The sequence below is a fragment of the Bufo bufo genome, chromosome 2, assembly GCF_905171765.1.
Source record: "Bufo bufo chromosome 2, aBufBuf1.1, whole genome shotgun sequence".
Classification (NCBI taxonomy): domain Eukaryota; kingdom Metazoa; phylum Chordata; class Amphibia; order Anura; family Bufonidae; genus Bufo; species Bufo bufo.
The window spans coordinates 760,075,301-760,147,389 of record NC_053390.1 but is presented as its reverse complement, the minus strand read 5'-3'; positions in this window follow the sequence as shown (position 1 = coordinate 760,147,389).

Genomic DNA, 72,089 nt, shown 5'->3' with positions numbered 1-72,089 from the left:
GCCAAGAAAGCGCCGAACACCGAACCCGAACCCAAACTTTTACGTAAATGTTCGGGTTCGGGTCCGTGTCACGAACACCCCAAAATTCGGTATGACCCCGAACTGTACAGTTCGGGTTCGCTCATCCCTATTCCCAAGCAAAAGGTGACTGGTTCAAATCCAGGATCAGCCATGAAGAAGATTTCTCAAGAAAAGAAAAACAGCATCATCCAGTTCATCGATAATGGTAACTTGTCTAAGAAAATTGTCAAACTGCATCATGTGAGTGCCATGACAGTTGGAAGAATACGAAATGAATAGAGTTGAGCGAACTCGAATTGTAAAGTTTGGGTTCGTATCGAACTTTAGGTTTTTCAGCACCCGGACCCGAACATTTACGTTAAAGTTCGGGTTCGGGTTCGGTGTTCGGTGATTTTTATGGCGCTTTTTAAAAGGCTGCAAAGCAGCCAATCAACAAGCGTCATACTACTTTCCCCAAAAGGCCATCACAGCCATGCCTACTATTGGCATGGCTGTGATTGGCCAACTGCAGCATGTGACCCAGCCTCTATTTAAGCTAGAGTCACGTAGCGCCGCCTGTCACTCTGCTCGGATTAGTGTAGGGAGAGGCTGCAGCTGCTGTGAGGGAGAGATCAGGGAGCGATCTTATCAAGAACTGGTTTATGTACTCAGCGATCTACAGAAAAAGTGTTTTGTGGGTGCAATGCACAGTTTTTTTAAGCCTGCCCTGAGCCAACTACTGCTGAAAACGAACTTTTTTTCTTCATTTCATCAATATCAATACCTGATCGGCAGCCATTTTATGCAACAATAGTGCACCAGCATAGGCTATCTGCAAGTCAAGAAATACAGCTTTGGCATACTGGGGTGAAAAAACCCTCTAATATACTGCACATCTGGGATTAGACAAGCATACGGGAGTGTCACATTTAGGACAGAAGTTCTGCATTTTGGTTAGGGTGAAAAAAGCCTCTAATATACTGCACATCTGTGATTACACGTGCATAAGTCACTGTCACATTTAGGACAGAAATACAGCTTTTTTCTTACTGGGGTGAAAAAACCTTCTGATATACTGCACATCTGTGATTACACGTGCATAAGTGACTGTCACATTTAGGACAGAAATTCAGCTTTTTGGTTAGGGTGAAAAAACCCTCTAGTATACTGCACATCTGGGATTACAAATGCATAAGTGACTGTCACATTTAGGCCATAAATACGGCTTTGGCATACTGGGGTGAAAAAAGCCTCTCATATACTGCACATCTGGGATTACACGTGCATACGTGACTGTCACACTTAGGACAGAAATACAGCTTTTTGGTTACTGGGATGAAAAAACCCTCTTATATACTGCACATCTGGGATAAGACGTGCATATGTGAGTGTTACATTTAGGCCACAAATACCGCTGTCATATAGAGTTTTAAAAAAAAAAATAGAGTGCAATACCCTACATCAGGGTTTATATCGGCGGTTAATTATTTTTAACATACTTAACCACTTTTTACTTTGCTTTGTGAACGCTAACTATGAGGCAAACATCTAATAAGGGACGCAGTCATGGTCGTGGTGTTGGTGGAGCCTCTGGTGCAGGGAGAGGACGTGGCCGTTCTGCCACAGCTACTTACTGAACCTACTACCTCAGGTCCCAGTAGCCGCCAGAATCTACAGCGATATTTGGTCGGGCCTAATGCCGTTCTAAGGATGGTATGGCCTGAGCAAGTACAGGCACTAGTCAATTGGGGGGCCGACAGTGGATCCAGCACGTTCACATTATCTCCCACCCAGTCTTCTGCAGAAAGCGCACAGGTGGCGCCAGAAACCCATGCCCATCAGTATGTCACATCACCCCCGTGCATATCGGGGAACCTGTCTGAGCCTCAAGTCATGCAGCAGTCTCTTATGCTGTTTGAAGACTCTGCTGGCAGGGTTTCCTAAGGGCATCCACCTAGCCCTCCCCCAGGGGTGGAAGACATAGAATGCACTGACGCACAACCACTTATGTTTCCTGATGAGGACATGGGAATACCACCTCAGCACGTCTCTGATGATGACGAAACACAGGTGCCAACTGCTGCGTCTTTCTGCAGTGTGCAGACCGAAAAGGAGGTCAGGGAGGAAGACTGGGTGGAAGACGATGCAGGGGATGATGAGGTCCTAGACCCCACATGGAATGAAGGTCGTGCCACTGACTTTCAGAGTTCCGAGGAAGAGGCAGTGGTGAGACCGAGCCAACAGCGTAGCAAAAGCGGGATCAGGGTGCAAAAGCAGAGCAGCCGTAGCCAAAACAGTTCGCCTACTACTTGCCACAGTCAACAGGGACCGAGCACACCAAAGGCAGCTTCAAGGAGTTCCCTGGCATGGCACTTCTTCACACAATGTGCTGACGACAAGACCCGAGTGGTTTGCACGCTGTGCCATCAGAGCCTGAAGCGAGGCATTAACGTTCTGAACCTTAGCACAACCTGCATGACCAGGCATCTACATGCGAGACACGGCCTGCAGTGGAGTAAGCACCTTCAAAACCAAGAAAGGGCTCACCTTCACCACCAACTTCAGCACAGCCAGGGGTAAACATCAGCAGGCCGTTCTGAAACTGATGTGTTTGGGGGACAGGCCCCACACTGCGCAGGAGTTGTGGCGGGGTATAGAACAAAAGACCGACGAGTGGTTGCTGCCAGTGGGCCTCAAGCCCGGCCTGGTGGTGTGCGATAATGGGCAAAATCTCGTTGCAGCTCTGGGACTAGCCGGTTTAAAGCACATCCCTTGCCTGGTGCATGTGCTGAATTTGGTGGTGCAGAAATTCATTCACAACTACCCCGACATGTCTGAGCTGCTGCATAAAGTGTGGGCCGTCTCTGCGCGCTTTCAGCGTTCTCACCCTGCTGCTGCTCGCCTGTCAGCGCTGCAGCGTAACTTCGGCCTTCACGCCTACCGCCTCATATGCGACGTGCCCACCAGGTGGAACTCCACCTTGCACATGCTGGAGAGACTGTGCGAGCAGCAGCAGGCCATAGTGAAGTTTCAGCTGCAGCACGCACGGGTGAGTCGCACTGCGGAACAGCACCACTTCACCACCAATGACTGGGCCTCCATGCGAGACCTGTGTGCCCTGTTGCGCTGTTTCGAGTACTCCACCAACATGGCCAGTGGCGATGACGCCGTTATCAGCGTTACAATACCACTTCTATGTCTCCTTGAGAAAACACTTAGGGCGATGATGGAAGAGGTTGTGGCCCAGGACGAGGAGGAGGAAGAGGGGTCATCTCTAACACTTTCAGGTTAGTCTTTTAGAAGTGGCTCAGAAAAAGGATTTTTGCAACAGCAGAGGCCAGGTACAAATTTGGCCAGCCAGGGCCCACTACTGGAAGACGAGGAGGAAGAGGATGGGGATGAAGCATGTTCACAGCAGGGTGGCATCTAACGCAGCTCGGGCCCATCACTGGTGCGTGGCTGGGGGGATACGGAGGACGCAGATGATACGCCTCCCACAGAGGATAGCTTGTCCTTATCTCTGGGCAGCCTGGCACACATGAGCGACTACATGCTGCAGTGCCTGAGCAAAGACTGCAGAGTTGCCCACATTTTAACGTGTGCTGACTACTGGGTGGCCACCCTGCTGGATCCCCATTACAAAGACAATGTGCCGTCCTTAATTCTCTCACTGGAGCGTGATTGTAAGATGTGCGACTACAGGCGCACGCTGGTAGACACATTCCCGACTGACGTCGGGGGACAAGTGGAAGCACAAGGCGAAGGCAGGGGAGGAGGAAGAGGTCGCCAACGTAGCTGTGTCAGCGCCAGCACCTCAGAAGGCAGGGTTAGCATGGCCGACATGTGGAAAAGCTTTGTCACCTCGCCGCAACAACCGGCCCCAACTGCTGATATGGAGCATGTTAGCAGGAGGCAGCATTTGAACAACATGGTGGAACAGTACCTGTGCACACGACTACACGTACTGACTGATGGTTCTGCCCCATTCAACTTCTGGGTCTCCAAATTGTCCACATGGCCAGAGCTTACCCTGTATGCCTTGGAGGTGCTGGCCTGCCCTAAATTGAAAAAATTCTTATTTTCAATTGTCGAGTGACATTTTACCATTTTTGGCGTATACAAACCACTGCTGTGCCTGGGTGACAGGGGCCTAAATCACTCAAAATCCTCTGTTGTATTGCTGGGTGACATGAACCCCCTTTTGCCGTGAATGAACCCCTGCTCTGCATTGCTGACAGGGGCCTAAATCTCTCAAAATCCTCTGTTGTATTGCTGGGTGACATGAACCCACTTTTGCCGTGAATGAACCCCTGCTCTGCATTGCTGACAGGGGCCTAAATCTCTCAAAATCCTCTGTTCTATTGCTGAGTGACATGAACCCCCTTTTCCCGTGAATGAACATCTGCTGTGCCTGGGTGACAGGGGCCTAAATCTCTCAAAATCCTCAGTTCTATTGCTGGGTGACATGTACCCCCTTTTGCCGTGAATGAACCCCTGCTCTGCATTGCTGAGAGGGGCCTAAATCTCTCAAAATCCTCTGTTGTATTGCTGGGTGACATGAACCCCCTTTTGCCATTAGTGAACCCCTGCTCTGCATTGCTGACAGGGGCCTAAATCTCTCAAAATCCTCTGTTGTATTGCTGGGTGACATGAGCCCCCTTTTGATGTAAATGAACCCCTGCTGTGCCTGGGTGACAGGGGCCTAAATCTCTCAAAATCCTCTGTTGTATTGCTGGGTAACATGAACCCCCTTTTGCCGTGAATGAACCCCTGGTCTGCATTGCTGACAGGGGCCTAAATCTCTCAAAATCCTCTGTTCTATTGCTGGATGACATGAACCCCATTTTGCCGTGAATGAACCCCTGCTCTGCATTGCTGATAGAGAACTAAATTTAGTGAAAACATCTGTTACTGATCGGAAGATGCGCGACTACAAGCGCACGCTGATGATAGCATTCACACCTGACAGAGGGGGCAAAGTGGAAGCACAAGGTGAAGGCAGAGGAGGAGGAAGAGGTCGCCAACGCAGCTGGGCCACCACCAGCACCTGAGAAGGCAGGTTTAGCATTGCCCAAATGTGGAAAAGTTTTGTCAGCCTTGGATCCCTGCAGCCAGTGTATCGTGTGAACGTGTGTTTAGCACGGCAGAGAGCATTATCACAGGCCACAGCCAATGTGGACAAGCTTACGTTTATTAAAATGAACCAGGCATGGATCCCACAGGACTTGTCCGTACCTTGTGCAGAATAGACATTTATACCAGCCTCAACCATCCATTATTGTACTAAGGGGAATTATTCTTAGTTTTATTTTGTTATATGTCCCAATATTTTGGGGGATACCCCAATTTAAAAATAAAAAATAACACAAATCAGTGTTGGCTACCTATTCCTCCTTCACCTACACCGCCACGTCAACCTACACCGCCACATACACCCATCCACTGCCTCCTCAACCTCCTACTCTTAGATCCAGATTGTTATTTTACATTTTTCTGTATTTTATGTTATTTTAAGTCATTTCCCTATCCACATTTGTTTGCAGAACAGTTGCCATGCTCTTAAGAACATTTTGATGCCTTTTGCAGCCCTCTAGCCCTTTCCAGGACTATTTTAGAGCCATTTTAGTTCGGGTCCCCATTGACTTCAATGGGGTTCAGGTTCGGGGTCAAGTTCGGGTCCCGAACTTTTTTTTTAAGTTCGGCCGAACCTGCCGAACCCGAACATCCAGGTGTCCGCTCAACTCTAGAAATGAAGTCTGTCCATCCATTCCAAAGCATCAGGTGGGTGGCATCAGGTTGCACACTGAATGGCTATGGCTCAATAGTATAAAGTCACAGGGAATAAATGTGTCTCTCAGCATATGCTTCTGTCATGTGCATGAGGCCTACAGATGGCCATAAATCAATCATTCAAAATGGTCATAAATGCTCAATGACACCAAGTGAAGGACAAACAAACACTGAGGAATTGCTCGTGTAATGGCTGACTACACCATACATAGTAAAAGACTACCAATTATCTAACAGGATGGCTGACTTCTTTCTGGACAATGATGGTCTCCTGTTGTTCAGCTAAAATTATCATTCACTGTTAAATTTCACCTTAAAGGCTATGTACACCTTTCGAGGCATATTTTGTTTATGATTGCATTTTAATTATTTTTGGCTAAAAATCATATTTTCAATTGTACTTTATTTAAAATATTGAGCCATTCTGTCACCAAGCGTTAACTGTTTTTCTAACTGTGTGATTGGTACTTTGACTTTCTTCCTGTCATCCAATAACCCTTATCTCTAAACTACTAAGAGGTCATAAACACTTATTTAGGTCACATTCTTATCATTAAGATAAGGATTGAGCTTTAATGAGTATTTATCAGAGAGCAGAGATAAGGAGTCCCTCTGCTCCCCAGATGATGAAAAAGATAGAAAATCCACAGGCAGCTAGTAGAGCATCTCAGCTCTGTACACAAAAAAGGATGCCATATTTTTATTAAAAAAACTATTGACATTATGATTTTTAGCTCAAAATAAGTACAATGCAATAATTAAAAAATGCCCCCAAAATTGTACATAGCCTTTATATTATCCATTTTGTTAACTTTTTGAAATGAATGGAAATTATAGGAGTAGACATTTACATTGCTAATTCCATAGGTCATGTGAACCCCAACAGTTCCCTGTGTACTATTCCTAGTAGGCAGAGAATGGACATGCCTATAAAAGATTGGCAGACTAGGAGAGATAAGATGGGAAAGAATGAGCGAGCAGGACAGTATTTTTTTTTTCAGCGAGGTGACTGGGTGATTCGAATATTCAGCTCCATCCAGAAAAACATGCAAAAAATGATATGATTGGTATTGGTTACCTGTTATTACATCTTTTGCTGGGTGTGGTGTCCCTATATTGTACTGCATTAGACCCTACAATTTTGGCTGTGAAGCTACTCATTGAATATGATATCCCTTTCTATAGAGCAAAGCTCTCTGATTTTTACATTCCCTTTCTTACCTTGACAATGTAGCAATGATTTTATGATTAAGCCCTTCTCTGGTACATGAGAACAATGTGGAACCCCAGGTACATATTAACCGTCATCATTGCTTTCACACACCGTTCTTGAAAACAAAATGTATATTTGAAGAAGATTGCAAAATTGTTTTTTTTTTTTTATTTCAAGGCAATTTTCCCTAGACCCTGCAGGTGGGCAATGGGCTTCCAATATTAAAGCATGTCTATAACAGCACAAGAAGTCCAGGGTCAGCTGGTCATTGCTGTTATTTTATTTTTATGCTATTACAGTGTATGCCACTTTCAGTCTATTTGTAGATGCCAGCATATTATCAAGCCTCAGCCACATCAGTGCTTTGTGATGACATTTTATACACCAGTTCCTCTTGCATACTTGTGGCCTAAGGGAAAGATACTCAGTAATCTATGGTAAATGCTGTTCTTCAGGAAATCTGTCTTTTCTGCATTACTATGCATCTTGCCATATTCAATAAGCAATTCACAGCTGACAAACTGCAAGGATTAGGTCATTTCATATATATTTTTCTACTAAGAACACAAACCCCTATGTTGCAGCCTTCATGTGCGTTTTAGATTTGACCTGTTCAATAAGAACGAGAAAAGCAAATCAGTAAAAAAAAAAAAAGCTGAAATCATTTGCAGCTCATACAAATTGTTATGTTGCGAGAAAAACACTGCATTGCTCAATTAGCTGCCAATATGCAAATGGGAGGGAATCTTTTTCTGGGAATTTCTCCTCTCGCAGGAAACCGAATTAGACCTTTTAATCTGAAAAAGTAATCAGCGTCCTCGGTTAAATTTGATTTTTATCACAACAGACTGATCAAAATAAAAACTAGCGGCTCAGCTAATGCAATTTGTTTTTCAGTGATTATTCATTTGCAATATTGTAAATAAGTCTCCAAAAATGTCTCACAGTCATGAAAACTGAAAATGATGAGACTGATGAGGAGGAGATGCTAAGATGGAAAATGGCTAGACGAGAATTACTTCACTGACGGTCTTTGGGTTTTGGTGACCTACAAGGCTTGACTTTCACATATACTAAGATAAACCTTAGGCTCCTTGCATAACGTAATATCAATCATACACATTAGATTAGAGTCTGATGACGTCAAGATGATAATGACCGACTGTTCATATGACTGGTTGAACAGCCTTTACCCATTTTAGATGGCCAATGGCCAAAAAACTATGCATCTTATCTAGTATTCCTTACTTCAGTGTTTGCAACAGCCAAGGAAGCAGAAGCTCTTGTGGTATAATTACTTGTCACAGATCAGCACTGTGCCAACTGGCTTGGCTTTGGGATAAACCCTAGGGGCATTATTCTGGCACCCCCCTGGTATTCACCTTTTGACCCCTGTACAGGGATGTGGACTTTGTTGCATGAGAGCAACCAGACCATTAACTCTTCGGATAGTCCCAGAGTCTCAGTTTCTCAATACCATATTTATTGTGAGTCCATTTAAGCCCCTTATTTATTAGCTACAATGGCTACAAAGAGTATTTTCTCTGGAGGAACCAGCATGTCTCTACATTATAATAATAATGGCAGATTCATTTGATTAGGCACCATGCAATCCTTCATTCCACCTATGCAGGTGCTGCAAAGCGACTGATACAAGAATAATTATATTGTTTATTCAGTCTTCCATGACCCTGACCATTATAACAAGCAACTTAGACATTGGGCTCTTAAATCTAGATTGTTCTCTTGAACAGAAATTGGTGAGATTAGGCACATTGACATAGGCCGATACCCAGGGCTATGATCGGCTGATTTTTTATATTCCATGTCACTGGTTGGTTCTGCATTTATGTGTTTAAATCATTCCCTCTGTATGGGGATGAACAATTGCTACTGCAAACCATACGAACATTCTTCCCAATGATAGTCCCAATCTTTGTAAAAGGGTCCTTAATTCATGTCTGAGCAGCTTAACACTGTGTACACATATAGCAGGCATACTGGTTGCTTGAAACTATTCAGATTTCAAAGATAATTCTAACTAAAATGTTTTTATAGCATGAAGTTTCATTCTGATCCTGAGAACAAGGTGGGTGTATAATCCCCCTTGTTCTGGATATAGAGGACAATCACTTTCTATTGAAATTAAAAGGAGTCATTTAAATCTCAGACTTCTCATTCTTATCAGTGTTAAATGGCCACAGGTCCAAGCCCTTGTGTCCACCTTGTCCACTGATGAAATAACCTGAACCTTGCTTCTCAGGATCAGAGTCCCAACAGGCATTGATCACACTATTATACCTCTTCTTTTGATTTGCCTTCTTTCTGCAGCCATTTTCCTTTTGGAGCCATTTATCAGATGCAACATGCTGCTTGTATCCCATTCATCCAACTTCATTGAGCAGGGGTGGACATAGACAGTAGAGGGCCCCTCTGCAAGACTAGTATGTGGACCCCTTGTGATTTAATAGCAAATTTATTTATTTTACACACTTATATAGCACTACAATATTCCGCAGCGATTTACAGACATTAGCCGCAAGCTGTCCCCAATGGGGGTCACACTCTAAGTTCCCTATCAGTATGTCTTTGGAGAGTGGGAGGAAACCAGAGAACCCGGAGGAAACTCACACAAACATGAGGAGATCATACAAACTCCATGCAGATGTTGTCCTTGGTCGGATTCGACCCCAGCGCTTCAAGGCACCAAGGCTAACACCCATTTTGCCATTTCTGTGAATCTCTAGCCAATCTTGCATCTGATAGATCAAAGATCATCAGTAACTTTGAGCCAAGTGAACATTGGTGCTCTTTTTTATTGTGGCATGGGCCTCAATGACATAAAAGGCCCATGTGCAGCTGCAGCAATGGTATGTCCACCCCTGTCATTGAGTATGGAGTCAACTTTTAGGTATCATGCTTTCAAAAATAATGGCTATGAGATAGTCAGGGACATATTATGGCCTATGACCTTCTGAATATCCTATTGTCTCTTATCATTTACATTTGTTATTTTTTTCATGTAGTCTTCTGATATATTAGATCTCATGTACACTAGAATTAGATAAGGACTAGAAAGCCCTTTATGTACTAGAAGCAAATTTCGAGTGCACAGAACTCAGATGTGCTTGACTCTGTGCTTAGTATTCTCAATTGTATTGTTGACGACAGGACTTAGATATAAGAGGCGGAATCACACTGTCCACTGCCCGGTTCAGCTGCCAAAGTACAGTTTGGAATAAATTGTTGGATCAAAATAACAAAATCCATTCTGTTGTTTAGTAAAACGAAACACAATTTTCATGTGACATTCGGTGAAGTTTTTGTAAGAAGACAAGCTTCTCATTCATTGTGAACTGTGGAAAGTGTCTTCTGTATTAAAGAGGTGCCAGGTCAAGTGAAACAGATGCTGATATCAAAGAAAACTGTTTTGATAACCATTTCTGAACCTTCTATATACTCAAACATGGCTGTAACAGCTTGACATTGGAACCAACATTGACTTTTCCATTCAAGATCAACAGGGAATATCATGAAATATACTGCAACTGAAGAATAAGGATTCTTGGTGATTACCATGCTATAATGGCGATCAGTACAGATTCTGTGTAGATTAACAGTGATTGGGTTGCGCTGTGTCCATGGGTTTATATCCCAACAGAATAGAGTTTTTATGTTTCCACCGTAGGCATGTATTTTTTATCCATATACTCTCTTTTTCACCTAGAACAGAGCGGAAATGCAACATATATACTGTATAAGGTTTACTTGACTGGTGCTGAATTGGACTACCAAATAGAGCCCATAGAGAAGGCTGGTGCTGTCTAATCTCAAGCAACCCTTATGGGTTGTTTGGCTTTCTGAGAATTGGCCTTAGCTAAAGGTGGCTATACACTTGATATAGATGTCGTCTCAATTATTTGGACAAGAGCTAGTCCTTCTGTCCCCACAGCACAGTTGACCTTGCATGTTATAAACAACGAAGGCAGCGCTATGCTATTAGGACCCAGCAAAACAGCCACATATATCTGGTCTTCTTGGAATTTTTTAAAGGGGCATTAAGGAAAACAAGAAAGCCAAACTCCAGTCAAATCTGAAATTTTCTTGATTTGGGTGGAAATAGGCTTTAACCTGTCCTAGAATGTGGGCAGGACTGGTTGGCTTCACTTGCAGCACTGTCTAGAGGGGTGAGGGGGTCGGGCCTCCAACACCACTTTTCAATGTGGTCTTCCTTTAGAGCAACTATTGCGATTGGACCTGTTTCCTGATACATTTACTACTTGCGACTTTTGTAAAAGTAGCAAAAAAGTCTTAGCTCCACTCCCGGTAACCACTCGGCATGCTTTCACTGACAGGTGGCAAAGCACATTACACTTAGAGCTCATTCATATGACCGTAAAATTGCGGAACGGGTGCGGGCCCATTCATTTCAGTGGGGCTGCAAAACATGCGGACATCGCACCATGGCCCCGCAAAAAGATAGAGCACTTCCTATTCTTGTCCACAGATAGGAATAGAAATAGAATATCTTATAGAATTAGAAATAGGCATTTCTATCATATTGCCAGCAATGTGCTGTCTGCAAAATGCGGAACACACACAGCCGTTATTCATTACTGTGTGCCATTTTATAATTTAGGGTCACCTGCATAAACCAAAGACAGACTTAAAAATGACACAAAAAACACCACAAATGATAATTCCCCCCATGTGCTTCTTGTAGAAGATGCAAGTGCTCATCTAAATAGAGAACATACTGATACAGCGAGCACCCAAATCGTATTATGCCTTCTTTTTGGAGACTCATTTTGGATGAGAACAACATTAATCAATGGAATTGTGAATGTATGTGAAGCATTAGAAAACTCAGGATCTCATTAACCCACTAATGTGAAGGCAGCAACCTCATATTGCTATTGAAAAACTGACCTTGTATGGTATATCACAGGCACGCTTGTACCAATTCCATGATGGCTCATATTGTTGGTATATTAGATCACTGTCTCTGCTCATTTAGCCAAAGCGGCATAACATGAATGTATAAAATCAGACGTACTTCATTCATCACAAGGCAAAAGATGGAAGAGATGTTACTGTAGAAACACCGGTCAGCGCTAGAGGATTGGATTCTGTCACAGACATCCCTTCTTTGTGTTTGTTCCTAAAACCATACGCTTTTCAGCTCTAAATTATTAAAAAGCACATATTACCAAAATCAGAATGAAATTTATTGGACCCGCTGGAGAGGGATATCTTATGTGGGACTGTGGTGACAGCACCCCTCATAATTTCCGTTTTTGTAGTCCATAAATTATTCCCATCTCATCAATGGCACCTTAGACAGCCGCCTACTCTGCCTAGACCTCGTCCTGGTCCTGCTGTCAAGTTTACACGTATTTTTGTAAAATAGCGGAAATCTGATGTAGGTGAATATTTTCCATAATTACATCAAAGAAAATGAGGCATTTTATCTTCCATGGCAAGAAAAAGTGTGGCATACAGGACATGCAGTCAAATCTTAAAGCTTCCATTAGAGACATGGGAGGGAATTTATCATGAGAGGGATATTTGACGTCTGTGTTGGCGTACTTTATGCCACATTTATCAAATGTCACAGGTTCTTTGATACATTTTTCTTACCCTTAAACCGAACACTTCTGTCTAGAGAAGCTGCTCCAGTTTTCCTACACCACCCTCCTCCTGGAGTGAGATAAGTCTCAATGATAAATCTGGAGTGAAACGCATTAACATTGCTTACCATGCTGTCTATCCAACCCATGTTTCAAAATTGGAGTGAGAAGTGTAAAAATGGTGCAACGCTTTTGCCCAAGTTAAGTCCAAAAAGTCACAAAAGCCCCATTGAGTGAAGGTGCGTTAAATCAGGGCCATAGTATTTACCGCTTACGCGTTTCAGACCACATGGGGTCCTCAGTCACGGTATAGTGGTATAGTAACATAAAAACACGTGTACAAAAAGCAAACAGGCAAGGAAGCAGCGGCAGATGATCTTCTGATTGGTCTACAAAAAATTAGACTCATTTGAAAGCACAAATAAATGTTAATGGATAGTCACTAAATGACATCTAAACTGATCATGCAGCTATAAAAAATGTCATATGTGATAAAGTAAAATGAAATCTAATTTACAACTCATACCCTTGGTAACATGAGAAATGTTTCTGCAGCGTCTCTTCACTTTGTGTGCACAGCTGAGACACTGTACATCTACTTTGCAGGTACAGGCAACAGAAAGATTTAAAGGGGTTGTCTCATCTGAAACATTGGTGACATATCAGTAGTGTGACCCGCACCTATCTCTAGAACGCAGCTCCCAAAGGGAACGATAGCGCATCATGCGTGTGAGACCGCCCTTTCTATGGGAGCACCGAAAATAGCTGAGCACTGGCTTGGGTATTTCTAACAGTTCCATAGATGTGAATGGAACGGTGGCTGAGCATGCGCAGTGCACTCTGTATTCATTTCTATGGGGTTTCTGAAGATAGCCAAGTGCGCCGCTCGGCTATTTTTGACACTTCCATAGAAATGATTGGAGATCTTTGGGTGCTCTGTTCTAGAGATAGCCTAGCGATATGCCACCAATGTTCTAGGTGAGACAATACCTTTAATCCTCCAGTGAAGGGAGGTGAGCCACAGGAGAAAACCTCTGAAGAGTGAAACTTCTAAATCAGGAATTGGTCTAAATCAGGAATGCTCAACCTGCAGCCCTCCAGCTGTTGTAAAACTACAACTCCCATCATGCCCTGTTGTAGGCTGATATCTGTAGGCTGTCTGGGCATGCTGGAAGTTGTAGTTTTGCAACATCTGGAGGGCCGCAGGTTGGGCATCCCTGGTCTAAATCATAAATTACTGGCAAGTTTAATTTACTTTATTGATCCAGTACAATCATTTTATAGTTTAGATGACATTTTCAGTCTTTGTATTAACAATTATTTGTGCTTTTAAATGAATTACATTTTGATTAAGTATATGTTTCATATGTGTTTTTATTTCAATGTAATACTACGCCACGACTGAGGACCCCCATTTGGTCTGAAATATGTAAGAAGCACACACTATGTCTGATTGATTTTATAGAATGTATCTAGTAAAGCTTTACATATAGTTACATAGTTAATATGGTTGAAAAAAGACATAAGTCCATCAAGTTCAACCAAGCGATAGGTGGGGACGCGAATCCCAGAAAGGAAGTGAAATTTTACTGCATTTTCTGGATGCTGGACTTTTTCTTGTCATATACCTTGATGTTTGCTCAGCACATCTGATCATTAGTGGACAGGTGAGCTAGAATTAGAGAGGAGCGATCCAGTTGAGATTCGTTTCGGATCCGGTTAGCCAAATTTTTTTAAAAGTTTGGTTTGGACCCGAATCGATTTGGACCAAACCAAAGTTGTTCCAATTGCCCTGAAACTTGTTATATAACACCCTCTAGCCTCCTAGGGCTCATATTTTTAGGAAAACTTTTTTTTATCTCTTTTAGTTTATTTTTTGATTTTTTTCTTTTTCTCTCCCCCTTCGCTCAGCTCTAGAACGAAATGACAGAAATAGTAAATTATGTCTGAGTGACATACATACTATGGGTAAACGCACAATTGATGGTGTTTTCATACAGCGTGTTTAAAAATACAGTGCGCTGACTCATGTGTTCTGCTTTTTCATATTCTAAAGGTTTAAAAAATTGTCCCTTATCAGGGGCAGATGATGATTAAACATGCACAGTGTTATCAGATTTGTTAACCACCCCCAAAATTTTTTTTTTTTTCATTTCAACCATGTTAACCATCCTCCCCAATTCCCCCACCCTCCCACCCCTGAATTTTTTTTTTATATTTCAACCGTGTGGAAAGTGAGTACATGGAGACTCACCCTCAGATATTTGTGCATGACACAGGCCCCAGCATTGCCTGGGCTGTGAGAAAATGGTGGTATTAAGGCAGTAATCACATGCATTTATGCTGCGCCTTAAAGAAATTTTACCCCCACCGCCCCCACAAAATTTTAAATTTCAACTATGTGGAAACTGAAAATACGTGAATGGACAACTGAGGTGTGATGCTCAATTTCAACTTAACACACACAGGTAGATTGCTGCTAAAACCATGAGTATTGCTGCAGTAATCACATATATACAGCATCTATACTGCTGTCAAGGACGTACCGAGACATACGGACGTCCCCACGACAGTGGGTAACAGAAGTTCTGTGAGACTGGCAACACGTGCTTTGATCTGACAGGTGTCCTTGTGTATCAATAGACGTCTGTCACGGCCACGGTTCTGGCCGTGACTCCTTGGGAGCCGCATACAATTGCCCGCGGTTTGGGTTGTTGTTTCAACCGCAGCTTGAGGCTTGATGTAGTTTGCCTCAAGTGCGGTTGCCGCGGACAACAGGTATGTGTGCGGTCCCTTTGGAGTTTGTGTGTCTGTATGTATACACTTATGTATGTCTGTGTGCACTCTGTCTTATGTTTGGTGTGCACTGACATCTTCCCCTCACTGTGGTTGCCCGTGGCAACGTTTGGTTGTAGTGTGTACATGTGGTGGCAGTGTCCCGGCCTTCGGGCTGACTCCCAGGACACGGTTGTCACCCATGTCGTTGCTGGCGGCAACAGCCACTGTGTGACTTAGGTGTTGGACACTTTCCCTTTAAGTTGATGTCTTCCCTTCCCTGGTGTTGGAAGGGTTAACTTCCTTCCTAGTGTGTGTGTGTGCACTGGGTGTGTCCGATTGTGGGTGTGGCTGCATGGGCTATAAAGCCTCAGTTAAGACATGATGTCTGAGGGGTACTCCAGCCTTGTTGTAAGCTGGAGGAACTCTCCTGGTCACATTTCCATCTGCCAGTGAGGGCCACCCTTGTGGTCATAAATTGTGATACACCATGTTATGTGATGTTCAGTTGATATTTTCCTGTTGTATATTGGTGCAGCTATGGATCTGGGTTCCTGTGTGTGGTTGTGTGTTTGCTGGGTTCATTGAATGTTGTGTGGACTTCAGCTTGCCTGCACAGGGATCCAGTCAGCAAGGCTGTGGCAGGTAAGTGGAACTAGTTCACATTACCTGCCATATCCATAGGACTGTTTGTGTTCCCCTTTTTCCCAGCAGCTTGGCCAGTGAGACTCCTCTTCCTTCGTGTCCAGAAGGAACAGGTCGTCTTACCCTGCTCCTAGGTGAGGGCCATCTTGAGGGCTAGCAGAGACTTCTAGGTTCCGGAGCATGAGCCCTCCTACCATCAAGGTTGGCTCATGTAGCTAGGAGTCAGGGTCAGGTTAGGGATGCGTTTAGGAGGTGACCTGCTCCCTAATCCTGTCGTCCTGGTCGAGCAGCGACCATCATCTCTGTACATCGCACGGCTGAGGGTTTTCCCCATCCTCAGCCATGACAACGTCTGTGTTGTTTCTGATACTGGCCACACCCTAAGGCTCCATTCACACGCAAATTGCGGATCCGCAACACACCCGCCCGGCACCCCTATAGAAATGCCTATTCATATCCGCAGCTGCGGACAAGAATAGGACATGTTCTATCTTTTGCGGAGCTGCGGAGCTGCGGAGCTGCGGACCTGAAGATCGGGGCCGCGCTCCGCAAATGCGGATGCGGACAGCACTCTGTGTGCTGTCCGCATCCATTCCGTCCCCATAGAAAATGAACGGATGCGGACCCATTTGCGGACGTGTGAATGGATCCTTAACCTCCAGGTGTTTCTATTGTGGTCATTTAACTTTCCTTATTTATAGTTGCTTCTCCCACAATGCTGTGCGGTTTATAGCTTCAGTGGTATTTGTGGTTTGCTGGTGTTTGGTTCTCCGGCTGAGTTCCTGTTGCTGCCATAGCTACTGGAAAGTTAAGTGTTTCCTTATCCTTTTGCATTTTGTTTTGGTTTATCTGTGTGTTGTATTTCCTTGTAGGCCTGAGGGAGACTGCTGGTCGTCCTTCCTTTCTGGAGGAACAGGTAGTCTCAGTCCTGTCACTATCGCCAGGGTCTTATATGGTGAGTTAGGACTCTAGGTACTCCTGCGTATGAACTCACCTCCCTTTGGGGTCTGTTCATACTTATAGCCAGTCAGGACTGTGAGTAAGGATTTGACTAGGAGGTGTCCATCTTTTTTTCCCTTGCTTTCAGGCCTTGTTCCCTGTTCCCTCTCCTTCTTCGTCCGGTGTGGGGTCTCCCTCCCACACACGGGCGTGACAACTGGTTACTTATATTGAACTCCACAAAAAAAGGATTTCTGTAAAAATGGGAGAACAAAATGAAAATATTTGCTTGCAGCTAGCTGCTTTGGAGGTGCACCTGCTCTTCTGATAGCAGTCACAGCCTCAGGTCCTGTCTCCTCTTTCCCTGTCTCTCAGCTACCCTGCTTCTCTCTATTGTACACAAAACACACAATTCCTCTTTGGAATCCTAGACTTTCCCTTCACTTTCCCTGGCAATAAGCTGGATTGATTGATTTCTAACTGTCCCTGATTGAGTTTTCACTGTCCCTGACTTCCTAAGATTGTTTTCTGGCAGACACTGTAACACCCAACCACCCTCTCTCACAGACTGGCACAGAATGGCGTTCTGCTCGTTCTGCTAGGGCACCTCCATCCCAATTCCTCTCAGGGTCATGTGAGAACCTTTCTTCTTCCTCCCTAGTGTTTTTTTTCCTGCCGACATGTGCACTAAAATGGTGCTACACGCCGTTTTAGTGGTTTCATCTGAAACAAACCTAGGAAGATTTGGGTTCGTCTGCCAAAAAGCAAAGTTCAAACCAAACTCAGTTCAGTCCAAACTGGTTCGCTCATCCTTAACTAGAATGTCTCTATTATACCATTTTACCTTCCATAATACAAAGTTATATCAAGACTAACGTGGCCATACACATTAGATGAATGTTGGCCAACATCGCCAATTATGGTGGGACTGATTGACCATCTTTTGTGTATGGGGGTGCTATGCCTTTCCCCCAACTGCAGATGTTGGGGAAAAGGAGGGGCAGGATTTCAACATGCCAATCCTTTTGTTCTCAAGTGAGATAAGCCACACCTAAAGGTATCTGTCACTGGTGTATTCCTCTCTATATGGCTATCCTTATAGCTGGACTATCACTACCTATTAAAACCATTATAGACCACTTGACCAAAATGACATATAATCACGTGTCTCGGCCATATCGCTAACCTCTCCCTACCAGAAGGCCATAAGAATTATCAGCTTTGTTTTTATAATTGACCAACTTGATGCTGCAAAAGAAAATTTTAGTTGGTAGAAATTCGAGAAGAAGGTTAGGAAACCCCCCATATTGTGTCACACATATACTGACATCATATCTTTTCCTCGATGGCAGTCTAGTTTCTCGTATTATCATTTTATTCTAGATGTAATGGAAATGAACACTTTACTGACTTTCACCCGGAGCTATGGTAGACATACCAGGGTGCTTATACTTTATACTGACAATCTAAGAGCTGGAGTCATAGAGGAGCCTCTGACATCCTCAGAAATGAGGTCTTTACTTGATCATATCATATTTTTTCCTGTCTCAGAGGTCAAAATATGACATGTATTATATGGAGCATTCATCTTTTAATACGTTTCACACATATGTCTTCTAGCTCATCCATATGTGGGCTTCAAATACATACGCTATTGCCCTGCCATATGCTCTGCTGCCCTCCATACATATACTGTGCTGTGTCGCACACAAAATAGTGTATAATGCGGCAGGGCAATGAAGCATGTATTTGGAGTTATATACACAGTTGAAATAGGCAAAGGCCACAACCAGAACCCTGGGCCACCTGTCAGATTTTCTGATGCAGTTTTTGGAGCCAAAACCAGGAGTAAAAAAAAAATTAGGTGGCTTCTGTCCTTAAAGAGGTTTTCCAGGAAAAGATATGTATGACTTATCCTCAGGATAGGTCATTAGTATCAAGTCTGTGGGGCTACGACACCTGGGACCTCCGCCAATGAGCTGTTAGAAGAGGGTTTGAGCGCTGTAGCCTCTTCCTAGGCCAGTGACATTGTACACTGTACATTGGTCACATGGCCTGGTTGCACCTCAGCCCCTTTCAAATCAGTGGTGCTGAGCTGCAATACCAAGCATTGCCACTATACAATGTACGGCGCAGTCCTGCCAGCACCCTGCATCGCTCATCAGAGCTCTGGTGAAGGCAGTGGCTCCCTGAAACTGCTGATCGGTGGGGGTGACGGGACTTATAATCATGACTATCATTTCCAGGATAACCACTTTAATATTTGCTCTCTCTTTATAATCCACATCTGCTTTTGGCTTCAAAAACTGCATCAGTGGACATGAACGTAAAAATTTAGCTTTAAAGGGGCTGTTCCATCTGGGACATTTATGGTATATTTATAGAATATGTCCAGGACTTCTGGGGCCTGCTCCTGTCTCAAGAACAGAGAACCGCTGTAAATGGGGAGCACAGCTTCTTCTTCATTCACTGCTACGGGACTTCTGAAAATAGTTGAGCAAGTGCACTTTTATCTCAAAAATGGTGTCACCCCCCTATCATTTTTAGGGGACTTCCAAAAATAAGCCAACACTCAGTTATTTTCTGAAATTCTATAGCAGTGAATGGAGAAATGTCCGTGCATGCGCGACTTGCTCTCTGTTCACTTGGTCTTCATTCACATTGGGGCCCCATTCTAGAGATGGGGTGGGTCCTAGAGGTGATTAACTTACAATTAAAAATAAGAGAATTGGTTCTAAAATTCCAAATGCCATTACATTGCAAAAAGTTTGGATTCAAAGAATTGTAATCTTTCGTGATCCCTTTTGGGAGAATCGAAGGAAGGAAGGAATGAAGGAAGATACATTTCAAGGAAATTCCTTGTCAGATTATCAAATCTGCCAGGTGATTAGCTAAAAAGTTGCACAAGGTAACTATAGTGAGACTCTTCCCTACATGTTATCATTTATGTAGTCTTATGTCAGCTCTTCTCTTCCATTCTCAAGTCACTGCTAACCCAGGCATGATGCCTTGTAGGACCAGCTCAGCTGATTCTAAAGGTACCTTTCACTTAGTGATCTGATCCTTCATTCTGGAGAAAAAGTTACTTTAATCCATGTGCAAATGACCAGTTAACTGCACCATAGGCAGGACCAAGCCACGCTGTGCACTCTTGCTCCTCCTGCTTTCTATGCCAGCCGCTCCCTCTCCTTCCAGGTTCCTGCATAGTCACCTAGCTAGTTATATCTTATCACTAGTGTAATATGGCAGCTCTTCCATATCAAGCTTTGTCTTATGGGTTTATCCCTCATTAATGCTCCTTTTTTGTTTCCATTGTACAAGAAATACCACAAATTATTAGCACCCATCCGGAATCACGGAGTCACACTCCGAGTTTACAAGAATCCAGGCTGACTCCTGAGATTTCTCCCAGTGGCGCCTTTGGAGGTTAAGAAACTGGCCCATGTTTGTTTTGTTATGTTCAGTGAATGGCAGCAGCATTGTAACCAAGGTAAAATACTACTAAACATATCTGCCTCCATTCTTCTATGTCTCGCTCCCAAACATGAACACTTCTGCTCGCTGACAGCTTCCTTTTGTTGAATCTCCTTAGAAACACAAATCTGGTTCCTTGGCAGCGCTTGCAGTAAGTGCTAGACCACATGCCCAGACTAGTTCTCACTCACAGCTTAAATTCACAGTAAGTGGCAAGAAACGAGGTCACCACTTCTCAGACACGCGTTTCACTCTTGTTCGGCTTCAGTAGCCATTGTTCCAATGATGATTATCATACACTGCTACATTCTTCTTGTCCCCGTATACCCCAATCTTCTAAAAGCCCATGCGCCGCTCACTAAACTTTTGTTGTGTTATCTGATCCTCTCATTGTAGTGCGAGGAGGGCAGAGAGTGGCTTCAGAATAATGGAATTCTTCCTGCAATTAGAGAGTCTGCCAGGCACGGAAAGAAACACTAAAATATACATGTGACTGCAAAAAGACAAAACCCAGCATACACACTCTACAGACTCCTCCGCTGAGATGGACCAGTGTGGCAGAGCTGAAGCTGGTGTGTGGAGAAAGCACAAGGAATTGTAAACATTCTTTCAGCTAAGATAAAGGTTTACTCACTGTCCTATATAAAGATCACAAAGGACAAACTCATCTCTGCTACATCTGTAACATGTTCTGCATGTTGAGCATAATGCAGCAAAGTGGCTCAGTGGTTAGCACTGGTGCCTTGCAGCGCTTGGGTCCTAGGGTTCTCCTTGTGTTCTTGTGGTTTTCCTCCCAAAGCGATACTTGAAAATGATTTCTCATGCTCCCTGAACCACTCTTTCACAATTTGAGCCCGATGAATCCTGCCATTGTCATCTTGGAATATGCCCGTGCCATCAGCGAAGAAAAAAATTCATTGATGGAAAAAACTGGTCATTCAGTATGTTCAGGTAGTCAGCTGACCTCATTCTTGGAGCACATACTGTTGGTGAACCTAGACCTGACCAACTGCAGTAACCCCAGATCATAGCACTACCCCCACAGTCTTGTACGGTAGGCACTAGGCATGATGGGTGCATCACTTCATCTGCCTCTCTTCTTACTCTCATGCGCCCATCACTCTGCAACAGGATAAATCTGGACTCATCAGACCACATAACCTTCTTCCATTGCTCCAGAGTCCAATCTTTATGCTCCCTAGCAAATTGAAGCCTTTTTTTCTGGTTTGCCTAACTGATAAGTGGTTCTCTTATGGCTACACAGCTGTTCAGTCCTAATCCCTTGAGTTCCCTTCACATTGTGCGTGAGGAAATGCTCTTACTTTCACTATTAAACATAGCCCTGAGTTCTACTGTTGTTTTTCTTCGATTTGATTTCACCAAACGGTTAAATGATCGCTGATCACGATCATTCAGGATTTTTTCCTCGCCACATTTGTTCCTCGAATACGATGGGTCCCCACTATCTTTTTAGTTTTTAATAATGCTTTGGGAAGTTCTTAACCCAATTTTAGCCATTTCTGCAATCTCCTTAGATGTTTTCTCTAATTGATGCATGCCAATGATTTGACCCTTCTCAAACAGACTAACATCATTTCCACGACCACGAGATGTGTCTTTCGACATGGTTGTTTAAGAAATGAAAAGCAACTCATTGCACCAGTTGGGGTTAAATAACTTGTTACCAGCTGAAAGATAATCGCCCATGCAGTAATTATCCAATAGGAGGCTCATAACTATTTGCTTAGTTAAATCCAGGTGGCGACTTTTTTTTTTAGACAGGCAGTATATGTTTGTGAGTAGAGTTGAGCGAATAGAACTCCATGAAATGGAATTCGATCCGAATTTCAGGGAAAATTTGATTTGCTGTAAAGTCGAATTTCCTCGTGCTTCAGTGGTAGCAAATCAATTTTCGCTGAATAGTGATAATAAAAAATAAAAAATATACTTACCTCATCTGTTTCAACATAAAGAGACGGCCGCCGCCATCTTGATTGAAAATCCAGTACGCTGTGACATGATGTCACCACACAGGCCGACGTGATGACGTCATTATGGGCAGCGTGAGATGTTGCGCTGGATTTACAATCAAGAGGGTGGCTCTTCGTGATCAAATGGATAAGTATTATTTTATTAATTTCTTTTTTTTTTTCACACTGTATTATTGCTGTCAGATGCCATGATCAGCTATGAACGTGGCATCTGAGGGGTTCAATGATGGGGAGCGACACAATCATGGCTCCCTGTCATTGCACCCACTACTTACAAAGAAAGGAGCTCTGTAATTAAGTAATTCGTCACAAAGGGATTTTTTTTTTTATTCAGCAAAGCAGCCAAATCAAATTTTTCAATACTTTGCTCATCACTATTTGTGAGTAAAAATGGTCCACATTTAGGAATGTAAGTGCACCTAGAAATTATTATAATTTTTTCCAAAGTCCTTTTGGCGCATCTAGTTTTAGAAAGATCCATTGGAAGGGGAGTGGCTTAGTATGTAAGAGGTATGGCTAAATAATGGCACAAAAAAATCTGTTGCAAACTATGTCAGCCAATAAGTGGTGTAAAGTAACATCCAGCCTGAGCCCCCATAATAAATCTGTTCTACACAGTCTGTCTAAGTTACGTCATCTACAAGATTAATAAATCTGCCCCGGTGAGGATGAAAAAATGTATATAATGCATTGTCATTTTCATTATGTCTTACTTGAAATATCCTTAGATACTTCCTCAGGTCTCCTCATGATCCGTTGCATCATAGTATTTAGGCAAGCAAAATTTTATAATACCGACATTTTCTATTTCTGTTTTGGGGAAAGAACAATTCTGGAGAATGTTTTCAACTGTGTGTTGTTCCGTTCCTTTGTTATTCCTCCTTGAAATTTATTAATGAAATTGATAAATGAGTGTTACCAATTGGGGATGTGTCCCTACACGGATAGCACTGATTGGACAGAGTCAAACTGTGTATTGGCTCACCCTGTGAAAAGTGGAATGGTAACATAGTTGGCAATTAATTCATAATGTCATGGAGGAATAGCCAAGGAACATTCCTAGGAAAAGAAGGATATAGAATTATTATATTATGGGTAATATACAGTATTTTTCAGACTATAAGATACACCGGACTATAAGATACACCCAGTATTTAGGAGGAGAATAAAATTTTTAAAAATATATTTTTTAGCAGACCTCAGATCAGATCCCAAAATCAGACCCCCATTCTTCATCAGATCTCAGAGCAGACTCCAACATCAGACCGCAAACTCTATCAGCCTCAGATCAGATCCACTAACCTCCATCAGATCAGACCCCCATCAGACCCCCCAGCCTCAATAAGCCGCTGCTCAGACCCCTATCAGCCTCGGCTCAGACCCCCATTAGCCTCAGCTCAGACACCCATTAGCCTCAGTTCAGACCCCCATTAGCCTCAGTTCAGACCCCCATCAGCCTCAATTCAGACCCTCATCAGCCTCAGTTTAGACTCCTATCAGGCCTCAAATCATACCCCTCCTTTCCTTAAATTTCATTTCAGGTATGATTCTAACAAATTGGTTGTGAAATTCGACTCAAATGCGACTCAAATCGAAAGTGCTCAGATTGGCCAGGAAAATGGTGTATGACACTCTGGGGTCTCCTAGGTCTTATATTTTTTTTCCAATTTTTTTCTATTTATTTGGTATTTTTCCTTCTCCCCATGTAAGCTCTTTAATTCAAATATAGAAATAGCAGTGACACTTACATATATAGCTATGGGTAAAAGCATGGTTGACGGTGTTAACAAACAGGCTGTTTAATAACATGCACCATCAGATTTTTTTAATTATCCCTTTATTTGGGTAGGCGCAGCAGTACAGTATGGATGTGGAACCTCACAGATGAAGCACAAGATGTGCGGCTGTGCAAGGGTAATAATAGTGGCGGCAGCAGCAGTAGTACAGTATGGATGTGGAACCTCACAGATAAAGCACAAGATGTGTGGCTGTGCAGGGGTAATAATAGTGGCAGCAGCAGCAGTACAGTATGGATGTGGAACTTCACAGATAAAGCACAAGATGTGCGGCTGTGCAAGGGTAATAATAGTGGCGGCAGCAGCAGTACAGTATGGATGTGGAACCTCACAGATAAAGCACAAGATGTGTGGCTGTGCAGGGGTAATAATAGTGGCAGCAGCAGCAGCAGTACAGTATGGATGTGGAACCTCACAGATAAAGCACAAGATGTGCGGCTGTGTAGCGGTAATAATAGTGGCAGCAGCAGCAGTACAGTATGGATGTGGAACCTCACAGATAAAGCACAAGATGTGCGGCTGTGCAAGGGTAATAATAGTGGCGGCAGCAGCAGTACAGTATGGATGTGGAACCTCACAGATAAAGCACAAGATGTGCGGCTGTGCAGCGGTAATAATAGTGGCAGCAGCAGCAGTACAGTATGGATGTGGAACCTCACAGATAAAGCACAAGACGTGCGGCTGTGCAGCGGTAATAATAGTGGCAGCAGCAGCAGTACAGTATGGAACCTGACAAGGCAGGAGATGTGTAGCTGTAGTAGTAGTATTGGCAGCAGTAGCCACAGAAGCACCAGTACAGTATGAAATGATATGGTAGGATTATTTTAAACATAATAAAATCTTGGATATACCTGGGTTGTATTATTTGGTATAAAAGCTAGATAGCTACAGAGGGAACCTCATGTATTTAGAGAGGGAATTCCTCTGCTGCTTTTACTGCCTGGAGTATCCTAATTGTTTCCAGATACATACTATGGGGATATGTACGTCACTCTTTGCTATGTCATATTCTTATTGGCTCATTTGTATTTTTAGGTTGTAAGGGTGACACCCAGGGCTTTGATAATAAAAAGAGAGTCTTCTGCTGTTTGAAGTTGGCAGAGGTGGAAGGCTCAAATACCACCATGAGTCTTGTCTTCTTCTCATCCTTTTAACCTCAGAGTAAATTTTAAGATTTGGAGATTTGCAGACAACATCGTTAGATGCCTTAGAGACCAGTTGGGAAGGAGAGGTGTGGCTTTGTAGGGGTAGTAATAGTGGCAGTAGGGGAAGTTGCAGGGGAAGCAGAAATACAGTATGGAACATGATGGACAGGCAGACAGTGGTCTGACTAGGCTGGCAATTAATAGGCAGTGTCAGCAATGGCTGATATATTCATTGGCCTCAGCCAGAGGTGTGTGAAATTCCTCACGGATCCATGCCTCATTCTTTTTTTGAAATGTGATGTTTTCTACACTTGCAGGGGAGAATTTTGTCCGCTTGGGTGTGATGACACTTCCTGCTTGCTCTGGATAACGGACAAGACAGTACACTGATAGCTAACTGGGTTAGTTCTGGCCACTGTTTCAATCTGCCTCCCCAATAGTCCATGGGGTCAGGGATCACAGTATGTGCCAGAGAAAGGACACATTCCAAATAGGACTGATACTGGTTATTCAGGTGGTACCTCAGCTTGGCACTTAAAAAAACTGCTCCATCATGTTCGTCAAACTGAATTATCCCTGTAACACCCTAAAACGCCAGTCTTCTTATCCGTCTAATTGCAGATAGGACAGTCACATCCTATCACATCAGTGAATAATCTCAGAATGGTGTCTCTTCTTGGAAGTTGACACAGTGCCTATTAGACCAGCCAATATCCTCCCCTCTGATTGGCTGTCAGGCTGACTGCATAGCATTTTGGGCAAGCCTGTTGGTCATGGCCACGCCTAGGGTCATGTTAACCTGCCCTGCTTCCCTCACTAGCGTACTGAATTTCAAATGTATATTGGCAGGTGCCAGTTTGTAAAATGTGTCCGAAATGATTCTCTAAAACTTCATATTTGCTTGCAAGCAGAATTTTTATGAAATTTGTATCAAATCAAATTTGCTCATCTCTAGTGCTTTTGTCAGCTCAGAATCTAATATCGCTACCACGTGCACTTTATGGTCAGGTTCAAATGCAAGAAATTTTATAGTGGATACATTCACACATGCTGAAAATATACATAAAAGCAGCCATTAAAAATCTGATATTTGTAGTTTTGTGGTAGTGGAGCAATGCTTCAGACATCTAATGTAGAAGGATTTTCACTTTACTTCACTTTTCACTTTTCAGGGTAGAGACGTTACAACACGGCTAGTCAGGGCTGGTTTAAGACGTAATGAGTCCCTGGGCAATATGTGTCCCATGGGCACATCACTTAGTGTGAATGAGCACTCTACAGACTGCTAGAGAGTGGAACAGATTGTTTTCCTTGTTTTAGTCTCAGATTGGCCCTTGTTGTCCCTTGTTAGGGGGCCTGTAGTAAACAAAGACCTTGTACAATTGCCTTTTTTGCCACGACTAAAACCATCTCTGCCATCAATCACCACATGATGGAACCTGTTGCTTTAAGCTCCTAGAATTATTACATGTAAGACAACATCCGATTATATACCCCAACCATGGGATGATTACTTGTTCAAGTAATTACTAAGCCTGTGGCAGTCATCATACTAAATACACAACCTACATAGAAAATGCCAGACCGCTTATACTATATTAAATCCCCCAGACGAAGGTACGCCGAAACGCACGTTGGGATTGGCGCCATCCTGGAGGAGACACAGTATGGGTAATTGTCCTATGTTCCTGTCTTTCATTTATGAATTCATGCATATGCACTTTAGTGAATAATCATGTTGGATGAATAAGGACTTGTATCCACTGTACGTTTCCTCCAGTGATGTCGTTTTCTATCTCCTGCACCAAATTATTTTAATCATGTATGTATTCAATTGTGACTTTTTGTAATAAAGGATTTAATATAGTATAAGCGGTCTGGCATTTTCTATGTAGGTTGTGTGTTATTACATGTAAGGTACAGGCATGCCTCGCTAGAGGTTATTCTCATGTCAATACACAGAACTATTTGGCAGAGTATGGAGTGTCTGCAAGTCTGAACTACCAGACCATGCTCCATGTGATGCTCTACTATGCCACCCATTGAGAAAACCTCATATAGAGGATACTAAGGGAGCCTTTTATCGTGTAGGGACTCTAAGGAGGCATTTTAGTCTTTAGGACACATAAAGGGCATAACTACTGTATGTCTACTGTGTGGGAGCACTAATGGGGCACAACTGCTATGAGGAGGCACTATGCGGCATAACTAGTGCATGGGGGCACTATGGGGGCATAACTACTTTGCATGGGCACTAAAGGGGCATACATAATATTTGGGGGCACTATAGGGGGAATAATAATTTTGTAGGGCACTAAAGGGGCCTAACTACTGATCAGGGGCACAAAAGGTGCATTCTACCCTAGGTTGTGTCACTAAAGGGGCATTCGACTGTGTGAGGGCACTAGAAGGGCATTCTTAATATGAGGGGGCACTAAGGGGGCATAACTATTGTGAAAGGGCAGGCACAAGCCACAGCTGACTCATTCTGCAGATGTCTATATGGTCTGGACAGAACAACATCTGCAGAACATTGCAGGTGGCACAAGTATGTTTTTGCGCGACTTACTGTACATCACAAAAAAGTGCCAAATGGTGAGGCAGGTAACCAGTAGTTCCCTGCTGCACTGTGTAGAGCCTTTTTTCTGATGTAGTTAGCATTGTCACATTCCACAGAGGCAGGCCTGTGCAGAAATAGTTATGGCATGAGGCACACTATAAGGGGCACAGAACAGGAGGCACACTATAGGAGGGCACAGAACATGAGGCACACTATAAGAGGGCGCAGACCATGAGGCACCAAAGAGGAAGAGGCTCGGACTGGCCCACCGGGGAGGCGGGGGATTCCTCGGTAGGCCCCCAGTCTCCTGCGCCCGGAGATAAGACGGAGGAGTAATTATTTCTCTTATTTCTCAGGAGAGATAATTATTGTAGCCATTAGGTGGCAGTATCGCACAGTGATGCAGCCTCCTACTGGTGTAAATTGTACAGGAGGCCCCGCAGTATCTTCTAAACTTACTGGGCTGCTGGCAGTGAAGGAGGAGAGAACATGTCTGGCCATCCTCCTGCCCTCCCTGCTGTCAGAAAACTGGTTGCTGGAGAGAAGGACTCCTTTTGCGGTGCTGGGCTGATTTCTCAGGTGTGTGACAATAGTGAGCTGTAGGAGACTGTAAGAGGGAAATATGGGATTTGTTTATAGTAGACTCAGATCTGTGTATGTGTGCTACTTTCTGCAGAGTTCAGAGTGGCATTGGGGACTCTTCCCTAGGTCCCCCCAATGCCTCTGCTTTAGGTGCACCCCCATTAGTGCCACAGCTCCAGATGCACACCAATGCCCCCATTCTAAATAAACCCCTAATATTGCCTCTTCTCCAGTTGCCCCCCTAATACCTCTTCTCCAGGATCACTACTATTACCCTGCCTCAGGCGAGTCTAATGCCTCTGCTTTAGGTGCACCCCCATAAGTGCCCCAGCTCCAGATGCCCCCACTCTAAATGCACTGATAATATTGCCTCTTCTCAAATTACCCCTGCTCCAGGATCCCCACTATTACTCTGCCTCAGGTGACCCTAATGCCTCTGTTTCAGTTATGACCCTCCATTTGTGCCCTTTGCTCACGTTGCTCCTCTAGCACCTTTGCTTAGGCTTTATTAAAGGTTGTGACCTGCAAAGGGGGTTGGACTTATGCCCGAAAAAATCTGCACAGTGCGTCACATTCTCCAGTATTGACACAAATGGTTTACATGGCGGCAGTGATGATATTCCGTATTTACAGGAATCACTGCTGCCATGTAAAGAGATACTGGTGGTGGAGTGGTGGAGGATTTAAAGGGGTTGTCAAGGTTTTCAATTTTCCTCTCCATACCATAGGGCATAACTATATGATTAGTGGGGTCCAATTCTGCGACCCCCACTGATCCCAGGAATGGGTCCTGTTCCCCCTTTTTGATGGTGTGGCAGGCCACACATATGCCCTGCTGCTCCATCTATTCTCTTTGAGACCACTGGAAATATCCAGCGCTGTACTCTGCCATCTCCTGCTACCCCATAGAAAATGGATGGAGAGCAGGGCATATGCTCGACCTGCCACTCAATCAAGAAGGGGGATCAGTGGGGGCTCCAGCGTTCAGACCCCCACGGATCACTTAGTTATCCACGATCCTGTGGACACAGTTCCTTTAACAATTGAGCATTTCTATTTTAGTTTGACACATATTTTGGGCCAGATTTTAAATTTTACATAGTAACATAGTACATAAGGCCGAAAAAAAACCATCTGTCCATCCAGTTCGGCCTGTCATCCTGCAAGTTGATCCAGAGGAAGGCAAAAAAAAAAAAACCTGTGAGGTAGAAGCCAATTTTCCCAACTTTAGGGAAATAAAAAATTCCTTCCCGACTCCAATCAGGCAATCAGAATAACTCCCTGGATCAACGACCCCCCTCTAGTAGCAATATTATTACGCTCCAGAAATACATCCAGGTCCCTCTTGAATTCCTTTATTGTACTCACCATCACCACCTGCTCAGGCAGAGAGTTCCATAGTCTCACTGCTCTTACCGTAAAGAATCCTCTTCTATGTTTGTGTACAAACCTTCTTTCCTCCAGACGCAGAGGTTGTCCCCTCGTCACAGTCACAGTCCTGGGGATAAATAGATGATGGGAGAGATCTCTGTACTGACCCCTGATATATTTATACATATTACTTAGTTCTCCCCTCAGTCGTCTTTTTTCTAAAGTTAATAACCCTAATTTTGATAATCTTTCAGGGTACTGTAGTTGCCCCATTACAGTTATTACTTTAGTTGCCCTCCTCTGGACTTTCTCCAGCTCTGCTATGTCTGCCTTGTTCACGGGAGCCCAGAACTGTACACAGTACTCCATGTGTGGTCTGACTAGTGATTTGTAAAGTGGTAGGACTATGTTCTTATCACGGGCATCTATGCCTCTTCTGATGCAACCCATTATCTTATTGGCCTTGGCAGCAGCTGCCTGACACTGGTTTTTGCAGCTTAGTTTGCTGTTTATTAAAATTCCTAGATCCTTTTCCATGTCAGTGTTACCGAGTGTTTTACCATTTAGTATGTACGGGTGACTTGCATTATTCCTTCCCATGTGCATAACTTTACATTTGTCAGTGTTAAACCTGATCTGCTACTTATCTGCCCAAGCCTCCAATCTATCCAGATCCCTCTGTAGTAGTATACTGTCCTCTTCAGTGTAAATTAATTTACACTGTTTAGTGTCATCTGCGAAAATTGATACTTTACTATGCAAGCCTTCTACAAGATCATTAATAAATATATTGAAGAGAATAGGGCCCAATACTGACCCCTGAGGTACTCCGCTAGTGACAGTGACCCAATCTGAGTGTGTACCGTTAATAACCACCCTCTGTTCTATCATTGAGCCAGTTACTTACCCACATACAGACATTTTCTCCCAGTCCGAACATTCTCATTTTATATACTAACCTTTTATGTGGTACAGTGTCAAATGCTTTGGAGAATTCCAGATATACGACATCTATTGATTCGCCGCTGTCAAGTCTAGAACTTACCTCCTCATAGAAACTGATTAAATTAGTTTGGCATGACCGATCCCTCACGAAGCCATGCTGATATGGCGTTCTTTGCTTATTTCCGTTGAGATGCTCTAAGATAGCATCTCTCAGAAAACCTTCAAACAGTTTACCCACAACAGATGTTAAACTTACCGGTCTATAGTTTCCAGGCTCTGTTTTTGGACCCTTTTTGAATATTGGCACCACATTTGCCATGCGCCAATCCTGTGGGACATTCCTTGTCAGTATAGAGTCCCCAAATATCAGAAATAAGGGTCTGGCTATGACATTACTTAATTCCCTTAGGATACGGGGGTGTATGCCATCCGGTCCTGGCGATTTGTCTATTTTAATCTTTTTAAGTAGCTGATGTACTTCTTCCTGGGTCAGACAGGACACTTTTAATGGGGAATTTATTTTTACATTCTGCATTTCATCTGACATTAAAATATTTAACAGCTTTGCTTTCTCCTCATCGCTCTCTGCACTCCCCTCTCATTACTCTTTAAAGTAATTTTAATTTAATTTTATTTTTTTACACCCAAAGAAAACCTTTAAGGATAGGGAATGTGAAAAGGTCTAACAGCTATGACACGACAGGTGATAAGTGTCTGATTGATGGGGGTCTGACTTCTGGGACCCCCATGATCAAGACTCTTCTGTACATGGATTGGTGGTAATGTAATTGAATGTCTCAGGACCCCTTTTTTCATGATCAGTGGGTGTTCCAGCAGTCAGACCCCAGCAATCTGATATTTATCATCTATTCTGTAGATAGGCAATAGGTCATTATTAAAACCCTTTTAGTTACAATGTAGATTATGTACAATCTGAGGAGGTTACTATTTGGTAAATTTCATGCCAGACATTTATGCTTAAATGGGTTAAAGGGTTTGTCTCATTTCAGTAAATGGCATTTATCATGCAGTTAATACAAGGCACTTACTAATGTATTGTGATTGTCCATATTGCCTCCTTTCCATCACATTATACGCAGCACGTATCCGTGGTTATTACCACCGTGTAATCTAGCAGTGGTGGCCGTGCTTACACACTATAGGGAAACGCTGGAAGTGCTCATAGGCCAACACCTTTACCTATAGTGTGCAAGCACGGCCACCGCTGCTGGATTGCAGGGTGGTCAAAACCATGGATACGTGCTGTGTATAATGTGATGGAAAGGAGGCAATATGGACAATCACAATACATTAGTAAGTGCCTTGTATTAACCTTCTCTACATGATAAATGCCAATTGCTGAAGTGAGAGAAGCCCTTTAAGTGTGCTACACTTAATAGGGTTAGACATAAATGTATTGGTGTATGCATTGCGTGTTTCCTATGTGTGATTGGTGTGTGCTATACAGTATATATATATATATACAGTTGTGTTCAAAATTATTCAACCCCCAATGCTGTAAAGGGTTTTAGGGAATTTAGTGTACATTTGTAATTGTGTTCAGAATGAAATCTTAAAAGGACTTTTTAAAGAACCAAATGCAACTAAAATGACATCAATTGTTTTTGTAATACAGTATTAAATGTTTTTTTTGTGAATTCATTGACACAATTATTCAACCCCTTAAAGACTACCACTCTTAAGAACAGAGGTTCATTCAAGTGTTTTCGATCAGGTATTGAAAACACCTGTGGATGTCAAGGAGCAGCAATCAAGCATAATAAGCACCAATTAGGCAGATTTAAAAGGACTGTGATACTCAGCTCCTTCTAGACATTTACTGGTGTGTTTACAAACATGGTGAAGTCAAGAGAATGGTCCAGGAAGACAAGAGAAGAGGTGATTTCTCTTCACAGGAAGAGCAATGGCTATAAAAAGATTGCAAAGATGTTAAACATACCAAGAGACACCGTAGGAAGCATCATTCGCAAATTCAAGGCAAAGGGCACTGTTGAAACGCTACCTGGTCGTGGCAGAAAGAAGATGCTGACTTCGACTGCTGTGCGCTACCTGAAGCGCAAAGTGGAGAAAAGTCCCCGTGTGACTGCTGAGGAACTGAAAAAAGATTTGTCAGATGTGGGTACTGAAGTTTCAGCTCAGACAATAAGGCGCACACTGCGTAATGAAGGCCTCCATGCCAGAACTCCCAGGCGCACCCCCTTGCTGTCTCCAAAGAATAAGAAGAGTCGACTGCAGTATGCCAAAAGTCATGTGGACAAACCACAAAAGTTTTGAGATAGTGTTCTGTGGACTGATGAAACAAAATTAGAACTGTTTGGGCCCATGGATCAACGGAGTCGGAAGAACAAGGCCTATGAAGAAAAGAACACCTTACCTACTGTGAAGCATGGCGGGGGTTCAATCATGCTTTGGGGCTGTTTTGCTTCTACAGGTACAGGGAAGCTTCAGCGTGCGCAAGGTACCATGAATTCTCTTCTGTACTAGGAGATATTGGATGAAAATGTGATGCAGTCCGTCACAAACCTGAGGCTTAGGAGACGTTTGACCTTTCAACAGGACAATGATCCCAAGCATACCTCCAAGTCCACTAGAGCATGGTTGCAGATTAAAGGCTGGAACATTTTGAAGTGGCCATCGCAGTCACCAGACCTAAATCCGATTGAGAACCTCTGGTGGGACTTAAAGAAAGCAGTTGCAGCGCGCAAGCCTAAGAATGTGACTGAACTGGAGGCTTTTGCCCATGAAGAATGGGCGAAGATACCCGTAGATCGCTGCAAGACACTTGTGTCAAGCTATACTTCACGTTCAAAAGCTGTTATAACTGGAAAAAGATGTTGTACTAAGTACTAAGATTGAATGTCACTTGGGGGTTGAATAAAACTGATAATGATGTGAGCACAGAAAAGACATTTGTGGTTATTTCATTATAAATGTTGTTATATTTGTCTGACTTACAAGTGCCTCTTTGATTTAATTGTAAACAAGATGACTGAAATGATCAAAATCAATGTCAAACTGGCCAAAACACTCAATTTCAGTGGGGGTTGAATAATTTTGAACACAACTGTATATTCTTTTTTTTTTTTTTTTGGGATAACCCCTTCAATTGCAGATGATGTTATATGGACATCACTCATAGACTTTAATATGGCAGGATCCGCTGATAACAATCTCTTATCCACAACTAGTTTGATTTTGAGGTTTCAGTCAATAAATATACACCGTACAATGTATGTATTTTGCATTTGCTGGTCAAAAGATGAATAAAAATTAGTATCCATCAATTCACACTATTGCCCAATAGATCTTGATGACCTCTGGATTATCGTAAGTGCTTTATGATTCACTTAAATTATTGCTCGGATTTTCATGTTTTGTTTTGAATATTAAAATTATAATCCCATTTTGTAACACATAATTATGTACACACCCAAAACAGATCAGAGAGGATAAGCTGAGTATCTCAGGAAAATGTAGACCATTTCTAGTTTTTGTGAAGCCAAGTATTGTACATAATTTATATCTTCAGTGTTTACAGCTGCTTTTCAGTCTTGCCAAAACCGTGACATTTAAACTCTACACAGGTCGGTGTATGACAGAAGGTCCTGTTATCATAGACCATACATGGCTAAGCACATTAGATAAATATCAAAAATTTGATATACTGTATATATACAGTGGATATAAAAAGTCTTCACACCCCTGTTAAAATGTCAGGTTTCTGTACTGTAAAAAAAAATGAGACAAAGATAAATAATTTCAGAACTTTTTTCACCTTTACTGTGACCTATAAACTGTACAACTCAATTGAAAAACCAACTGAAATCTTTTAGGTAGAGGGAAGAAAACAAAAAAAACTAAAATTATGTGGGCATGTAGCTGTGTTCAGAATTAAGCAATCACATTCAAAATCCTGTTAAATAGGAGTCAGCATACACCGGCCATCATTTAAAGTGCCTTTGATTAACCCAAAATAAAGTTCAGCTGCTCTAGTTGGTCTTTCCTGAAATTTTCTTAGTCGCATCCCACAGCAAAAGCCATGGTCCACAGAGAGCTTCCAAAGCATCAGAGGGATCTCATTGTTAAAAGGTATCAGTCAGGAGAAGGGTACAAAAGAATTTCCAAGGCATTAGATATACCATGGAACACAGTGAAGACAGTCATCATCAAGTGGAGAAAATATGGCACAACAGTGACATTACCAAGAACTGGACGTCCCTCCAAAATTGATGAAAAGACGAGAAGGAAACTGGTCTGGGAGGCTACCAAGATGCCTACAGCAACATTAAAGGAGCTGCAGGAATATCTGGCAAGTACTGGCTGTGTGGTACATGTGACAACAATCTCCGGTTATCTCTGGCTATGGGGTAGAGTGGCAAGACAAAAGCCTTTTCTTACGAAGATAAACATCCAAGCCAGGCTACATTTTGCAGAAACACATCTGAAGTCTCCCAAAAGCATGTGGGAAAAGGTGTTATGGTCTGATGAAACCAAGGTTGAACTTTTTGGCCATAATTCCAATAGATATGTTTGTTGCAAAAACAACACTGCACATCACCAAAAGAACACCATACCCACAGTGAAGCATGGTGGTGGCATCATCATGCCAAGGGGCTGTTTTTCTTCAGCTGGAACTGGGGCCTTAGTTAAGCTAGAGGGAATTATGAACAGTTCCAAATACCAGTCAGTATTGGCACAAAACCTTCAGGCTTCTGCTAGAAAGCTGAACATGAAGAGGAACTTCATCTTTTAGCATGACAACGACCCAAAACATACATCCAAATCAACAAAGGAATGGCTTCACCAGAAGATTAAAGTTTTGAAATGGCCCAGCCAGAGCCCAGACCTGAAGCCAACTGAAAATCTGTGGGGTGATCTGAAGAGGGCTGTGCACAGGAGATGCCCTCATAATCTGACAGATTTGGAGTGTTTTTGCAAAGAAGAGTGGGCAAATCTTGCCAAGTCAAAATGTGCCATGCTAATAGACTCATACCCAAAAAGACTGAGTGCTGTAATAAAATCAAAAGGTGCTTCAACAAAGTATTAGTTTAATGGTGTGCACAATTAAAGGTGGAAAAAGTTCTGAAATGATTTATTTGTCTCATTTTTTTACATCACAGTAACCTGACATTTTAACAGGGGTGTGTAGACTTTTTATATCCACTGTATATATATATATATATATATATATATATATATATATATATATATAAAATCTAGAATAATGCACATTATTACTTTTAAAGAGGAATTGTCACTCTCTCTTGTCTGTTCTGGAGAATTGTTTTTTATGACTTTATGTTGTGCCGTTCTCTTATACCTGCTAAATGTTTATGGATAAGAGTACAGATGGGCAGTACCAGTGGGGGGGGGGGGGGGGTGTCCCTGCATGGTAATTTCCCCTATTTAACTTTTTTAATCACCTCTGGTCTGGTCTTTTTCCTATCTGAGGATGTGCAGCAGCTCATCCAACATGACCATCAAGCACAGTGTATTGCAGTCAGTTGTTATGCCCTTTTCCTGTCTTCCAGCAATGCAAAAATACAGTCCTATATACACTGCCTCAACGATTCTACTAATAACACTAAGTAATGAAATGCTGAGGATATGTCATCAGTATCAAATTGCCAGAAAACCTCCTAACCCCTTTCCAAATAGTACGGCGTTGGCCAGGTCTTTAAACATGGCGCCCGCTCCTAAGCAAAAGCGGAGAGGGCGCCATATTCGTGGGGTGCACCCCACGACACCCATGGCTCATGTCCGCAACCGGCAATAATTCCAGTCATGGACAATTAACACTTCAGATGCCGTGGCCAAACCTGACCACGGCATCTGAACACTTGCAAACCCAGAAGTGCGCGCTTCCGGGTATGCTCCGACTTCCTCCAGTGGTGATCGGAGGAGCCAGAGCTTGTATGCAGCAATTCCTATAATAGAGAATGACAGGAGTCTGCTGCATAGTGTTTCCTATGGGGCCCTTGTCAGTGGCTAATGCATTGGAGTGGATGAAAATAGCAATCTAATGAATGCTTGTTGTATATAAAAATAAAAAAAAATTGCAAAACTGAAAAAATATAAAAATGGACATTTCACCATGTTTGTCTCTTCATTTCCTGCCAAAAATTAAATAAAAGCAGGGCTTTTTTTCTGGCGGAACGCGCCGGAACCGCGTTCAGCCACCTATTTTCGCCGACTCACCCGGTCACCCTTTAGTTACTGGGCCCAGCCGGCCCGCTGCTAGTGGCGTCGCTAGAGGGGGGCGAGGGGGGCAATCCCCCCCCTATGTTGTTCTTTGCCCCCCGGGTGCCCCCCCCCCGCTGATTCTCCCAGGTGAATACTAATGAGCGCTTCCATTATGGAACCACTCATTAGTGTACCGAAGGACCAGGAAGTGGTGAACGCTCTGTACTTACCACTTCCTGGTCCTCGGCTGTCGGCTGTGCAGGGCTGCGCACAGCGTGAGGGCGCTCTGTGACCTCACGCTGTGCGCGCCAGTTCAGAGCACAGTCAACTGAGGAGAAAGAAAATTGCAGGCGGCGTCCGTCCAGGAGTAGGAGAGGTAAGTGGTTTTTTATTTTATAAAAAATGTGGCTGCTGGGGGCTTAATGGGTGATAATTGGAGGCATATGGGGGCTAATTGGAGGCATATGGGGGCTAATTGGAGGCATATGGGGGCTATGGGGGCTAATTGGAGGCATATGGGGGCTAATTAGAGGCATATGGGGCTAATGAGGCATATGAGGGCTAATGATGCATAATGGGGGCTAATGAGAGGCATCATGGGGGCTAATTAGAGACACAATGGGGGCTAATTAGACTATTAGAGGCATATGGGGCTAATGAGGCATATGGGGGCTAATGAGGCATAATGGGGGCTAATTAGAGACATAATGGGGCTAATTAGGCATATGGGGGCTAATAAGAGGCATAATGTGGGCTAATGAGGCATAATGGCTTATAATGGGGGCTAATAAGAGGCATAATGTGGGCTAATGAGGCATAATTGCTTATAATGAGGGCTAATGAGAGGCATAATAAGTGTCATCCACAGATGCCCCCATAACAGTGTGTCTTCCACAGATCCACCATAACAGTACGCCTGCGCACTGACGAGAGACAGAAAGAAGGGGAAAGAATCCGCGGAAGCAAGCAGAGGACGGCACAGCAGACGACTGAATAGCTTCTTTTGTAAGTAAATTGTTTTATTATAAATGTATCCCTGCATACCGCAATTCTCTCGTATTTTGTAATCTTATTTATATATACTTATTTTGTTTTTGCCCCCCCATTTTTGACTGTGGTATCTTTGTGCCCCCCTATATATTGTTCCTAGAGTCGCCACTGCCGCGGGCCCTGCCAGTGCACAGTGTCACCACCAGTGCAACTCATATCTGGTGTCACAGTAGATAACATTTAAAAAAAAAAGAACAATTCTGACTGTAATATAATAGCAGTCAGTAGCCTGCAAGTGTGTGTGTCAGGCCTACAGCGTGTACTGTGTCAACTACTGCCAGTGCACAGTACCACTCATATCTGGTGTCACAGTAGCTTGCACGCATAGTACAACTAATCTAAAAAAAATGACAGGCAGAGGCAGGCCACCCCGCAGGGGCCGTCGTGGTCGTGGTGCTGTGATTCCCTTTGGCCCTAGAATAATGCCCAATGTTCAGAGGCCACGTACCCTGAACTCGAAAAGTTCTGAGGACATAGTTGACTGGCTAACACAGGACACCCAATCTTCTACAGCTTCCGCTCGGAACCTCGACGCACCATCCTCCTCCAGCTCAGCTTCGGGCACCTCTCAAGTTACCACTCGCCCGCCTGCCGCCACCACCAACACTAGCACCACATCTGCTTCACTTGATCTATCAGAGGAGTTATTTACACAACAGTTGGAAGAAATGAGTGATGCGCAACCATTATTGCCAGAGGATGTAGATAACAGGGATATGTCTCAGTCAGGCAGCATTACACACATGGACGTACAGTGTGATGATGATGATGATGTTGTACCCGCTGCTGCTTCCTTTGCTGAGTTGTTAGATACAAGTGAAGCGGTTGATGATGACGATGTGTCCGTGGATGTCACGTGGGTGCCCGCTCGAAGAGAAGAAGAACAGGGGGAAAGTTCAGATGGGGAGACAGAGAGGAGGCGGAGACGAGTTGGAAGCAGAGGGAGGTCGTCGCAAGGAGCTAGTGGCACAGTCAGACAGCATGCATCGGCACCCGGGGTCAGCCAGACAGCACGCCAATCAACGCATGCTGTTGCCACCACCAGAATGCCGTCATTGCAGAGCTCAGCAGTGTGGCATTTTTTTTGTGTGTCTGCCTCTGACAACAGCGATGCCATTTGCAACCTGTGCCAAAAGAAACTGAGTCGTGGGAAGTCCAACACCCACCTAGGTACAACTGCTTTGCGAAGGCACATGACATGATCTCAAATCACAAACGCCTATGGGATCAACACATGAGTAAAAGCAGCACACAAACTCAAAGCCGCCATCCTCCTCCTGGTCCAGCATCTTCAGCCACTTCAACCACTGCTGTCTTCCTTTCCCCCTCTCAACCATCCGCCACTCCGTCTCTCGCCTTGAGCAGCTCCTGCTCATCTGCCCACAGTCAGGTGTCTGTCAAGGACATGTTTGAGCGTAAGAAGCCAATGTCACAGAGTCACCCCCTTGCCCGGCGTCTGACAGCTGGCTTGTCGGAACTCTTAGCCCGCCAGATTTTACCATACAAGCTAATGGAGTCTGAGGCCTTCAAAAAATTTGTAGCAATTGGGACACCACAGTGGAAGGTACCCGGCCGAAATTTCTTTTCACAAAAGGCAATCCCCAACCTGTATTCGATTGTGCAAAAGGAAGTCCTGGCATGTCTGGCACACAGTGTTGGGGCAAGGGTCCATCTGACCACTGATACCTGGTCTGCAAAGCACGGTCAGGGCAGGTATATCACCTACACTGCGCATTGGGTCAACCTGCTGACGGCTGCCAAGCATGGAATGCGTGGCTCTGCAGAGGAGTTGGTGACACCGCCATGACTTGCAGGCAGGCCTGCTGCCACCTCCTCTACTCCTCCTACTCCATCCTCTTCGCTAACCTCCTCGGCTGAGTCCTCTTCTGCTGCTGCGTCTTGCGCCACATCAACTGCACCCCCCCAGCTCCCCAAGGGCTATTCCACATCCCGGATACGACAGAGAGTCACACTGGACCAGCACTCCTGTCCGCTCTGAACGCACAGGTGGATCAGTGGCTGACTCCGCACCAACTGGAGATCGGCAAAGTGGTGTGTGACAACGGAAGCAATTTGTTGGCGGCATTGAATTGCATGGCAGATGTGTTGAATCTGATTGTACAACGCTTTGTGCATAAGTACCCAGGCTTACAGGACGTCCTCAAGCAGGCCAGGAAGGTGTGTGGCCATTTCAGGCGTTCCTACACGGCCATGGTGCACTTTTCAGATATTCAGCGGCGAAACAACATGCCAGTGAGGCGCTTGATTTGCGACAGCCCAACACGTTGAAATTCAACACTCCTAATGTTCGACCGCCTGCTCCAACAAGAAAAAGCCGGCAACAAGTATTTGTATGACCGGGGTGCTAGGACAGCCTCTGCGGAGCTGGGAATTTTTTTGCCACTTTACTGGACGCTCATGCGCAATGCCTGTAGGCTCTTGCGTTCTTTTGAGGAGGTGACAAACCTAGTCAGTCGCACTGAAGGCACCATCAGTGACATCATCACATTTGTTTTCTTCCTGGAGCGTGCCCTGCGAAGAGTGTTGGATCAGGCCGTAGATGAGCGTGAAGAGGCGTGATCAGCATCGCTTGCTGGACCTGCGGCAACGCTGGAAGAGGAGTCTGAGGAAGAGGAGTCAGAGGAGGAATGTGGCTTTGAGGAGGAGGAAGACCAACCACAGCAGGCATCCCAGGGTGCTCGTTGTCACCTATCTGGTACCCGTGGTGTTGTACGTGGCTGGGGGGAAGAATAGACCTTCAGTGAGATCAGTGAGGACGACGAACGGACATGAGTAGCTCGGCATCCAACCTTGTGCAAATGGGGTCTTTCATGCTGTCGTGCCTGTTGAGGGACCCTCGTGTAAAAAGGCTGAAGGAGAATGGCCGGTACTGGGTGGCCACGCTACTAGACCCCTATAAGCAGTAAGTGGCTGAAATGTTACTGAATTACCGGAAGTCGGAAAGGATGCAGCAGTTACAAAACAAGTTAAAAAATATGATTTACACAGCGTATAAGGGTGATGTCACAGCACAACGGGAATCTAACAGGGAAAGAGGTGAAAGTAATCCTCCTCCTACCACGACCACGCCGGCAAGGACAGGACGCTTTACATACGTGTTGTTGATGGAGGACATGCAGAGCTTTTTAAGTCCTTCGCATCGCCACAGCCCTTCGGGGTCCACCCTCAGAGAACGACTCGACAAACAGTTAGCAGACTACCTCGCCTTAACTGCAGATATCGACACTCTGAGGAGCGATGAACCCCTTGACTACTGGGTGTGCAGGCTTGACCTGTGGCCTGAGCTATACCAATTTGCGATAGAACTTCTGGCCTGCCCCGCTTCAAGTGTCCTGTCAGAAAGGACCTTCAGTGCAGCAGGAGGTATTGTCACTGAGAAGAGAAGTCGCCTAGGTCAAAAAAGTCTAGATTACCTCACCTTTATTAAGATGAATGAGGCATGGATCCCGAAGGGACTGACAGTGGGCGATACATTTGACTGAAAAAGGCCTGATGAGATGAGCTGCCTTGGGCTAAAAATGGTCCACACGCTGCTGTATTTTATCTCTGCATGCTGGATGACTTGCGTGACTTATCCGCCACCAACTAGGGTTCAAGCCGCAATGTTTTAGTGAACTTTCTGCCTGGAAAACATAAATTTTTCTGGCCGCTGCTACAATACCAAATATTTCAGGCATGTGTACATGCCTAATTTTTCTGGCCTCTGGTGCTGCACTGTGGCTTCAAAAAACAAAACAAAAAAAGGCACATACATGTGTCAATTCACCTTCGTGATCATTACCTTGTTGTGGTGAAGGGGCTTGCGTATCACAATGAAGCGACCACCTCTATGAGTGTGTTGGCAATGGCAATGTTGGCACACCCCAGATGATAAGGTCGTTGCTTCATTGTGAACAGACCAAAAGCGATTGGCTGGATAATTTTGCATAGAAAAAACATTAATTTTCTTTGTGATCATCTAAGGTGATCATTAACGCTGGGTTCACACCTGAGCATACTGTATGGAGCGCTCTGTATGCTAGATTTTATCGGGCGTTCCTATTCGCGGCCGGCAACAAGCAAACGCCCATTGTCGCGTGTTCCCGGAAGTCTATGTACGGGAACGCGAGACCATACGTCCCAAAGAAGCTCCTGTACTTCTTAGGGCGTTTTACAGCGCGTTCGTACGCGCTGTAAAACACTCAGGTGAGAACCATGCCCATAGGGGATCATTGGTTCTTGCCTGTTGAGCGGTTTACAGCGCGTAGGAACGCGCTGTAAAACGCTCAGGTGTGAACCCAGCCTGAAGCCTACTAGGCCAACAATGGACCCACACTGCAGAATCATTGTTTTCTGGGTCACTTAACGGACACTGAACTACCTTAGCACGACCATAGGCTTTGAAAAACCCCCATCGCCTGCAATCTCCCAAATGTGAGCACGAGCACAGTCATCACTACACCAAGATTGACGCATAGAGGAATAAAATTTATGTCATGAGTGTGTCAACTATTGACAACTCTTTGCGGTTGTCTAAAATGTATTCCATACACGTCCCCTGATAGGGGATGTAACAGGGATTAAACTGATAGGAATAGTACTACTTAACACACCACTCATATAGGGTGGCACAGTACATTGCACGGCGCACGCGCAGTGCCCCAAATTGGAAGTAGGAGGACCATCCAAGCATTTTTTTCCATCTCCCGGTTCCTAAAATCTATTTCATACACTGGCCCCTGATAGGGATTAAACTGATAGGAATAGTACTACTTAAAAACACCACTCATATCTGGTGGCCCAGTAGATTGCAAGCAGTACGCGCAGTGCCCCAAATTGGAAGCGAGAGGACCGACCAAGCATCTTTTCCCATCTCCCGGTTCCTAAAATCTATTACATACACGTCCCTTAATAGGGGACGTAACAGGGATTAAACTGATAGGAATAGTACTACTTAAACACACCACTCATATTGGGATTGCACAGTACATTACACGGCGCACGCGCAGTGCCCCAGATTGGAAGTAAGAGGACCAACCAAGCATCTTTTTTATCTCCAGGTTCCTAAAATCTATTCCATACACCGGCCCCTGATAGGGGACAAAACAGAGATTAAACTGCTAAGAACAAATATATATATATATTTTTTAAAAGAGGACAGCCTCTGCGGAGCTGGGTATTTTTTGGCCGCGTTACTGAACGCTCATGCACAATGGCTGTAGGCTCATGCGTCCTTTTGCGGAGGTGACAAACCTGGTCAGTAAAACCCAAGGCAGCATCATCGACCTCATCCCATATGTGTTTTTTCTGGAGCGTGCCCTGCGAAGAGTGCTGGATCAGGCCGTAGATGAGCATGAAGAGGAAGAGTTGTGCTCACCATCACCACCAGAAGCAGCCTTGTCGTCGTCGATTGCTGGACCTGCGGCAACGTAGAGAGAGGAGTCTGAAGAAGAGTAGTCAGAGGAGGAAGGTGGCTTTGAGGAGGTGGAAGACCTACCACAGCAGGCGTCCCAGGGGGCTTGTTGTCACCTTTCAGGGACCCTTGGTGTTGTACGTGGCTGGGTGGAGGAAGAGACCTTCAATGACGTCAGTGAGGACAAGGAACGGGACATGGCTAGCTTGGTATCCAACCTTGTGCAAATGGGGTCTTTCATGCTGTCATGCTTGTTGAGGGACCCTCGTGTAAAAAGGCTGATTGAGAACAACCGGTACTGGGTGGCCACGCTACTAGAACCCTGGTATAAGCAGAAAGTGGCTGAAATGTTACCGAATTACTGGAAGTCGGAAAGGATGCAGCAGTTACAAAACAAGTTAAAAAATATGATTTGCGGTTGTGCAAATGGACTGTTTGCGGTTGTTTGCGGTGCGTTAAACGGGGAGTTTGGTCTGTCACTGTGAAGCGGGAGTAACCCTTACACTACCTGATCGATACAACATCATACCTGATGTTTTAAAGCACGTTATTCCAAACAATTTAGGAATGTTAGGTGATTTATGCCCTTTATGGATTAAAACCCGACTCTGCGTCAACTACGTAATTTTCCATGGGAGTTTTGCCATGGATCCCCCTCCGGCATGCCAGAGTCCAGGTGTTAGTCCCCTTGAAACAACTTTTCCATCACTATTGTGGCCAGAAAGGGTCCCTGTGGTTTTTAAAATTCGCCTGCCTATTGAAGTCTATGGCGGTTCGCACGTTAGCAAACATTTGCGAAAATTCGCGTACGCGAACGGAAAATTTTATGTTCGCGACATCTCTAGTCGTGATGTCATATAACTAGGGATGGTGCTGTCATGGTGGAGTGGGTCAGTTCAATTATAAAAACTATGAATACAATTTTAATAGGTGTCATCATATCTATTATATTATGTCTATATAGAAAATAAAAGGACAAGGCATTTTTTTCGGTTTTACATCATTTTGCACATTGCTGTTGAAGGTGATGACACTTTTTAAAATGTTACTTATTGCTCAGTTATTTGTGAAGAACCTGTTAAAAATGATGGGATTCCTTTAATATGTATCATTCTTACTCATGCTAAATCTGTAAAAAAGTTTTTAAATGTAGAAATTGACTTTTTTGCTGGTTTTAAAGTTCTGTATACAGCAAATATTATAAACTAATCTAAGGGTTAAAGCAAATCTCTACTGGATGACATAATCCAGACATGTACTAGCACAATCAAACCTACATGTCTTTAGCTGCTGGATAATGAACATTTTGGTGTCTGTCAGTCATGACAGCGCCAAGTTTAGAAAAGTTTCTGGAGATAGCATACGTTATGCCCCGGGGACCCGCGCTATGTTTCATTTCTGGACACGTTCCAGAAGTCTTCACCCTGCTCCACATTGTCCCAGACACGTCCTACACAGAGGCTTCAATTTCTATTCATAACAAATTAGCATCTGGCGTGGAGGAGTGAAAGTGAAAGGCAGTCTGTATTCTGAAGCCCTGCATCTCTAACCTGACTGAACCTGAATTATCTATTCCATCTATAAATGGAGGGCAAGTGAGCACAACCTCATAGACTCTCACTAGAGACTGGATTTTGTAATAAATTCTTCCTAGTAGTTGAAAGGGTTTTCCGAGATTTTAATACTGTTTTCCTATCCTCAGGATTGGTCATCAGTATCTGATTGGTGGAGGTCCGACACCCAGGACCCCCACCGATCAGCTATTGTAAAAGGCACCTCCAGCGAGCACCTCGGCCTTCTCCGAGCACAGTGCTGTACATTGTATAGCGGTTGTGCTTAGTATTGCAGCATGTGCCTAGGCCATGTGACTGATGAACGCAATGTCACTGGCCTAGCTGTGAGAAGGCCGCAGCGTTACTGATAGCACCGTTGACTTCTCAAACAGCTAATCGGCGTGTGTCGGACCCCAACTGATCAGATAGTGATTACCTATCCTGAAGATAGGTCTTCAGTATTAACCCCTTAGTGACCAGCCTGTTTTGGGCCTTACTGACCAAGTGTTTTTCTTCCTTTTTTCATCGTCGCGTTCCAAGAGCTATAACTTTTTTATTTTTCCATCTATATAGCTTTTTTTTGCGGGACAAGTTCGGTATAAATAGCATAATATCTTTATTCTCTGGGTCAGTACAATTACAGTGATACTTTTACTACTTTTTTGCAATAAGCCGCTTCCCAAGACCCATAACTTTTCTATTTTTCTTTATATGGAGTTGTGTAAGGGCTTGATTTTTGCGGGATGACTTGGTATCATTGGTATCATTTTGGAGTAAATGGCACTTTTTGATCGCTTGTTATTACGTGTTTTCGGTGGCAACTAAGAATAAATGAGCAATTCTGTCTATTATATATATATTTTTTTTAACGATGTTCACCGTAGGGGATAATTTACATGATATTTATGTAGTCCGATTCTTTATGACGCGGAAATACCAAGCATATGGGGAAGTTTTTTTTTTGCAATTCTTTTAAGTGAAAAGCGTATTTTTTAATTGAGATTTTTTATTTAATAAATAAATTTTCTCTTCTTTTTTTTTACCAATTAATAGTCCGACAAGGGGACTATAACAGACAGCCTTTTGATTGCTTTTAAAATGCAATGCACAATCCCTATAGTGCAGGGATGGCCAACCTGAGGCTCTCCAGATGTTGCAAAACTACAACTCCCATCATGCCCGGACAGTCTACAGCTATCAGCCTACAGCAGGGCATGGTGGGAGTTGTAGTTTTACAACAGCTGGAGAGCCGCAGGTTGGCCATGCCTGCTATAGTGCATTGCATTTTAATGGCAATGCTATTCTAGCATTGACCAGCAGGCTGCGCCAGCAAATTATTATGGGAGGGATTACTATGTGGGGGAAAATAATTATGGGAGTGATTACTATGTGGGGGGAAAATTACTATATGGGCAATGTAGGGGAAACTACTGTGTGGGGGGCAGTGTGAGGGAAATTACTGTGTGGGGGCAGTGTGAGGGAAATTACTGTGTGGGGGCAGTGTGGGCGAAACTACTGTGTAGGGGACACTACTGTATGGGGGCAGTATGGGAGAAACTACAGTATGGGGGCAGTGTGGGGGAAATTAATGTGTGGGCGCAGTGTGGGGGGAAATTACTGTGTGGGGGCAGTGTGGAGGAGAATACTGTGTGGGGGCAGTGTGGGGGAGATTACTGTTTGGGGGCAGTGTGGAGGAGATTACTGTGTGGGGGCAGTGTGGGGGAGATTACTGTGTGGGGGCAGTGTGGAGGAGATTACTGTGTGGGGGCAGTGTGGGGGAGATTACTGTGTGGGGGCAGTGTGGAGGTGGAGGAGATTACTGTGTGGGGGCAGTGTGGGGGAGATTACTGTGTGGGGGCAGTGTGGAGGAGATTACTGTGTGGGGGCAGTGTGGGGGAGATTACTGTGTGGGGGCAGTGTGGAGGTGGAGGAGATTACTGTGTGGGGGCAGTGTGGGGGAGATTACTGTGTGGGGGCAGTGTGGAGGAGATTACTGTGTGGGGGCAGTGTGGGGGAGATTACTGTGTGGGGGCAGTGTGGAGGTGGAGGAGATTACTGTGTGGGGGCAGTGTGGGGGAGATTACTGTGTGGGGGCAGTGTGGAGGAGATTACTGTGTGGGGGCAGTGTGGAGGAGATTACTGTGTGGGGGCAGTGTGGGGGAGATTACTGTATGGGGTCAGTGTGAGGCAAATTACGGTATGGGGCAGTGTGGGGGACACTACTGTGTGGGGGCAGTGTGGGGGAAACTACTGTATGAGAGAAACTACTGTGTGGGGGCAGTGTGGAGGTGGAGGAGATTACTGTGTGGGGGCAGTGTGGGGGAGATTACTGTGTGGGGGCAGTGTGGAGGTGGAGGAGATTACTGTGTGGGGGCAGTGTGGGGGAGATTACTGTGTGGGGGCAGTGTGGAGGAGATTACTGTGTGGGGGCAGTGTGGAGGAGATTACTGTGTGGGGACAGTGTGGGGGAGATTACTGTATGGGGTCAGTGTGAGGCAAATTACGGTATGGGGCAGTGTGGGGGACACTACTGTGTGGGGGCAGTGTGGGGGAAACTACTGTATGAGAGAAACTACTGTGTGGGGGCAGTGTGTGGGAAATTACTGTGTGTGGGAAGTGTGGGGGAAATTACTGTATGGGGCAGTGTGGGGGAAATTAATGCATGGGGGCAGTGAGGGGAAATTAGTGTGGGGGCAGTGTTGGGCAAATTACTGTCTGGGGGCATTGTGGGGGAAATTACTGTGTGGTGGCAGTGTGGGGGACACTACTGTGTGGGGGAAACTACTGAATGGGGGAACCTACTGTGTGGGGGGCAGTGTGGGGGAAACTACTGTGTGGGGGGGCAGTGTGGGGGGAAACTACTGTGTGGGGGGGCAGTGTGGGGGAAATTACTGTGGGGGCAGTGTGGGGGAAATTACTGTGGGGGCAGTGTGAGGGAAACTACTGTGTGGGGCCAGTGTGGGGCAAATTACTGTGTGTGGGAATTTGTTTCAAGGACCCTTTGGACCCGGGATATATAAATAATAAGGTTCAAATAGCCTAGGCTACTAAGTTCCCGTTTCAGGTATATTAAAACGTAACATTTATTTAATTTATTAAAGCTAATGTGAATCGGGAAAGTAAGGAACTTTTAAAATTATATGTGCTGTAGAAATCAAGCGGCAGAGGATATAGGTTGCTTCACCTATATATCCTGCCTCATTCTCATGCGTCTATCTTTCTTTGATTTTCTGTTACAATCTTCATTATATATCTAAATAGATCGCATTATTGTGGACCATCTAACTAGTCGTTTTTGATTTAGATCCCTCGCTTTTGTTTTTTATATATATCATTTGTCGCGACTCACTGCCGCTTATGTGTCTAAGTGCGGTGAGTCTGCAGTCCCTCCACACTCCGACACTTAGTCCTACATTGGGGCAGTGTGGGGGAAATTAATGTGTGGGCGCCGTGTGGGGGAAATTAATGTGTGGGGGCAGTGTGGGGGAGATTACTATATGGGGTCAGTGTGGGGGAAATTACTATATGGGGGCAATGTGGGAGAAATTACTGTGTGGGGCAAATGACTGTATGGGGCAGTGTGGTGGAAATTACTGTATGGGGGCAGCGTGGGGGCATTGCTATTGAGGAGGCAATGAAGGGGCAATTCTATTATTTCTCTGGATACTATACAGGGATTATTACCTGGAGCACAATATAGGGTGTTATTATTACTTGGGGCACTATAGAGGACATTATAACTGCTGTAGACACTATAGGGACATTTGGGGTAATTTATCAAACTGGTGTAAAATAGAACTGGCTTAGTGGCCCATAGCAACCAATCAGGTTCCACCATTCATTTTTGACAGCTCTTTTGAAAATCCAGTTCTACTTTACACCAATTTGATAAATGACCCCAATTATGTCTATTTGGGTCACTATTTTTTCAGCAGTATAGTACCTGGGGCATTGGGGAGGAGGGGGGGGCAAAACGGGCACAGTATTGGGGGTGGCAGCAGGATGACACTGTGGGGACACAAAGATGGGGAGGTTGATGGAAAAACTGAGAAATCTAACATGTCTGTGTTACAAACTCTGTAGAGAAGAGATGCGGCTGAAAGAATTTGTCATGGCGGTCTAACTGAGGAGAAGGGGAAAGTGAAGGTCTACATGACAGGAGATATCCCTGGATGTAAGGGGTATGTGGTCAAGTATTGGGGGCTAGGGGGTGCCAGAGAAAAGACCCGGCCCGGGTGCCAAACTCCCTAGGCACGCCACTGGTGGTCACTAAGGGGTTAAAGTCTAGAAAAACCCTGTAATTGCTTTCCACGGCATACTGAAGGGTGAATCGTACTTGCACTTGTACATTATAATAGCAGACATCCCAACCTGCAAAAACTCATTTCAGGGAGGTGCACTTCTCATTTCAGGGAGATTTTCATTTTTTTTCTTTCACTAACTTTTTATTACATTTTCCAAACATATGCAGTATCTGCACACTTTTCTCTATGGTGTGGAGGACTGGGCTCATTACCCTGCCCCAAATTATCATATTTATGTATATGATTAAAGGGATTCTGTCACCACCTATAAGCCCTGTGAGCTAAACATCTGCTCATGTCCAGGGCAGCATTCTGATTTCTAAGGTGGCCTTATAAAAGCTATTTGTGGCTTTATTCTGCGGAAAAACAGGTTTTACTAACCTGTCAATCATTGAATTAAGGTGCCCAAGCAGGGGAGGTCTGTGGATGCATGGTGCCCGGCCGCACGCATCGCCGTTCGTGCCCAGCACCGCCTTCTACTCCTCAGTGCCGCCTCTCCCTCCCCCTCCTCCCACTTTGAGATCCCGCGCGTGCACACAGGCTCAGCCCGATGCGCCGTTGTGGACTGCTGGCATCGGCTTCTTCTTGCACTGTGCGCACGCGCCGAGAAGGGGACACTGCTACAGGTTGCCGGAAAGGTTTACTGCGAGTAAACTAGAGATGGGAAGTTCGGATCTTTCACATGAATCGGTTCATTCGCTGAGCTGACAAGAAGCAAGTGAACCGAAGCTTAGGTTGCGCAATGCGCATGCGCGGAAGCTTCTATTCACTTGCTGACTCGCTGAGTCTGAGTCAGGAAGTTTAAATCCCTGTGTGTATCTACCCCACTGTAGGAAAAAAACAAGCATCCAGGGGGGTGAATTTAACACTGGGGTAAATAACATAATTAAAATGGAGGGTTAAATGTGTAAATGTATTTAAAAAAAAAATAATTAATCTCTCTAAATAGTTATATAGCTACTGAACGAGACAGAAGAAGGGATGCCTTTAACATATATATCTCCTTGAGAAGCCAATTTGACCCTAAAGGGTTAATTCAACCTGTAATCTAAACTCTGTCCTGTCACTTCTCTTATCTCTCTGCTCTGCTATCAGTAAACCTTTCCGGGATATATTGTCTCACATGCAGGTGTCAGGGAGCCGCTATCTAATAGAGGGAGACTCCCTGAACCTCCGGGAGACTTGAGATCCCTGTAATAAACAGAAAGGTATTAGACTTAGCCTTGGGTTTCCCAGTAGACTAGGGCGCAGGCCTGAAACAAAAAGAGTTCTGCTCACCATTCTTGATATGCCTATTCGAGTATGAAATAACAATTCTGGAATTATAACTCTGTGTTCCTCAGATTTTTCTCTTAGAAATGTATGAATAAACTGACAACTGGGCGTTACCATTCCCTCTTGCGAAAAGGGTGTGTCCCTGTGCAGTTTGATACTATTGCACAGTGTCAGAATGTGTAGGGACACACCTCCAAATAGTCACACCCAGTTGTCAATGTACTTATTTCTAGAAGGAATTACAGGGGAGCAGCGCAATACAAAATTTGAAGAAACAAAGTACCAGAGTTGTTATATTTTGGAGAATGTCAGTATTTCCTAAAACTGACATGTGAGGAGAGCTGAAATTAAGTTGTTGATTGAGGGATTTTATTGCCATATTTGAAGTCTGGATGGATTTTTTCTAGTTAACCCCTTCCCATCATGTGCTGTGTATAACGCTGCAAGTAGGTCGTTAGCAGACTTTGTTGTACATGTAGAGTGCTGTGCCCATGCCATCGCTGGCACAATGATGTCACTGCGGGGATCAGAATTTACGTCAGTCCTGGCAATTTAACCTTTTAGATGCCACGGTCAATCTTGATCCCACCACAAGCGCTGCCTTCCGTTGTTTGTTAACCTGCTCGCCGTAAACATCGCAGAGGTGAGCAGGTGTAACTACAAGCCGTCCAATTCACTTCTATGGAACGGCTCGTTCTTATACACTAGAACGAGCCGTCCTGTTGAAATGAATGGGACAGCTGCACTGTCGACGGCGAGCAGTTAAACAAGCAAAGGAAGGCAGTGTGGCCTTCCCTTCAACCAGCTGATCGCCGATGGTGCCAGATGTCGGACCCCCACCGATCTGATATTGATGACCTATACTGAAGATCAATATTAAAATCCCGGAAAACCCCTTTAAGAGAATATTTTTCTAAGGTTAAAAAGCAAGATAGCGGCTTTCAATGCACAATGTTGCTGTATTAGGTCACTGTAATAAAATCCAATGCACATTTAATGTTCTTCCTTACATAAGCATCTGATCCTGACTTGCCAAACTTGCATTCCAAAAATCAGTTAATAGATGTTATCTTGAGAAGTAACAGTGCACAAAGAGGAGCACGAGACTCCAGTCCTAACAATCAACGTCCACCAGGACTGAAGCACATTGTGAGGCAAGTCAATGTATGTGGGTGGTTATACTGACACTGAGTGAAGCAGTTGCACCCTTGCTTGACCAACATTTTAATTTATATATAGAAACATAGAAACATAGAATGTGTCGGCAGATAAGAACCATTTGGCCCATCTAGTCTGCCCAATATATCTGAATCCTATGGATAGCCCCCGGCCCTATCTTATATGAAGGATGGCCTTATGCCTATCCCATGCATGCTTAAACCCCTTCACTGTATTTGCAGCTACCACTTCTGCAGGAAGGCTATTCCATGCATCCACTACTCTCTCAGTAAAGTAATACTTCCTGATATTACTTTTAAACCTTTGCCCCTCTAATTTAAAACTGTGTCCTCTTGTGGTAGTTTTTCTTCTTTTAAATATGCTCTCCTCCTTTACCGAGTTGATTCCCTTTATGTATTTAAAAGTTTCTATCATATCCTCTCTGTCTCGTCTTTCTTCCAAGCTATACATATTAAGGTCCTTTAACCTTTCCTGGTAAGTTTTATCCTGCAATCCATGTACTAGTTTAGTAGCTCTTCTCTGAACTCTCTCTAGAGTATCTATATCCTTCTGGAGATATGGCCTCCAGTACTGCGTACAATACTCCAAGTGAGGTCTCACCAGTGTTCTGTACAGTGGCATAAGCACTTCACTCTTTCTACTGCTTATACCTCTCCCTATACATCCAAGCATTCTGCTGGCATTTCGTGCTGCCCTATTACATTGTCTTCCCACCTTTAAGTCTTCTGAAATAATTACTCCTAAATCCCTTTCCTCAGATACTGAGGTCAGGACTGTGTCAAATATTCTATATTCTGCCCTTGGGTTTTTACGCCCCAGGTGCATTATCTTGCACTTATCCACATTAAATTTCAGTTGCCAGAGTTCTGACCATTCTTCTAGTTTTCCTAAATCCTTTTCCATTTGGCGTTTCCCTCCAGGAACATCAACCCTGTTACATATCTTTGTGTCATCAGCAAAAAGACAAACCTTACCATCGAGGCCTTTTGCAATATCACTTATGAAGATAGTAAACAAAATTGGTCCCAGTACAGATCCCTGTGGAACCCCACTGGTAACATGACCTTGTTTTGAATGTTCTCCATTGACTACAACCCTATGCTGTCTGTCACTCAGCCACTGCCTAATCCACTCAACAATATGGGAGTCCATGCTCAATGACTGCAGTTTATTGATAAGTCTTCTATGTGGGACAGTGTCAAAAGCCTTACTAAAATCTAAATATGCGATGTCTACTGCACCTCCACCGTCTATTATTTTAGTCACCCAGTCAAAAAAATCTATAAGATTTGTTTGACATGATCTCCCTGAAGTAAACCCATGTTGTTTTTCATCTTGCAATCCATGGGATTTTAGATGTTCCACAATCCTATCCTTTAATAGGGTTTCCATTAATTTGCCTACTATTGATGTCAGACTCACTGGTCTATAGTTGCTCGATTCCTCCCTACTACCTTTCTTGTGAATGGGCACGACATTTGCCAATTTCCAATCTTCCGGGACGACTCCGGTTACTAATACACACACTATTTACTCACAAGGGGTTTATGATTTTAAAAGCTTATATATATATATATATATATATATAATCACCAAGATGTTGTTGGAATCAAATGAAACTTTTTATGTGTGAATGTAACGATGATAGTGATTGATTGATTACAATATTAGAGGAAAAAAAGAAGTTTATTTCTGAAAACTGTGCAATTGAAAGGAGGCTAAATTAGGACCCTACTTGGCCATCTCTAGCCTGGATACAATGTGAGATACAGTTGGGCACGGATGCATACAGGTTCTGTATGGTAACCTGCCACACAATTGCCCACAGATGTTCCAATTGGGCCTGTAGATCCTGCGCACTTATAGATTGCCGAAGTCCTAGCTGGTCCCATAAAGGCTTAATTGGCAATAAGTTCAGTGACCAAGCAGGCCAAGGTACTGTCGTAATCTGGAGCGGACTTTCCTTGGAAACCTTTGTTATGTGTGTGTGGGCCAGCATTATCCTGCTGAAAAATGCCATTTGGAAGCCCTGCCATAAGAGGAACATATGTAACCGCAGGATGTCCTACACATATCGCTGAGCTGTTATTGTTCCTTGCATCACTACTAGAGGTGAGTGACTGAAATATGCAATGGCTCCCCAGATCATCACACTAGCAGTTGGGGCAGTGTGGTGCTCTACAGCAAAAGTAGGATTGAAGTGCTCACCATGAGTCCTCCATACTCAAACTCGACCATCAAGGGATCCAAAACAGAGCCTGGATTTGTCACAAAAGATGATGTGGTTCCAGTCCGTAGCAGTGACTTTTAATGCAGAACACTAAATTGCCTTCTGCAAAGTGCCTGGAAATGGTCCGGGTAGAGACAGGGAGCGTGCAACGAAGGTACCTCTTATGTCTGGATGGTGTACAAAGAAACTGTGGGAGATGCTTGTGTGTGTCAGCAAATCAAACAATCCTCTCTACTGATGGTCTGTCTGGGCCGCTTGGAGCCTGTTTGCCGTGTGTGCATGATATCACCTAACCAATGCTCCCAACACCTTCTAACTGTTATCTGCAGCCCGGAAACAATGAATCTGTATGAGGACGAGAGATGATAGTAGCAATAAGTCATCACCATACAGTGGAAGTGATTGCTACATGTAAATGACGAGCAGGCTGTTTTCTAGAAAAGAAGGGTTGCCTGCTCCATTGGAACATCTAAATTCACCTTTATGGAGAACCAGACGATTCTCTGGTAGGCCCTCATTTGGTATACTGTACATAGGCCCAGCCATAATGCAGGCAATAAGGTCAGGCAATGATAGAAACAGCAAAGTTTACTGGGTAATTAACCTATTCTGTATAGCTAGAGGGTTGGAACTCCAATGGGCACAAGGTACTTAAAACCTGTCTTTTTTTGTCACTATTTCTTTTTTGCAGAATTAGAAATAAATAATTTAATTATAGTGAAACCCCTTTCAGACAACGTCCCAACATTGCATTAAACAGTACAGAGTAACTGAACAGTGCAGTCTTATTAATTTAATTACAGATCGCTAAGGCCAAGTCGTACTCGAATGCAGCATGGCAATGAAAATTTGTTGCAGGAAATTTGGTCTAGATCAGAGGTCCCCAACCTTTCGTACCTTGTGAGTCACATTCAATTCTGAATGATGTTATGAGCCACATTTACTGTAACGCAAAATGGAGGAAAGGCATACTAAACATGATGAAGGAAGACATCATAAAACTTCAAAGAGTTGAAGGACTTGTTGTAGCCAGTTCTTATGATTATAACTGAGAGTTCCTGTGGCAAGCTACTTTTTAGAGACCACTGGTCTAGACAGTGTCAGACTGGCCTACAAGAGTACCAGCAGAGGATCATCTGGTGGGCCTAGGCTCTAATACCATGGACCAATAAAACATTTAGCTGCCTTTGAAACTGATCGCTTCCAACTAGGGTCTTTGATTCAAAGCTAGTTAAACTTTATTGATAATATAGGGATTGGGGCTCGAGAATAATTCCCTCTGGTAGGCCCAAGGTCCCCAGTCTGACAATGGGTCTAGATAATGGGAAGGGCTCTTCTCAAAGAGATGGTACTTTGGAGACGCTTTACTGCACATGGCAGCTGATCCAAACTCTCTTTCAATTTGTCTTAATATACAAAACATGAGTTTCTAAGGATGGGTCACAGTTCATCATTTCACTCATGTTAAAAAATAATTTCCTTTATGTCCCATAATCTTCATTTCAGATCAAAATGTGGTTATCATATTTCTCAAGCCTATTATTTATATTCCAGAAATGATAGGGATTTTCTTTCACCTGCACGATCAATGTGTTCAGGACAACGGATTATGATCTAAATGACTTGTAATGATGGACTGGCACCAGCACCTCGGATTCTCTTCTCCCAACAAGCAATATCATTGTGAAGAAAAATTCAATTATTTATAAAACTAAACTAGTTTAGGAGAAGCCATGAATATTAAAATTGCAAATGGCATTTCACAAGGCAGGTGACTGCATTAATATCCCAGGCTGACTTTATATACCTAATTAATTGATTAAGTCCACAGCTCCGTGTAGCTCTCAGAAGGTTACGGCTCCTCTTTGAATTATGCTATTGAATCAGACTCTAAACGTTTTTAATTATAAAAAATGTAAGTATGTGAGGGGTTGCTTGGGCTCCATTTACAATTTATCAGTTACTATTGTATATCATCAATATCCATCCACCATTGTGAACCTTATACTACAAAGTTCTAATGCAGTAGACTGCATAAACTTTACACTCCATTGTAGATAGCCCTTATGTAGTAATTTCCATTACCAATGATGTCATTATTTACATAGCTTATACCATCCTTTATCGAGGTACCAGCCAACTAGACGGTAATAAAGGTGTCTAGTAGCCATCTCTTGTCCATATTGAAATATACATGCATGATTAACTAATCTGTAAAATGTAGAGGAACTGATAACTTCCAAAGCATGTCTTTTTCCATTACATGATGCAAGACTTCATAGAGGGGCTTCATCTGACTGGTCCCAAATAGAATATATATATATTAGAAAGCAAAATAACTCACACCTCAATGTACTCAATGTAACACTTTGTGTTGTTTTTTTCTGTATGATATGTCATCTTTAGGGGAAGACTGGCCATACAGGGAGTGCAGAATTATTAGGCAAGTTGTATTTTTGAGGATTAATTTTATTATTGAACAACAACCATGTTCTCAATGAACCCAAAAAACTCATTAATATCAAAGCTGAATATTTTTGGAAGTAGTTTTTAGTTTGTTTTTAGTTTTAGCTATTTTAGGGGGATATCTGTGTGTGCAGGTGACTATTACTGTGCATAATTATTAGGCAACTTAACAAAAAACAAATATATACCCATTTCAATTATTTATTTTTACCAGTGAAACCAATATAACATCTCAACATTCACAAATATACATTTCTGACATTCAAAAACAAAACAAAAACAAATCAGTGACCAATATAGCCACCTTTCTTTGCAAGGACACTCAAAAGCCTGCCATCCATGGATTCTGTCAGTGTTTTGATCTGTTCACCATCAACATTGCGTGCAGCAGCAACCACAGCCTCCCAGACACTGTTCAGAGAGGTGTACTGTTTTCCCTCCTTGTAAATCTCACATTTGATGATGGACCACAGGTTCTCAATGGGGTTCAGATCAGGTGAACAAGGAGGCCATGTCATTAGATTTTCTTCTTTTATACCCTTTCTTGCCAGCCACGCTGTGGAGTACTTGGACGCGTGTGATGGAGCATTGTCCTGCATGAAAATCATGTTTTTCTTGAAGGATGCAGACTTCTTCCTGTACCACTGCTTGAAGAAGGTGTCTTCCAGAAACTGGCAGTAGGACTGGGAGTTGAGCTTGACTCCATCCTCAACCCGAAAAGGCCCCACAAGCTCATCTTTGATGATACCAGCCCAAACCAGTACTCCACCTCCACCTTGCTGGCGTCTGAGTCGGACTGGAGCTCTCTGCTCTTTACCAATCCAGCCACGGGCCCATCCATCTGGCCCATCAAGACTCACTCTCATTTCATCAGTCCATAAAACCTTAGAAAAATCAGTCTTGAGATATTTCTTGGCCCAGTCTTGACGTTTCAGCTTGTGTGTCTTGTTCAGTGGTGGTCATCTTTCAGCCTAATAATAAGTCCTTCTTTTGACCCATTTTGCCAAAGGAAAGGAAGTTGCCTAATAATTATATACACCTAATATAGGGTGTTGATGTCATTAGACCACACCCCTTCTCATTACAGAGATGCACATCACCTAATATGCTTAATTGGTAGTAGGCTTTCGAGCCTATACAGCTTGAAGTAAGACAACATGCATAAAGAGGATGATGTGGTCAAAATACTCATTTGCCTAATAATTCTGCACGCAGTGTATACCCTACAGGGAATTTTCCTGGTGGACCGTTAGCCATAGGGCCACCCGAGCCCTCTTCACTGATGCTGGCCGGGTGAATACCACTAGGTCATCATTAAAGGAAGTCCAGGCAGAATGCTGAAGGTAGGACTGGCTTGGTGTTGTGGCCCACATTTTACCTCCTAAGACCCTTGCTCTATATCCATATTAGCGACAATAGGAAGAGGAGGATGAAAAAAACGTGGCAGCCATTGATGGTCACCACAGAGGGACAGTTTCTGGGGAGATATTTTGTCCTGCACAGTTGTATTTGGTTCTGTAGGATTGTATTCTGTGCTGACAATATGAACAATAGGAGGGCACTCAAATATCCGGGACCACCAGAAAGCAATGAACTATTACCACATTTAATATAAAAAGTTGATTACATAAAATGGTACATACATGGGATAAAATATACAATATAATAATGATGCCAACGTGATATGAATGTGCCCTAATAGGGCATAAAACGCCTGGATAGCACCAAGCAATACGATAATACCAAACAGGTGATATAGTAACCGTTCTTGTGAGCTGTGGGCTAGATCCCAGTGTAATGTCATCTAAAAATCTATATTGGTATTGGTCAGACTGCCAGAGGTAGCGTGATGATAATATATCAATACGTGTAGCCCCGTGGGGCAAGGTACGTGACCCCTCTTCTTTCGCTTGGCAGAGATAGAGAATAGTCTTTGCTTCGCCGCCCGGACTCACTTCGGCATCCCATGTGGTCTCTAGGTCTAATACGTGGCGTCCCACGTAACCTGGCGGCACACCACGTGATGCACGCGGCTCGTTAGAAAACAGCTCGATTAGCGCTGTGTCGGGTCCTAAGATCCGGACCATGCGATTGTCCACAAATACAGTCAATGGAGATCCAGGGGGCTACCATTTGGTATCAGCGCCTTCAGGGACTCGACGGGAGGACTTGAAAGAAAAGAAGAACTTTGCTGTCTTGAACCGGACGCATTTCAGGGATCACACCCTTTCCTCAGCGGTACTGACAGTATCTAGGTCCAATACACCATTATTTCAATGAGGGATTTTGGGAACTCAGTAGAGTAGAACACCCGACATGGAACATTTGTATCTCTCACTTGCTCGTGCGGTGTTGGTATATATAACATTGTCACAAATTCTTCAAATACATGAATAAATGGACTGGAAACAAAAATAACAACATAATACAACATAAATCAACCATGTTTCCCATCCATCTACATCCCGGGATGCCCGTATCGCTTTATAGTCAAAAAACGCACCTGCGGTAGAGGTGCGTTTTTTGTGACACGGGTGCGTTGATTAGGGACATATAATTAGAGCACTAGTCTCCAACATATCTGGCTCGAGCAACCTTGGGAAACATCAAGAAGTGTACATTCGGGACCCTTGACCATGGGGATGTTGTTTGTGGGACAAATGCTGGGGTGGAGATAGTGGTGAGGGGTGGTCCGGCAAGGAGAGGGGATCCAAGTGCTGGAAACAACAGCCTGACTTGTATCCCATGTCCTCACCAGACAACCCCCCAAAATGGGACTCACAAGAAGCCAAACAACTCCATCTCTGCATTTAGCCCCCTTGGAGCCAGCGTATCGAACTTGAATATCTTGAATTATTCTTGTCTGGACATGCGGATGATTTGATTTCCGCCTCTCTTTGATTCGTGTACTTTTTCCATAGCCGTAAAGCGAAGAGAGGATAGGTCACAATTATGAAATGTTTTATAGTGTTTGGAGAGTGAGTGTAATTCATCCCCCTTTTTGATTTTCAAAATGTGTTCCATCACTCTCTTTTTCAAAGATTCTGTGCTGTACTATGGTATTACTGACCATGCAAACTTGTATTGGCCCAATATAATTCTGTTACCACACCTTCTGTCAATTTGGACCCACCTAGAACATTGGGGTCACTTTTTGTTTTTTCAAGGGCCACTTTAAATTCCCAGTCTTCCCCTGGTCACCTTAGCCAACCTTTCTCAAACATGCCAAGTTAACCAGTCTGTGAATGGTTATTTATGGCTGGGCAGGATGGTGACTTATGTCCATACACATCAGATATAAGTAGATTGATGGTTGAACAACCATTATGTGAATAATAGTTTGGTGAACAATCACCAGCCAGACACTATTTAGACCTTAGTATTCATCAAACTGGCCATACTTGAACATCATGAAAGATCCTTCTCTGTGAAACATTCTTTCATAGAACGATCATTCATATATATGTAACCATATACTGTCTAGTGACCTAGCTGAAACAATCAATTGTTGCTAAATTTCAATTGACAAATTCTGATTTTGGTTGAAATTGTTTTGTTTTGATAAATTTTTGCCTAATGTGTCTATTCACCTTGAACAGTGGAAAAGAAGTACATGGCTTCCTAAAGTGTAACTAGAAACTCCAATTCTTGTCTATTAGCAGACCTAGCATGTTCATGCCCAGTCTCTTTATATCAGTGCTTTCTTACATTTCAATCCTTTCCCTTATAATGTACTAACACCTGACAATGCACTTATAGTAATAGAGCAATACATGATAATTAAAAGTCAGGTACCAATAAAAAACTGTAAGACTATTCATCATTGCTATTTTGCACGATGAAACAGAATTTTCTATATTCCCGTTCCCATATTTACAACCTTACCATTCAGCACCTTAGAAAGGTACTAAAATCACACTGGAAGGGGTTGTATTCTTGAAATTTTTATTCACTCCAGTAAGATATATAGTAGGGAGGGGACCCTACATCAACCATCAAAATAAGCCTCCTTTCATGGTGCTTGACTTTGGCAGAAAAGAAGGGCCTGGTGTTTGTTTCACCATCCTATCCCTTTCCATGAGCCTTAGGACAGTTCCAAAGTTCCTAGTTTGCAAAGGGAGTACAGTTCCTCTGTAAAGAGGGTCCAGCTCCAATTCTAAAATTTTCATCACCTGCACTAAAGAGGATGGGGCTAACTAAGGCTGGAGTAACTCCAAGGGCCCATAGCAATCAATAAGGCTAGGGCTATATACAAAGATCTTGGCAGCGATATTTGCTGCAGTGGGACCAAGACTACACTTTCATTATCACAGTATAAAGAAATTTAATGGAGTTCATGATGACCATGTCACTTTAGGCACAAGAAATGCAACACTGTGACTGTATTGCTGCAACATGACTACATTCACTTTCACTATGCTTCAATATAGTAAAGCTAAAGCGAGATCTTCGGTCATGTGATGAGTAGGGTTGAGCGAACCCGAACTGTAAAGTTCGGGTTCGTACCGAACTTTACGGTGTTCGACACCCGAACCCAAACTCGAACATTTCAGTAAAAGTTCGGGTTCGGTGTTCGGGTAATATTAATATACCATCGGATCGGAGTTTTCTCCAATCCGATGGTATATTTTAACTTGAAGCGTCCCCATCACCATGGGAACGCCTCTATGTTAGAATAAACCATGTTAGAATATACACAGAGGCGTTCCCATGGTGATGGGGACGCTTCAAGTTAGAATATACTGAAAACTTTGGACATAACGGCCCCCCTGCTGCCTGGCAGCACCTGATCTCTTACAGGGGGCTGTGATCCGCACAATTAACCCCTCAGGTGCCACACCTGAGGGGTTAATTGTGCGGATCACAGCCCCCTGTAAGAGATCAGGTGCTGCCAGGCAGCAGGGGGCCAGACCACCCTCCCTCCTCAGTATTAAAATCATTGGTGGCCAGTGCGGCCCCCCTCCCTCCCCAGTATTAAAATCATTTGTGGCTAGTGCGGCCCCCCCACCCACCACCTATTAAAATTATTGGTGGCTAGTGAAAGGTCTGTGCGGCGCATTGCTTAAAGCACAGACCTGTCACTTACCAGTAGGAGGAGCACCGGCCGGCCACAGACAGCGCACGTAAGTATAATGCTGCTAAAAGTGCTAAGTAACCATGGCAGCCTGGACTACAGTAGCGTCCTGGCTGCCATGGTAACCGATCGGAGCCCCAGCGATTAAACTGGGACTCCGATCGGAACTGCCGCTCCGCAGCCACCAATGATGGGGGGGTTGTTAACCTGTGGCCACTGCCACCAATGATTTTAATTAGGGGTGGGGGGGCCTCACTGGACACCAATGATTTTAATAGGGGGGGCGCACTAACCACCAATGATTTTAATGGGGGGGGTGGGGGGGCCGCACTGGCCACCAATGATTTTAATACTGGGGAGGGAGGGGGGGCCGCACTGGCCACCAATGATTTTAATACTGGGGAGGGAGGGGGGTCCGGCCCCTGCTGCCTGGCAGCACCCGATCTCTTACAGGGGGCAGAGATCCGCACGGCACCTGAGGGGTTAATTGTGCGGATCACAGTTCCCTGTAAGAGATCGGGTGCTGCCAGGCAGCAGGGGGCAGTTATTTACACAGTTCTTAATAGATTCTAACTTGAAGCATCCCCATCACCATGGGAACGCCTCTGTGTTAGAATATACTGTCGGATCTGAGTTTTCACAATCGTGAAAACTCAGATCTGAAAAAGCTAATACTATGGTTATAACGGAAAATAAAGTGAAGTTCGGGTCCCCATTGACTTCAATGGGGTTCGGGTTCGGGTCCAAGTTCGGATCAAGTACGGGTCCCGAACCCGAACTATTTTTTAAAGTTCAGCCGAACTCCCCGAACATCTAGGTGTTCGCTCAACTTTAGTGACGAGTGTTGTGGTCAAGATTGCTGTGTAGACCTAGCCAAAACCTATCTCTATGTAAGTCCTTGACATCCTCTGTAGAATATTCACTTTTGTTGTCACTACTAAATATGACACATTTTTTTGAAGAACCAACATTCATTTTAAAATAACAGTTTTTCCATAGTAACTAGCAACCAAGCTGACTTTTAAATCTATTATTAAATGGAAATATAATTGGTAATATTAGCTACTAGATTGGTGAGCAAGATGAGAAGATGCTAAACACACCATGCATAGTGCTGCTTACGAATCCAAATTAGTTGATTATACGTACAGTGGTGCACATGGAAAGGAAGAGTACGATTGGTCCATAAATGTTTAGATAGAAGATTGTTACATCATAGCACCACCCTGACAAAATCCATGTAGCCGAAACGCGCATTGAGTTATAGGTCATCATTGGGATTCAAAGACAAATAAACTCAATGAAGAGCCAAAAGAACCACCCTATAAAATGCACATCCAACAATAACTATAGATTATAAAAATTTATATAAAGTTTATTAGACAACTAAAACGGGAATAGGAGAGTTGTGTGAACAGGCTTGTATTTACCTTGATTTTTTCTTACAGCCCTTTGTATTAGGCCTTTGTATTAGGCCTTCAATCATATCTCAGGGATTCTATGCATCTGGTGCAACATCTGCAGGAGATCCAACTTCCCCCGGGGACTTTAATACTTACTTGTCATGTCGAGTCACTCTATTCAAATATATCACACACTGATGGCATAGCGGCGGTGCAATATTTCTTCCAAAAATCTGTCCATGGAGATCCGGCTCATCACACATTTTTGGTGAGCCTTCTTGAGTTTGTTTTACACCAGAATTATTTTGTGTTCAATCGGATCTTCTATAGGCAAGTCTCGGGGACCGCGATGGGGGCGCGTTGTGCGCCCTTCTACACTAACCTGTTTTTAGGTTGGTGGGAGGAGACACACGTGTACCCCACTTCCAAGTATGGCGAACATGTCATTGCTTGGTATCGCTATACATTTTTTGGCAAGGTACAACTGAGCAGTGCATGGATTTTGTCACCATGCTGAACAATAACTCATTTAACATCTCACTTACCCACAGGATCTCCGACACCACTGCTGACTTTTTGGATCTACGACTGCAATTGGATGACCAGGGCATACGGACATCACTATTCCGTAAAGAAACGGCGACAAACAGTCTGCTACACTTTAACAGTTTTCACCCGGCCCACTTGCGTAGAGGTATCCCTAAGGGACAATTCCTGAGGGTCGTGCAATTGTGGAGTAACATGTCTGACTTCAATGAATCCTCTAGCGACCTGATGACTAGATTCCGGTCACGTGGTTATCCCAAGAAGGTGATATCAGGAGCCTGTGAAAAGGCAAGGGGGGGCTGACCGTCTGGAATTGTTTAAACCCAAACCAAGATCTCGGGGCACCCAGGTACACCTTATTACCAGATATAATAATCAATGGCGTGACCTCTACAAAGTACTAAATACACACTGGCACCTTTTATTGGTGGATTCCAAGATACGAGACTATGTTAATCCAAGTCCCAAGATCATTGCACGAAGAGCTCCAAGTCTACGAGACAAACTGGTATGTAGCCACTTTCAGAGGCCCACACAGCATTTAGGGAGGGGTATTAGATTACATGGAACATACCATTGTGGAAACTGCAACATCTGTCGATTTATGATTTGCACTGACTCTTTTTCTACCCGTAGGCACCCGGATAGGATCTCTCTTGGACACTACATCAATTGTCGGTCTCAGAATGTGGTCTATGCACTTATTTGCGAATGTGATAAAATCTATGTTGGGCAGACTGGTCAGGAAATATGGAAGAGTATTCAACAGCATTTATCAAATATCGCTTTGGCTCGACGGGATCGAGCCAAAGCTAGGAAGCCTTTGATGTCAGTAGCCGCGCATTACTTAGACTGCCACCAATGTAAAACATCTGTGCTCAGGATCGCTGGACTTGATTTGGTACGCAAAACCTTGAGGTGAGGGGAGGCTACTTCTCAGTTACTCCATCTGGAATCTAAATGGATCTTTTCCTTGGATACGGTGGCTCCCCATGGATTAAATGAAGAACTTACCTTTGCTGGTTTTTACAGTTGATGGGCGCATTTATTGTATGGTTATAGGGATTCACCTTTTTCTGCATATATGTCATTAGTGCAGATGATTCACACTTCTGCAATATTGCAGAATCTTATGATGGGCTATATATACATTGTATTTATGTGTCCATTTATTTATTTATGCACATATCATCAATTAACTAATCATTTATTTGCTTGCATTATGATTAATTACTTATTTTATATAATAATGTTTATAATAATTTTTGGGCACTTTCACTTGGTGTTTCACCATCACTTCCCTTTCCCCATCACTCCTTTCACTGTTTGATTATGCATGTGGATATAAACACCATCACATTTCAGATAATGTTGTTTCACTATTTATTTTGCGCCGTCTCTGCTTCTACCATGCAAATATATGTATATATAGTTCATTTATTTGTACACATCATGTTATAGATTGGCTCATGATTAGAGTTGAGCAAACACCTGGATGTTCAGGTTCGACGAGTTCGGCCGAACTTGAAAAAAAAGTTCGGGTTCGGGACCCGAACTTGACCCAAAACCCGAACCCCATTGAAGTCAATGGGGACCCGAACTTTTGGGCACTAAAATGGCTCTAAAACAGTCCTGGAAAGGGCGAGAGGGCTGCAAAAGGCATCAAAATGTGCTTAAGAGCATGGCAACTTTTCTGCAAACAAATGTGGATAGGGAAATGACTTAAAATAACATAAAATACAGGAAAAAAATAACTATCTGGATCTAGGATTAGGAGGTTGAGGAGGCAGTGGATGGGTGGATGTGGCGGTGTAGGTTGACGTGGCGGTGTAGGTGGAAGCGGCGGTGAAGGAGGAATAGATAGCCAACACTGATTTGTGTTATTGTTTATTTTTAAATTGGGGTATCCCCCAAAATATTGGGACATATAACAAAATAAAACAAAGAATAAGTGCACTTGAGTACAAGAATGGATGGTTGAGGCTGGTAAAAATGTCTATTCTGCACAAGGTACGGACAAGTCCTGTGGGATCCATGCCTGGTTCATTTTAATAAACGTAAGCTTGTCCACATTGGCTGCGGCCTGTGATAATGCTCTCTGCCGTGCTAAATACACGTTCACACTATACACTGGCTGCAGGGCAGGTCAGCACCTCCTAGGCTGACAAAGCTTTTCCACATTTTGGCCATGTTAACCCTGCCTTCTCAGGTGCTGGTGGTGCCCCAGCCCGGTTGATGACCTTTTCCTCCTCCTCTGCCTTTGCCTTGTGCTTCCACTGTGCCCCCGCTGTCAGGTGGGAATGCTATCATCAGCGTGCGCTTGTAGTCGCGCATCTTCCGATCAGTAACAGATGTTTTCACTAAATTTAGTTCCCTGTCAGCAATGCAGAGCAGGGGTTCATTCACGGCAAACGTGGGTTCTTGTCACCCAGAAATAGAACAGAGGATTTTGAAAGAACGAGGCCCATGTCACCCAGGCACAGCAGGGGTTCATTCACGGCAAAAGGAGGTTCATGTCACCCAGCAATAGAACAGAGGATTTTGAGAGATTTAGGCCCCTGTCACCCAGGCACAGCAGGGGTTCATTTACAGCAAAAGGTGGTTCATGTCACCCAGCAATAGAACAGACGATTTTGAGAGATTTAGGCCCCTGTCACCCAGGCACAGCAGGGGTTTATTCACGGCAAAAGGGGGTTCATGTCACCCAGCAATAGAACAGAGGATTTTGAGAGATTTAAGCCCCTGTCACCCAGGCACAGCAGGGGTTTATTCACGGCAAAAGTGGGTTCTTGTCACCCAGCAATAGAACAGAGGATTTTGAGAGAACGAGGCCTATGTCACCCAGGCACAGCAAGGGTTCATTCACGGCAAAAGGGGGTTCATGTCACCCAGCAATAGAACAGAGGATTTTCAGAGATTTAAGCCCATGTCACCCAGGCACAAGGTACGGACAAGTCCTGTGGGATCCATGTAAACGTAAGCTTGTCCACATTGGCTGCGGCCTGTGATAATGCTCTCTGCCGTGCTAAACACACGTTCACACTATACACTGGCTGCAGGGCAGGTCAGCACCTCCAAGGCTGACAAAGCTTTTCCACATTTCGGCCATGCTAACCCTGCCTTCTGAGATGCTGGCGGTGCCCCAGCTGCGTTGGTGACCTCTTCCTCGTTCTCTGCCTTCGCCTTGTGCTTCCACTGTGCTCCCACTGTCAGGTGGGAATGCCACCTGCAGCGCGTCTACCAGCGTGCGCTGTACTAGCTCATCTTACGATCACGCTCCAGTGACGGAATTAAGGACGGTACGTTGTCCTTGTAACGGGGATCCAGCAGCGTGGCCACCCAGTAATCAGCACAAGTTAGAATGTGGGCAACTCGGCTGTCGTTGCGGAGACACTGCAGCATGTAATCGCTCATGTGTGCCAGGCTGCCCAGTGGGAACGAAAAGCTGTCCTCTTTGGGAGGTGTATCGTCTGTGTCCTCTTTATCCCCCCATTCACACACCAGTGATGGCCATGAGCTGGTCTGGGTGCCACCCTGCTGTAAACATGGTTCCTCCTCCTGCATCTCCTCCTCCTCATCCTCCTCATCCCCCAGAACTGTGCTCTGGCTGGACAATTGTGTACCTTGGGTTTGTGGGTGCAGGAACCCACCCTCGGAGCCACTTGGGAATGACTGGCCGAAAACCCTACGAAATGATCCCTCTTCCTCCTGCTCCTCCTCCTGTGCCACATCCTCTTCCATCATCGCCATGAGTGTTTTTTCAAGGAGGCATAGAAGTGGGATAGTAACGCTGAGAACGGCGTTATCGGCACTGGCCATTTGGGTGGAGTACTCCAAACAGCACAACAAGGAACACAGGTCTCGCATGGAGGCCCAGTCATTGGTGGTGAAGTGGTGCTGTTCCTCCGAGCGACTCACCCGTGCGTGCTGCAGCTGAAACATCGCTATCGCCTTGTGGGCACGTTGCATATGAGGCGGTGAGCGGGAAGGCCGAAGTTACGCTGCAGCGCTGACAGTCGAGCAGCAGCAGAGTGAGAACGCCGAAAGTGCGCACAGACGGCCCGCACTTTATGCAGCAGCTCTGACATGTCGGGGTAATTTTTAAGGAATCTCTGCACCACCAAATTCAGCACATGCGTCAAACCGGCTAGTCATAGAGCTGCTACGAGATTTCGCCCATTGTCGCACACCACCAGGCCAGGCTTGATGCTGACTGGCACAAACCACTGATCGGTCTGTTGTTCAAGGCCCGTCCACAGCTCCTGTGCGGTGTGGGGTTTGTCCCCCAAACAGATAAGTTTTAAAACTGCCTGCTGTCGTTTACCCCTGGCTGTGCTGAAGTTGGTGGTGAAGGTGTCACGCTGACCGGATGAGGAGCTGGTAGAGAATGAGGAAGCAGAGTAGGAGGAGAAAGCAACAAGAGGCAAACTGAAGCGCCTTGCAATCCTCGGTGGTGGAAGGACATGCGCCAAATTGCTATCCGCCTCAGGCCCAGCCGCCACTGCATTTACCCAGTGTGCTGTTATGGAGATATAACGGCCCTGACCGTGCTTACTGGTCCACGTATCCGTATTCAGGTGCACCTTGCCACAGATGGCGTTGCGCAGTGCACACCTGATTTTGTCCCCTACTTGGTTGTGAAGGGAAGGGATGGCTCGCCTTGAAAAGTAGTGGCGGCTGGGCACGACGTACTGTGGGACAGCCACCGCCATAAAGTCTTTAAAACTATCCGTCTCCACCAGACGGAATTACAGCATTTCAAAGGCAAGTAATTTAGAAATGCTGGCATTCAGGGCTAGGGATAGCGGGTGGGTAGGGGGGTACTTCCTCTTCCTCTCCAGCGTTTGGGATATGGAGAGCTGAACGCTTCCGTGGGACATTGTGGAGATGCTTGGTGACCCAGGTGTTGGTGTTGCTGGCAGATCCTCTGTTTGCGGGATGCCAGGTGGCACTGTCACTCCAGAGGTGGATGAAGAGGCCGCGACTGCAGCAGAAGAGGAAGCAGGAGGAGCCAGAGACTTTTCTTGGTTTTTGAGGTGTCTACTCCACTGCAGCTCGTGCTTTGGACTTAAATGCCCGGTCATGCAGGTTGTGCTCAGGTTGAGAACGTTTATGCCTCGCTTCAGGCTCTGATTGCACAGCGTGCAAACCACTCGTGTCTTGTTGTCAACACATTGTCTGAAGAACTGCCACGCCAGGGAACTCCTTGGAGCTGGCTTTGGTGTGCTCAGTCCCTTGCTGCGGTGGGCAGAAGGAGGCGTACTGTCTAGAGGACGGCCGCTCCGCTTTTGCACCCTGCTCCCTCTTCTGCTGTGCTGGTGGCTCTGTGCGACCACCGCCTCTTCCTCCGAACTACATTGGTCACTCGCATGACCTTGATTCCATGTGGAGTCGAGGACCTCATCGTCCTCCACATCATCTTCCACTCAGTCTTCCCCCATGACTTCCTTGTCGGTCTGCACACTTTCGAAAGCCCCAGCAGTTGTCACCTGTGTTTCGTCATTATCTGAGATGTGCTGCGATGGTCCTCCCATGTACTCATCTTGAAAAATAAGTGGTTGGGCATCGGTGCACTCAATCCCTTCCACTTCTGGGGCAGGGCTAGGTGGATGGCCCTGGGAAACCCTGCTAACAGTCATCAAAAAGCAGAAGAGACTGCTGCATGACTTGGGGCTCAGACTGCTTGGCTGATTTGCAAGGGGGTGAGGTGAAAGACTGATGGACATCGGCTGCAGGTGCCAACTGTGGTCTTTCAGCATGAGACTGGGTGGGAGACAATGTGAAGGAACTGGATCCACTGTCAGCAACCCAATCTACTATCGCCTGTACTTGTTCAGGCCTCACCATTCGTAGAGCAGCATTAGGCCCGACCAAATACCGCTGTAGGTTTTGTCACCTACTCGCACCTGAGGAAGGGGTTTCACTTGTGCATGTAGCTGGCACAGATCGACCACGTCCTCTCCCTGCAACAGGAGCTCCACCAGCAGCACCACAACCTGGGCCACGTCCCTTATTTGAAGCTCTCCTCATATTTTTTAAATTTAGGATCTTGCACTAAATGGGTGTTTAATTAATAGTAGAATAGAACAACAGTATGTAAAGGGTGTATCTCACATGGCCTAAACCAGACTAGGCCTCAATAAAATATTTTTTTGCCCAAAATGGCTGTATTTCAAATGCCTAATTCAAACCCCTGTATGTAGAGGTAGTATCTCAGAGGGCCTGGACCTCTGTAGGCCTGCAGTAAATATATTTTTTCCCAAAATGGCTGTTTTTCAAATGGCTGTATTTCAAATGCCTAATTCAAACCCCTGTATGTATAGGGGGGATCACACACGCCCTGAATAAGTGTAGGCCTGAAGTAAAGATTTCTTTGCACAAAATGGCTATATTTCAAATGGCTGTATTTCAAATGGCTGAATCAAACCCCTGTATGTATAGGGGGCATCACACACGCTCTGAATCAGTGTAGTCCTGAAGTAAATATATCTTTGCACAAAAAGGCTGTATTTCAAATGGCTGTATTTCAAATGCCTAATTCAAACCCCTGTATGTAGAGGTGGTATCTCAGAGGGCCTGAACCTCTGTAGGCATGAAGTAAATATATCTTTGCACAAAATGGCTGTATTTCAAATGGCTGTATTTCAAATGCCTAATTCAAACCCCTGTATGTATAGGGGGGATCACACACGCCCTGAATAAGTGTAGGCCTGAAGTAAAGATTTCTTTGCACAAAATGGCTGTATTTCAAATGGCTGTATTTCAAATGGCTGAATCAAACCCCTGTATGTATAGGGGGCATCACACACGCTCTGAATCAGTGTAGTCCTGAAGTAAATATATCTTTGCACAAAAAGGCTGTATTTCAAATGGCTGTATTTCAAATGCCTAATTCAAACCCCTGTATGTAGAGGTGGTATCTCAGAGGGCCTGAACCTCTGTAGGCATGAAGTAAATATATCTTTGCACAAAATGGCTGTATTTCAAATGGCTGTATTTCAAATGGCTGAATCAAACCCCTGTATGTATAGGGGGATCACACACGCCCTGAATCAGTGTAGGCCTGAAGTAAATATATCTTTGCACATAAAGGCTGTATTCCAAATGGCTGCATTTCTAATTCCTAATTCAAACCCCTGTATGTGAAGGGGGATCACACACACCCTGAATCAGTGTAGGCCTGAAGTAAAGATTTCTTTGCACAAAATGGCTGCATTTCAAATGCCTAATTCAAACCCCTGTATGTATAGGGGGGATCACACAAGCCCTGAATCAGTGTAGGCCTGAAGTAAAGACTTCTTTGCACAAAATGGCTGTATTTCAAATGGCTGAATCAAACCCCTGTATGTATAGGGGGGATTACACACACCCTGAATCAGTGTAGGCCTGAAGTAAATATATCTTTGCACAAAATGGCTGTATTTCAAATGGCTGTATTTCAAATGCCTAATTCAAACTCCTGTATGTAGAGGTGGTATCTTAGAGGGCCTGAACCTCTGTAGGCATGAAGTAAATATATCTTTGCACAAAATGGCTGTATTTCAAATGCCTAATTTAAACCCCTGTATGTAGAGGTGGTATCTCAGAGCGCCTGAACCTCTGTAGGCCTGAAGTAAATATATCTTTTCACAAAATGGCTGTATTTCAAATGCCTAATTCAAACCCCTGTATGTATAGGGGGGATCACACACGCCCTGAACCAGTGTAGGCCGGAAGTAAATATATCTTTGCACAAAATGGCTGTCTTTTAAATGGCTGTATTTCAAATGCCTAATTCAAACCTCTGTATGTAGAGGGAGTATCCCACAGGGCCTGAACCAGTGTAGGCCTGAATTCAATATTGGTGCATCAAATGGCGGTATTTAAAATCTCTGAATGTAACCCAAATGTATTAAGGGTGTATCTCACAATGACATCTGCATCAAAGGCTGCCAACTAAATTTTTTGTGCCCAAATGAGTGTTTGTTTAAAAACTGAATTTGACAGCAGTATATAAGCCTGTAATTTCACACGTGCTGATGCTGCAAGGCCTGAAAATAGTGTTTTTTGTCAAAAGAGTGTGTTTTTCAAACCCCAGAAAATGATTTGTGTATTTCTACCTTAATTTGCACACTGACTAATACAGATGTTGTAGTTTGCCCCCAAAAAATGGTGATTTGCAATGTCCCAAAAGCTCAGATGCAGTGCTGAGCATGCATAAAATGGCCGCCGCGGGCACCCACCTAACTAACAGAATTCTAAAAGTTAGTATTTTTTGGTCAATGAGCTCAGGGCAGGGTAAAACGATAGTGCCCTGCACCCACACAACTATTTGTCTGTAGATCGCTGAGTTAGATTCTCTCCTATTCTCTCCCTGAAATCACAAGTCCAGCAGCATCCTCTCCCTACACTTGTAACAGCAGAGTGACGTGCAGCGCTACGTGACTCAAGCTTATATAGAGCCTGGGTCACATGCTGCTCTGGCCAATCACAGCCATGCCATTAGTAGGCATGGCTGTGATGGCCACTTGGGGCAAGTAGTATGCTGCTTGTTGAT